Consider the following 55,660-nt stretch of genomic DNA (forward strand, 5'->3'; position numbering starts at 1 on the left):
TTGGGAGGATTTTGGGGGCAAAGACATATCCAAACTACGTTTTCTCAGGAACCCAGATAAAGTTTGGTGGTGGCAGTGGAAGTCCAAGGGTAAAATAGTTTGTACCTTGGGGAAGTTTTAACCTAAGCTGGTAAAAGTAGGCTTAGGAGGTTTTCATGCAGGTCCCCACATCTGTACCCTAGAGTTCAGAGTGGGGAAGGAACCCTGACATGAGGCAAAGTCGGAAAAGTTGCTGCTGCGGTGGAGAATGGAGGTGGAGTGGCTGTCTGCTGAACACAAGGGCCATTTATACAGCTGGACACAAGGGCCATTGCCAGAGCCCACCGTGGAGCTATGTGGTTAGGGGAGACTTTGAAAGAGCATTTTAACAATCAGCTACAGTAATGTGCTGTGCCTGACTGTGCTCTGGCCCTAACGGTTTGTTAGGAATGCAACGCTGTAGTGCTTGGTGTACGTTTATGCGTATAACCCTGTGTCTTATAGTGAACCTAGGAATTCTCCTGTTTTGCTGTGCATTTATAACTGACACTCTTTCACTCACACAATGCATTATGCAGTGCTTGCTGTACATTACACACGATTGGGTGGTTTCTTGAAGGTACGAGTACTGTCGGGCTGCACACTTAAAGTACTGGGTGCTTTGAGTCCTACTATACATTCTGCAGTATGTGCAGTGAGCTAATGAAGCTATATTGTTTTTTAAATGGAATTTTATCAACTGACAAAAGCAGTGTAAAAAATGTATAAGTAAGAGGACAATACAATGCAAACTTCAAACATAAATTAACCAAATGAAACTTTAAATATAGAAAGGCAGCAAACAGCTCTGTCCATTTCAGTGCAGAAATACAATCCAGTTTGGCTACACATACACTGACCTATGAGAGGCATGGTTGTTGTATGTGAAGCTGTGATTGTCCTTACTGTCTCCCAGCATACAGTGGTAAGGATGTGACCCATGGTGCCACCTGGATTTTTGGAGGGGGTGTAGGGAGCTGCCATCATGGAGTTCTCCAGGAACTGCAAAGGGTGGTGAGTCCATGATTGTTGGACCTGTAGGTCAACCTAGAGTCTGCAGCATTTGTGTTTGCTGCCTGAGAATCCCCATTGTGTCCTGGTGAATCTCCCTCTCCTTTTTTCCTGATGTGATTCTTGGCTCTTTCTCCATTTTCTCCTGTCCTCGCTATCTCTCTCCATGCTGTCTGCCATGTTGGCCTTTGTTCACAATTCGATGCAGAGCTGGCTTGCAGCATCTTGCTGAACATGTTCTCCCTAATCCTCTTCTTTCTCCTCTGCAACAGGGTCAGGCATTCTGTGGGTGTGGGGAAGATTCCCCCTCAAGGCCACAATGGCGGCAGCTATAGATAAAACAGACAAACTTGTCTTTACCATCACAATGGAAAGTGAAAGATACATTTCAAAACTCTCTTCCTTCGTCCCCATTAACATTTTTTTAGTAAGGCATGTCTTATTGACACTTCTGCTGTGGAGTGCCTCTGCACTGTACTGCTTTCCAGCCCCAGCTATGATGAGTATTGCCCATGAGGGACTGGGACTGGGGGGGAAGGAGAATGAAATTAACATTTTAAGTTGCATGAAACAATTTGGTCCATATATCTGTGGGTACAAGCATAGGGCAATGGCACTGAAAATTGGCTCTAATTTCCACAGGCGGCCATGATTTTAGCTGATATCTCACTCCTGAGAGTGACAAAGGCACAGAGAACACAGCTGCTGCTGGCATCCAAAAGCCAGTTGGACCCATATGCCACTAGCCTGTTTACTGCAATGATGCCAGACGAACTCTGTAAAGAGTGGTGTGGGAATGCGTCCTACTGTGAAGGAAGAAATAAGGCTGCCATCCCTAGAATCCTTCAGGAGAGGACCACAGAGTATCTCTATGAAAGTTTCATTGAGATCTCCCAGAAGGATATGAGGGACATCAACAAACTGCTCTGCATGCCCCTCCACTCCTTGCCTAATCCTACGGGGAATGAAAAGCCGATGATAACTCGACCTCTGTTTGTTGTACCACTACCTCTTCTTGTATGAGTAAAACAATGAAAAATTGATACATGGTATGGTTCAGGGCAACTGTACCGACAAACTGGTAACTACAAAGAAACCCCTAGAGTTGGGTGAAGGATTTATCCTACCAGCATCTATGTTAGGGTTGGGGTTAATTCTGGCGAGCTTATTAGCATGTATCTGAAGAAGTGGGTTTTTTACGCATGAAAGCTTATGTCCAAATAAATCTGTTAGTCTTTAAGGTGCCACCGGATGCCTCATTGTTTTTGTGGATACAGACTAACACAGCTACCCCCTGATATTAGCATGTGCGTAGGTTCTTTTATCATTTTTAATATGGTTTCTCTCTAATGCTTCTTATCTGAAGAATAAAATAGGCTTGCAGAGAAAGAACTGTGTGGTACTGATAACTGTAGCAATTACACCTGTTAACCATCCCTGAAGAGAAAGCCAGCAGATGTGCTTGGGCACCCTGTCTGCACTGGGGAAGACAGTGAAGGTGGGGAACTGTGCAGCCTGGAAATACCTGGGACAGAAGGGAGAGGTGTCTCTCCTCCACCCAAGAGAGGCAAAAGCTGGGAACCTAAGAGTGGGTGTCCTTGCTGGGCCGCCTCTTCTTGTATGAGTAAAACAATGAAAAGTTGATACAGTAAAACAATGAAAAGTTATGGGTTCAGAGCGACTGTACCTGTATTTCCCCTTCTGGCCTAGGCTGGAGAGTCTGGCACCCTAGGGGTGGGGTGGCAGGGGGTAAGGGGACGTGGGCCTGCCCAACTCCACCGCATCCCAGCCCAGGACCCTAACAGCAGCGGAGTGGTCTGCCACTGGGTCAGCCGCAACACGCTGCTCTAGAGTCAGTCAGCAATTTAGCCAGACAGTTGTCAGCTGCCCCCGAGCTACTGCCTACCTCCCAGAAGTTTGGTACCTCTGTAATCCACAGGTCCTCTGCCTCCTCTGGGTACACAGCTGCTGGCAGTCCCGACAACTCCTCTTCAGGGTCAGTCTCCACTGGGGGCAGGGTGCGGCAGAGCACAGATTCAGACCCAAAGTGCTTCAGCAAAGTGGAGGCATCCATCTCCTTCCCTGGCTTCCGCTCGACTGAGCTGCAGAGCCCTCCCTTTATACTTCTTGTCCCACCCTGGTACTTCCAGCAAGGAGGGTGTGGCTCTGTCCACCACGGGGGAGTGCAGTAGTCCCTCGCTCTCAAGTGGGGAGGGAGGCCACTCCACCTCACTACACCAAGTATTATTTTATTAACTACAGTTGATTAATAACATAGTAAAAGCATTATGATTGGTTAATACTTAAATCACACAATGTTTTCATACCATGTGCCGCAAAGAGCTACAGGAGACGCAATGTTAAAGGTAATATTCACAATGTTAAATTCCTGAGAAACCTGTGTATCTAATCCAGGCTTTACATTCAAACACGAATGACCATGGCTTGGAGGGGGCAGAGCGGATATCGGTATCCTTAGGGAAGTTTAAAAATTTCTGGTAGCGAGTGAAAGAAACTGATCATGTATTCAGGAAATGCTCAGAGGCAGGATGGGAGTCAGAAGCACAATTGGTTCTGATCCTTATTATTATCCCAACACTCAGCCTGGAGGAGGCAATTTCTAATAAACACTAGAGACGAGTCCTGATGGCATCAACTGCTTTTGGAATCATTACTTTAATTTTGTTTTGCACGGCCTGCCTTTTGCAGCGGAGAGATTTCTCAGGAGCTAAGTGTGTATCCTCTCTAGGCCCAAAAGAATAAAGGGGAAATTTGTGTGTGTGTGTGTGTGAGAGAGAGAGAGAGAGACGGAGCTCAGCACGGAGTGGGAGTGGCGATCCATCTGTCTGGGTAAGGTATGTCTAGTGCTTGTGCAGCTCTATCTTTGCTATCTCCGTGACATTCTGAGTAGCCGTGGCCCACGGCACAGCTGCTGCTGTGAAGTCCTAGCTGGCTGCAAATTAGTTGTGTTATTATCCCCCCGAAACAGTTTGCATGGTGGGAGTTGGTTAAAATGTCTCTTCCGGTGAATTTGAAGCTGACTAAAGGCATTGAGTTGATGGCATTGGAAGATGGAAGCCCCCTGTTTAGCTACAGGGCAGACATAAGGCCGGCAGTGGGTAGTACAGATGAAGCACACTGGCAAAGTGTACGTAGTGTCCTTGGCTGAAGGGAAATAGCTGACTGCCGCTACCATCTAATCAAGTTAATCCTGTACCTCAGGGGTTAGAGATCTGTGTTGTGGTGCTGAAGGTCCTCCCTTAGCATGCAAATAGAATGAAGGGTACAAACTGATGGAGGGGTCATTACACAGGTATCTCCTCCCTAATCTAGGGTGAGACAGCCATTCAGTAATCATATCCATCAGACTTGGCCTGGTTTCCGGTAAGGATACAGACTGGTCTGAGATGTGGACACCAGCATCTACTGAGACAACCCCTCCTCCCACCCCAGGGATCTCATGATTGGACTAGCTTTGCTTTGCTGATCTAGATGAATTTCCCTCCCCACCCCCCATGCTATGTACAAAGACTTTTTGTTTTGTTTTCTTGCCTAAATGAAAACTCTGTTTTTCATTATGGATAGAAGATTGTGTATCACTCAGAAGAATGTGTATGCATGTGTCTGCAAACTGAGAGCATGCCAGCTAGTTCATTTGTATAAACCGGTTTGGAATTTTTATCAGTGAATGTCGACTGAAATGTCGAGATAGGCAAAGTAAGAACAATGCTGCTTTAGAACTTACTAGCGTTTGATTTAAGGATATTTACTTTGTGTATTTTGACCTGTGATCTTACAATTTGTGTTTTAAGGGTTATAAAGCTTTAACTACAGTATTTGAATCTCAATGTCTACTCTAATTAAATAATGATTGTCTCATCCCCCTATTGCAATGGTCCCCATACTGTGGGGCGCGCCCCCCCTAAGGAGTTGAGGAGGAACATTTGGGGGGCGCAGCGGGGCCCGGGCCAGCCCTCCTGGCCCCAGCTCTGCTTCAGCCCTGGCTCCCGTTGCAGCCCCATCCCCAGCTGTGGCTCCTGGCTGCGACCTCGGTCCCTGGGTCCTGGCCATGGCCCCTGGCTCCTGGCCAGAGCCCTACCCCAGCCGCAACCCAGCCCCACTCCCCGCTCCAGCCCTAACATTGTTCCCTGGCTCCTAACCACGGCTCCGGCCCCAGCTGGGGCTCTGCTCCCAGCCCAGACCGCGGCCCTGCTCCCGGCCTCACCTCCCAGCTGTGGCTCCCAGGGCGTGCAGGTAAATTACATTAGGCCTGAGGGGGTGACTTAAAAAATTTGGGGACCACTGCCCTATTGTGTGACACCCCCCATAATTTTGTGCAATTATGAACATTTAAACAGATAAAAATCTAAACGAATAATTAAAAATAAACATCAATATTATCTGTCAAAATTATAAAAAAAATTTGAATTTTGCCAAGCCTATGTCTACATTAGCTCCACTTGCATGCTGCACATCAGCCGGCTACGGTTACATCCTTCATGGTCCTGAAGGTGTAAGTGACTAGACAGACGAAATGGATGTGGTTGGTAGGGTGCTGGATAAGATCCAGCTGCATAGGCGCTGACTCCGGGGCTGGGTGGAGTGGGGGTGGGGCCTGGGCAGAGATGGGGGTCGAGCACCCCCCGGCACTTTGGAAAGTCTGCACCTGTGTCCAGGAGAGGTGGATGCAGGCATGGCATGGGGCACAAATGACTTCTTGGAATTCCACAGTTCTGTGAAGACTTGGCCCTGTCTCTCCTTGTGGGTGTGAGACTAGTGGGAGGTAATGCTCATTGCCTTACAATCCTCTGTAAGGATCCAGAGGCAGGATCAGAGTGGGGTCCACAAGTCGGTTCCTTCTCTATCTCCTACCCAGAAGCGAGACCAAAGTGGGAAGGAACTGACCCATGGTCCTGGTCTCTTCTTCCTTCCATACCTAAGGGAAGCCTGCTTTCCTCCATGCAGGCATGGCAACTCTCAATGTTTGTCATGAGTCTAGCAGTACTTTTCCTAATGCCCCCACACCTGGAGTCACGTGATGATGTGAGAATCTCAGCCTTCATTTTAAAAAAAACCAACAAACTTCTACCCTTGTGGCAGTAGAGAAAAGCTTCAAAACCTGAACCCAAATGCACTCTAAAGACTCTGAGGCCAATAACCCAAATGCTTTATTTTATTAAAAATTTTCATGGTTTTTAAACTAATCTCATAATTATGTTGAGGTCTGATTGGTGATTTTTGAACAGTTTGGGGTTGGTTATATTGCCCTGTGGGACCCTAGCAGTGGAGGTGGTATTATGTGGACGTTTGTGGGGTGGGTGCTCAGGAAGCCAGACCCAGTGATTGTGTTGATCACAATGATACAGTAGAAATAGTAAACTAATTTATTAATCATTTTTTGCTATGTACAAGTTTAATGGAGAAATATTTGTATGAAACAATTAAAAAGAACTGGTTCTTTTTACAAACAGTAACGGCAGTGACGCAGGTAAGACCCAGGCTTGTTGTTTATTGGTCATGCTTTCGTCTGCGAGTTAGGCAGAATAGGGCAGAGCGGCAGGCCCGGCTCCATTTGTCATCCTGGGAGTTACAAAAATACACCCTCTAAAGTGACAGCACTGAGACAGCAGCTAGGACAAGATACATGCCATGGGAAAGAGACATAATGAAAACACAGACACCGCTGTATCGCTGAGCAAAGAAGTCAACCCCGGAGTGATTATAAAATCTCAAGGAATGCTGACCAGGAAACCTTGTTTTCCTGCTGCTTCCTGTACCAGCCTTTAACTGACAGGCTGGTGCTGACTCTGACAACCCTTGTATACCTTACTGGATTTGAACAGTAAATGGATATCTGTGTTCATGGCAGTAAACAGTTCAACTCTTACCTGGGATGGAAAGAGAAGTACTTGGTAACAAAAGAAGGGGACTAAGAGTTGGGACATCTGGGTTCTGTTCCCAGCACTCCTCTGGGCTCACTGGATTACCTTGGTCAAGTCATGTGACTTCTCTGTGCCTCGGTTTCCCTATCTGTAAAATGAGCTATAACAATCCAAGAGTGATGTGAGGCTTAATGCTATCAAAATTTAAGTGTTTTGTGGCCCCTGGGGGAAGATGGTAGAGAAGTGTGAGGCATTTAAAATAATTACAGTAGGATCAAATTCTGATGCCCTTATTCATACAAAATAGCAATTTACTCCATATGTGGGTCCACTCATACAGTAAGGCAATATTTAACATCAGTAAGGGAAACAGAATAAAGTCCTTAGGTTTCATTTACGCTCTTATATTTCTGTAGTTTCTAATAGCAATATTGATCTCCTAGTCAGACATTTCCTGGCAATTAACGACCAGCTGGGTAAAGGACTCAGGGAGGTGGGGGGGCATTGATCAACATTCTTATCGCATCTCCGTCAGTACCTGGCCCAAGCCAGGGAAGCTAATGATCCAACCAGTGGACCAAATTCGGTGATGAATCCTGGTCATGTGCCACCTGAGCCATGTGCATATGCGAAGAAGGAAGAGGAGGACTCAGGACCTCGCCTGCCAATACTCAGACAGGGAGATGACAGCACTTTGTATTGCAATAGCACTTGTTCTCTAATGAACTCAGTGCACTCTCCAGAGTAGTAAGGGGGTAAATATGATCACTACCCCCATTATACAGAGGGGGAAACTGAGGCACAAAGAGGGGAAGCGATTGCCTGTGGTCTCACAGTGAGTCAGTCATGGAGCTGAAAATAGAACCAGCATGTATTAGAGACACAGAGGACATAACAGGAGTATCATTTTAAATATCCTTACATAGTATCACCACTTGGAATGGCCTATTGCTTTTTACAGGGGGATGAAAAAAAATTTCTGTTGAAATTCCAGACCCACAGATCTAGTTTGGTATTTTCAGTGACCAATCAGATGTTAACTCTTCTGTAAAATCTGTTTCCTCCACCAGTTGTACTACCCATAGTTCTTTGCTCCAGTAAATTCACAATCCAGTTGCAGATGGATGCACCCTTCTTTACATCCTGTCTTTAACTGTTATTGTTCTGTTAAACTGTAATGTTAAACAGCTTTCATGCCCCACCATAGAGGTGGCTGCATTGCGGTAGTTGGTAAAGTGATTCCTGAATAAGTCCTGAATAAGAGTCTGAAGTGCTTTGGGATCCACCAGAATGAGTTGGATGCTATATAGATGTATATGAGATATTTTAATCCAAAGGATTTTTCTAAGGACAAACTGAAGCAATGTTCTCACGAATGAGTCTGTATTTACACACAGTGAAGGGGCCATTAAGCTTCTTTAATTTTTTTTTAAAAAGGCAATGAATTTGGTGCTGGATGAGCAGTCCTGAAAACTGTAGTCCTCTTTAACCACAGAGCACGTGCAGCACAGGCAATGGTAATGCCCACTCTCTTTGATCAGATATTACCCACTCCCAAAGTGCCTTGATTCTGTCCTGGAGGGACACTTCTAGTGGTAGAGCTCATTTCCCATGGCCCAGTCAGCCCTGAGTCTCTGCTGAGGCTGCCTGCTAGTGGCTGTCTTGTTCAGGTGTGTATGTGAGCTCTCATTTGTTTCATGAGAAATGAGTATTTTGGAATCTCTAATCGTGTACAGTTCTCTCCCTCTGTCCTACCATGGCTCTTTCACCTCCAACTCTGAAGAGGCCGCCTTTTTACTTTGAAACCCTGCACTGTAACCATGCAGCTGTCGTGTATATATGCCCTAACTCTCCTCCAGGCGGTGCAGGTACATAATCAATCCTCTGATCCCAGAATAATCCTCCTAGCCCACATAACTGATTCTGGTGTCAGAGTTCTTTTTCCTCCCCAGCTGTGAGCATGGGGGTTCATCTTGTAAGTGACACTGCAGTGTCTGGATAAAGTCAAAGAGAAAGGATGGTTGCCAGCTTCACTGAGGAAGGAGGGCAGTGGGCAGGAGCGAGGTGAACTCACGCAGAGAGGAAAGGTTTTCTCTGGCTTGGGGGGGCTGTGGTTACAACACAGATAAAAATTGTAGTAACCGTGTCCCTGTCACTAAACCCTTGATCAGTCCAAGGTGTTAACCTGGTGTGGGGACACAAATAGGTCCCATCTACACTACAGATTTATCCATGTTGAAACTGGGCTATATGATGACCATGTTCTAACCCTGTCCTCTGCCAAGGTTACAGTTGGAGTGTACCTGGAGCCTTCTGGTGTGGGTTAAGTCTCAGAAGAGAGCTCAAAGAATGAATGGGCATTGGGAATCAACTCCCCTCTCTGCCCCCAGAGCAGGGCTCAGGCATGGTGGTGGGCAGTGTGTACTGAAGCTTCTGTAACCACTGGGAAATTTATATTACAGGTCCCTGTTTGTGCCTGGGCTTAGACAATGAGTCTATCACAGCCAGAGCTACAGAGCCTGTCTCTTTAGCTCATGCTGTAGCAGCTCAAGCTTTCACGCTCAGGAGGTTCCCGATTCAGTTCATGGTGTGGCAGCCATCAGACTTGCACTCCTGCTGGCCCATGGCATACTTGTTTTGTAGTTGATTAGCCTCCAGGGATGTTAATCCAGCACATTTAACCCAAAGAAAATGCATTTAAAATAAACAAACAAAGTCCCCATGTGGAGCAGGGAGAGCAGCATGGGTATTAGGTTTGGAAGGGCTACATTTTTAAAAGCAAAAGCCCAGATTGAAGAAGGAAAGAGTGACATGACTGATTTAAAACAACTCCATCTTGTTGGGCTAGAAATTGTATCCCCCAGGGCATGCTGGTCCCAGGTAGAGAGGGATGGCCATGGGATTTCCCTTGGCTGCTCTGGAGGGGGATTACCTTGGTGGTAATGGGTGCCTGCACTGCCCCTGGAAGTCACAGGCCTCAGAGGTTTATGGATTCTGTAGTTAGTGGAGCTTTGAGTTACTCATGTGGCCCTGAGACACTGAGACATCTACGCTACAATTAAAAACCGGCTGCTGGCCTGTGCCTGCTGACTCACGCTCAGGGGGCTCAGGCTAATGGGCAGTTTAATTGCAGTGTAGGCATTCAACTCAGGGTTTAGGACCCTGCAAAGTGGGAGGGTCCCAGAGCTCAAGCTGCAGCCCGAGCCCATGCAATTAAAAAGCTCCTTAGCCCAAGTCCCACTAGCCTGAGTCAGCTGGTACAGGCCAGCCACGAGTGTCTAATTGCAGTGTAGACGTATCCTAAGGGACCAAAACACTTGGAAATCCATTTTGAATGTGAAAAGAGAAACCTGACTGATTCTCTCTCTCTCTCCCCTCACAAGTAAATTCCCATTCTAATAAACCTAGACTGTAAGCTCAGGGCAGGGACAGTTGTCTTGTATTTGCAGTCAAAAGTGCCATGAAAATGTAGAAGAATTAATAAATACATTGGATGATTCAGAAACCACCACCAGAAGGCTTTCCCCCCTTGATTCTGAGCAGCAATGAATCCGGTTGTGTCTGGTGAACCATTCCTAACACAGGCTCTTTGGGATCAGGGAAGGGGTTGACTTCTTTGGCCATAGCAGACTTAAACCGATTCACTATGTGTCAGTGACGTGAAACAGAGTTTCCAGTTAGATCTCGTTCTGTTCATTCAGGTCATTGGTTAAGCTATCGTACTCGCTGGAGCGCGGTGACATGCCCAGGTACTGCTTCAAGAACTCGCTAAATCTCTTCTGGTTGTTCCACTTCCGGGCTGACTTCCTGACCCCGATGAAGCCCCCGTACCGCTTCTGCACCCCCTGCCCGGTGGGCTCCAGCACCTGCCTGTAACTGTACTTTCCTTTGAGGAAGCCACCAAGCCGCTTGGAAATATCCTTGGGCTGCTCTTGGAAGTCACCCAGCGGGGTCTCACTCCCATTGCTGACACCCTTGTCCACCTCCCGCTGGTGGATCAGGCTGCTCACCTTGGAAACTCTCTTCTCACCTTCCACTTTGCTAAGATCCACCACTTTGGTGAGGTCATTGAAGTGCTTCCGGCTGCCTCTGAACAGGCCACTGTCTTCCATCTCTAATGGCTGGTAGGAATCTTCTTCCAGGCTGTCAGTGCTCACCTGTATGGATGACTTCCCAGCCACTTTGGTGCAAAGCTCCCAGGTAGTACTCGAAAAGGCCTTCCCTTCGCACTCCATGATGCAGACCTGCAGAGAGGAAGAAAACAAGGAGGCTTTCAATCGGCCATGCAACCTTTTCTCCAGCAAGTGGAAGTAACCTCCTGCAGGACACTAGCACAAGGGCTGTGCTCTGCTTCAAGCCCAACTTAAGCCCTCAGTGACAATTGCTCACCAACGTGAGCTTCTGTAACCTCCTGGGTGTGGTGTTCTGTTCCATCTAGTGGTACTGAGACCACTTAGAAAAAGAGAGAGAGATTAATGAGTCTGCTCTACAGCCTTAGCTAACAGCCATATGGCTTTTAGCTCATGCAGTAGAGGCTCATGCATTTAGCAGAGGTCCCAGGTTCGATCCCGCCCACCGGGACTGGGGTTTGTTAGTGTTACAAGTTAGGGCTCATCTAGGATTTCAACTGGGAAGTCTCTGAAGCTTGGGACGCGCTTCCTCAGCTAGGAGAAGTGTAACCCACACACCTGCTGGGTGTGGTGTTCTGTTCCATCTAGTGGTACTGAGACCACTTAGAAAAAGAGAGAGAGATTAATGAGTCTGCTCTACAGCCTTAACTAACAGCCATATGGCTTTTAGCTCATTCAGTAGAAGCTCATGCATTTAGCTTCAGAGGTCCCAGGTGTGATCCCACCCGCAGACAGCCAGGGTCTGTTGGTGTTACACTTGGGTTTCCCAAGCTGGCTGTTTGTTAGCCAACAAGTAATAGCTGTAGACCATTGTACAGATCTGGCAAAGACCTCAGAGTCTTTCCAGGATTCTGCCTAAACTGCTAGGGAACCAGTAATCCCAAGATGTTTGAAAAGGGCTGCACAGAATAAGGATTAATTGAAGCAAGTAATTATGCTAATTCCCAGGCCTGCAGGCAGAGCTAATTTTGGTATGCATGGAGTTCTGCACATCAGAGGAATGGCATGACTTTGCTTTTCTAGCTGGGATGCCAATGACATAGTGTTGCTTTTTTGACCTAGGCAACTAGTTACATTTTGGGATAATAGGGTGACCAGATATCTGAATTTTATAGGGACAGTCCCGATATTTGGGAGTTTGTCTTATGTAGGCACCTATTATCCCCCAGCCCCTGTCTTTCACACTTGCTATCTAGTCACCCTAGGTAATGGGGATGTTCTAGCTGGAAGTAGAAATTGATGGAATCTGGTCTTTAGCTTTGATACAATCTTGTTTATTTACAAGGAGTGAACAAGGACCTGCTTCCCCAAACGCAGTAGGAACCACGAACAAAAGCAGCTGCACACTCTCTAGCCTTTTCCAGGGTCACACTGTGTTCACTGACTACTGCTGGGCTTTCTTGCCTCCCCCGCCGCCTCTCTTTCTTTGTTCTGTCTCTCAATTTCTGTGTGTTCTGCCTACACATGAACACCCCCCCTACAACCAATACTCAGCAAAACCCTTCCACCCACTCAGTCAAAGAGCCCCTGGGTGGGCTCTCTTAGGCCTTAGTTAAGGGGCCACACCCGAAACGCTTCACAGCTATTTTAAGTGAAGGGTCAATTCGCACATCAGTTTCAATGAGGTTTTTATTTCACCCATCACAAGGTTTAATCCAGTTCATAACAGCAGCATTAAAATACAGAGTGTGTGCGTTAAATGCACCCTTCTGCTGGAGGACATTTTGAAACAAATCTTTTGTTTCAGCCTCGTGGCAAAATACATTCCCATCAGCCACAGCTGTAGAAGGTTGTGCAGAGCCCCCCGCTGAGGGGGCTAGATACCATTCATGCTCATCCCAACTGTCCGATTACAGCAGCCTGTAAAATGCCCGCAACTGTGTAATGCTGAGGTTATAATACTGCACAGCAACCCCTCTGATCTGCAGAATGGTATTTAATTAGCTTTTTGTAAGTGACTAAAAGATCTATGGGGAAAGCAGTTGTGCTCACAATGGGGCTATCTAGCCAGCCCTGTAATCCTGTCACTGAAGCATGTTTGGAAATTGTATAGTTAACACCCTTCCATGTTTTTCCTTCCTTTCTCTGCTTTGGCTGCTTGGCAGCACTGAACTGTCTGTGCAGAGGATTCACAGACAATATTCAAACCTGATGTTGGAATTATCATACTGCATCCATCGTAATAGTACCTGGGTAATAGTATCTGGGCACCTTTTACAGCCCAGCAGGCATCCCTTTAGACACTGTAGACACAAAGCTAGATTTTCTTCTGGGTTATGCTGGTACAAAGCCAGAGTAACTCCACTGACTTGCATCGGGTGAACTAGTCTACCCAAAATCAGAACTAACTAGCCTGAAATGATCCTTTTTTGAGCTTTGGAACTGCTCCCTCTCCCTTAGCTTTCATTTGTTTAAAAACCTTCTGGTCTCTGGTTCTGGCATCCCCACTATGAAATACACATGTGGGATGCTGTTCTCACCATATGTCTGACTTAACATTACTGGTTATCTTTACAATAACAAGTCTGACCCTGAGAGGCTTCCACCCCAAATATAGGAGAGTTGAGAGATTCCAATAGGTCGAGTAAGTATCTGAACTTATGGGTTCTCAGACACTGTCTCACTGTGTGATCTTGAGCAAGTCACTTTGCCATATGTCTGTTTGCTCATCCATCAGCTTGGAATGATAATACTTGCCTATCCAGGGGCAGCTAATGCTTGTAAAGCACTATAGATTCCCTTGGGTTGAAAAGAGCCACAGAAATGCAATGCCTTTTAGAAGTGCACAATGTATTAATTATCCAAACTGATCTTCAAGACCGTTCACTTCACCCCCATTTCGCAAGGCCTTATCTGTACATCCTCAGTCTGACTACTGGGGAAGCAGACAGCAACTGCTTCAAAAAACAATATCCACTCATTGGTGAAAATGATTCACGTTTCCCTTTGAAGTTTGTGCTTCTGTTCCACTCTCCCTCTGCTTATTACCGCTCTGTCCTTAATCCAGGCATCATCTGCATGCTTCCTCCTTTTATCAGACCTAGTTCTCCCCAGGCTAGGATGCGGATCAAACAATGGGCCATGTGGCCACAGCTTTTGCTATTAGTCATGGTTAGTAAGCCTCATGTTGATGACTAAACCAGCCAACGGGGAAAACTGGTTCAGAGAGAAATAGTATTTTTTTGTTATCTTCAGAAAGAAACCAATTTGATCCTCACCAAAGTTCCTTGTATGACGCAGGCTGGGCCCAAATGACACACTGGTTGCAGCAACAGATCAATCAAACTAAATGATGTGTAAAAAGAAAAGAAGTACTTGTGGCACCTTAGAGACTAGCCAATTTATTTGAGCATAAGCTTTCATGAGCTACAGCTCACTTCAACGGATGCATTCAGTGGAAAATACAGTGGGGAGATTTATATACACAGAGAACATGAAACAATGGGTGTTATCATACACACTGTAAGGAGAGTGATTACTTAAGATGAGCTAATACCAGCAGGAGAGCGGGTGGGAGGGAACGCCACTAGCCGTCACCTTCAGCCCCCAACTAAAACCTCTCCAACGCATCATCAAGGATCTACAACCTATCCTGAAGGACGACCCATCACTCTCACAGATCTTGGGAGACAGGCCAGTCCTTGCCTACAGACAGCCCCCCAACCTGAAGCAAATACTCACCAGCAACCACACACCACACAACAGAACCACTAACCCAGGAACCTATCCTTGTAACAAAGCCCATTGCCAACTGTGTTCACATATCTATTCAGGGGACACCATCATAGGGCCTAATCACATCAGCCACACTATCAGAGGCTCGTTCATCTGCACATCTACCAATGTGCTATGTGCCAGCAATGCCCCTCTGCCATGTACATTGGTCAAACTGGACAGTCTCTACGTAAAAAAATAAATGGACACAAATCAGATGTCAAGAATTATAACATTCATAAACCAGTCGGAGAATACTTCAATCTCTCTGGTCACTCGATTACAGACCTAAAAGTTGCAATATTACAACAAAAAGACTTCAAAAACAGACTCCAACAAGAGACTGCTGAATTGGAATTTAATTTGCAAACTGGATACAATTAACTCAGGCTTGAATAGAGACTGGGAGTGGATGGGTCATTACACAAAGTAAAACTATTTCCCCATGTTTATTCCACCCCCCCCACCCCACTGTTCCTCAGACATTCTTGTCAACTGCTGGAAATGGCCCACCTTGATTATCGCTACAAAAGGTTTTCTTTCCCCCCCGCTCTCCTGCTGGTATTAGCTCATCTTAAGTGATCACTCTCCTTACAGTGTGTATGATAACACCCATTGTTTCATGTTCTCTATGTATATAAATCTCCCCACTGTATTTTCCACTGAATGCATCCGATGAAGTGAGCTGTAGCTCACGAAAGCTTATGCTCAAATAAATTGGCTAGTCTCTAAGGTGCCACAAGTACTCCTTTTCTTTTTGCGAATACAGACTAACATGGCTGCTACTCTGAAACCTAAACAATGTGTGTAGACCCTGCTAGTTTGGGGGCTCCAGAGATGTAGCTCGCACAGGGAACAGGGCCGCACAGAGACTATCTACCTGGGCTGGGGAGTGGACACACCAGAAGTGTGATTGACAACCTGGGTTTCCCCTGGGAGGTACTGTCAGAGGGACTGCATGACCAGAGCAAGAGAGACCCAGAAGAGAAGGGGGGGGTGATTGTTAACCTCCACCACCACATGGAGAGGGAGCCGTTTTCTGACTGTCCCAGTCAGAGGGCCTGAGTCTACCTCAGATCCCCAGAGAGCCCATGGGCTACTCCCCACACTGGAAGCCAGGAGTCAGCCGGGCCTTGATTCGACTGGGACATCAACCAGCTGCATGCAGAAGCTGCCTGCAGCTCAGACAGTGATACCTATCTGCCCCTCAGACAGCTCTCTTGATCAGGCTGCGGATGGCCTTTGGGGAGAGGTGAGGTTCTCTCCTAATACTGCTGGGAATAATTAAGAAAGGGATAGATAATAGGATAGAAAATATCATGTTGCCTCTATATAAATCCATGGTATGCCCACATCTTGAATACTATGCGCAGATGTGGTCGCCCCATCTCAAAAAAGAAATATTGAAATTGGAAAAGGTTCAGAAAAGGGCAGCAAAAACTGATTAGGGGTGTGGAACGGCTTCTGTATGAGGACAGATAAATAAATCTGGGACTTTTCAGCTTGGAAAAGAGACTGCTAAGGGGAGATATGATTGAGGTCTATAAAATCATGACTGGTGTAGAAAAAGTAGATAAGGAAGTGTTGTTTACTACTTCTCATAACATAAGAACTAGGGGTCACCAAATGAAATTAATAGGCAGCAGGTTTAAAACAAATAAAAGGAAGTATTTCTTCACAGAATGCACAGTCAACCTGTGGAACTCCTTGCCAGAGGATGATGTGAAGGCCAAGACCATAACAGCATTCACAAAAATTCATGGAAGATAGGTCCATCAATGGCTATTAGCCAGGATGGACAGGCATGATGTCCCTAGCCTCTGTTTGCCAAAAGCTGGGAATGAGCAACAGGGGATGGATCACTTGATGATTTACCTGTTCTGTTCATTCTCTCTGGGGCACCTGGCACTGGCCACTATCAGAAGACAGGGTACTGGGCTAGATGGACCTTTGGTCTGACTCAGTATGGCCGTTCTTATGTTCTTATGTACTGGTATCGTGGTGGGTTTTTACTTGGTGTTGTAAAATTGCTTGCAGCTTTTAGTCACCATCCCTAGCTCCGTCTCCTGTCCCTTTCTCCTCCCTTAATGATCCCCTTTCCTGTTCCAGGGCGTAAACTGTTGTTATTTTTGATGTGGTTTAGATTTGCTATGTTAGTTTTTATCTAAGAGGTCATGGGGTATTAGCCCTGTGTATGCCTGCCTTTAGGTGGGGGCACCTGTCACCTGGACCCAGAGCCCATGGGTCCTAAGGGGAAGGGAGAGGGTCTGAGAGTAACCAAGGCGGGTGGAATCAGGGACTACACCACCTTTACAGATTGGGGCCCTCTAGGAGGGAACTACCCTTAGAAACCATAGGTGTAGTGTGACTTCTATATTTGTGGGGGGGAGGGGGGAGCAGCTGCAGTCAGGCCAGTGGGGCTGCGTTTGCGGGTCAGGGGGGTGGAATTCTGTGCCTGCCAGTGCCCTGCCAAACCACACCCATGTTAGAAACCAGTAGGTATATTAATTATGTAGCTCATGGGCCTGTCTTACCAAAGTCCAGGGGTGTCTGGACCTGGAGTCTTGGTTGTGACCATCTTTTTTGTATATCTAATAATGGGGAGAACACCTTACATTAAAACAGAGGGCTCTGGGAGTATGGAATGCTATTCTCAGCACTCCTGGTAAGATCTATCCTGAGTTGTGAATGCTCTCTTCAGAGGTAAGTATAGACCTGTTGGTGAACTGTATGCCACTTTCATTGTAACTCCTATGTGGTGGTATGCTTTTACTCTGGTCCATGTGGCATTTCTATAGCATCTTGCTTCTGGGGAACCCAAAGTGCTTTACAAACACAGTAAAGGCTCACCCTTGTTATATTGGCATTATGAAAAGGGGGCAGCCTGTCCATACAGTAGTTAGTTGCAGCCAGCTTCTGTTATAAAATCCTATTTTTAACACCCTACAGCTTTGGTTTGGAAAATTCCTTTAAACTAAAAAGTGCCACATTTAGTCTGAAACAACGGAGGACTGTTTCTGCAAAGTTTGAAGAAAATCAGTCTAAGTGACTGACTGGTCAATAAATACCTAGATTTGAAAAAAAATGGTCTAACATTCCTTTGTCTCCTTCTAGTGCAGACTGATTACTACACTATCCCTTCAAACTTTTTATAGTCACCTCTCCTTGCAAGCCCAGGCACTAGCTGTGTTTGAAGAAATTAGATCATTAATAAGTTTGCTTGCTTACAGTGTTTTTGTGAGGGATAGTTTGGGGCTCAGTCCTCTGGCAAAAAATGCCCTTGACATGAATGTCAACAGACTTCATTGGTAGTAGGATTTGGAACCAATAGAACCAAATAGAACCAAATATTTGGAACCAAATAGAATACCATTTATTTAAATATTTGATGTTTTCTACATTTTCAAATATATTGATTTCAATTACAACACAGAATACAAAGTATACAGTATTCACTTTGTTTATTTTTATCACAAATTTTTGTTCTGTAAAAACAAAAGAAATAGTATTTTTCAATTCACCTCATACAAGTACTGTAATGCAATTTTTTTATCATGAAAGTTGAACTTACAAATGTAGAATTATGTACAAAAAATAACTGCATTCAAAAATAAAACAATGTAAAACTTTAGCGCCTACAAGTCCACTCAGTCCTACTTCTTATTCAGCCAGTCACTCAGACAAACAAGTGCAGGAGATAATGCTGCCCGCTTCTTGCTTACAGTGTCACCTGGAAGTGAGAACAGATATTTGCATGGCACTGTTGTAGCCGGCATTGCAAGATATTTATGTGCCAGATGCACTAAAGATTCATATGTTAGGTTGGATATTAGGAAAAACTTTTTCACTAGGAGGGTGGTGAAACACTGGAATGCGTTACCTAGGGAGGTGGTGGAATCTCCTTCCATAGAAGTTTTTAAGGTCAGGCTTGACAAAGCCCTGGCTGGGATGATTTAGTTGGGGATTGGTCCTGCTTTGAGCAGGGGCTTGGACTAGATGACCTCCTGAGGTCTCTTCCAACCCTGATATTCTAAGGTTCTATAAAAAGAAAAGGAGTACTTGTGGCACCTTAGAGAGGTACTCCTTTTCTTTTTGCGAATACAGACTAACACGGCTGCTACTCTGAAATCTAAGATTCTTCATCTTCAACCACCATTTCAGAGGATATGCGTCATGCTGATGACAGGTTCTGCTCAATAATGATCCAAAGCAGTGCAGACCGATGCATGTTCATTTTCATCATCTGAGTCAGATGCCACCAGTAGAAAGTTGATTTTCTTTTTTGATGGCTCGGGTTCTGTAGTTTCTGCATCGGAGTGTTGCTCTTTTAACACTTCTGAAAGCATGCTCCACACCTCGTTCCTCTCAGATTTTGGAAGGTACTTCAGATTCTTAAACCTTAGAGTGCTATAGCTATCTTTAGAAATCTCACATTGGTACCTTCTTTGCGTTTTGTCAAATATGCTGTGAAAGTGTTCTTAAAATGAACAACATGTGCTGGGTCATCATCTGAGACTGCTATAACATGAAATATATGGCAGAATGCAGGTAAAACAGCAGGAGACATACTACTCTCACCTAAGGAGTTCAGCAAAATGTAATTAACGCATTATTGTTTTAACGAGTGTCATCAGCATGGAAGCATGTCCTCTGGAACAATGGCTGAAGCATGAAGAGGCATATGAATCTTTAGCACATTTGGCACGTAAATATCTTGCGATGCCAGCTACAACAGTGCCATGTGAACGCCTGTTCTCTCTTTCAGGTGACATTGTAAATAAGAAGCCGGCAGTATTATCTCCCGTAAACGTAAACAAACTTGTTTGTCTTAGCAATTGGCTGAATAAGAAGTAGGACTGAGTGGACTTGTAGGCTCTGAAGTTTTACATTGTTTTGTTTTTGCAGTTATGTAACAAAAAATATTGACATTTGTAAGTTGCACTTTCACAATAAAAAGATTGCATTATGGTACCTATATGAAGTGAATTGAAAAATACTATTTCTTTTGTTTATCATTTTTACAGTGCAAATAATAATATAAAGTGAGCACTGTACACTTTGTATTCTGTGTTGTAATTGAAATCAATATAATTGAAAATGTAGAAAAACATCAAAAAATAGTTAATAAATTTCAATTACTATTCTATTGTTTACTAGCACAATTAAAACTGCGATTAATCACAATTAATTTAAAATAATTTAGAAGAAGAATTAAGTCTTCTTTTCCATTTTTTTTTTTTTTAGAAATGTTTGGGAAGTGTTTAACATTTGTACCTTCTCTCTACTCACTGAAATCACATTGCACCGCACTTTGCACTGTGGTAGATTCAAACACACTGGCTCAAGTTAGAGTACCTTATCCAGTTAGAGCTACAGAGGAATTTTAGGCACAATGGGAAGTTAGTCAAGACATTAGGGTTGATGCCCCCAGCTTTAGTGGCCTTTGTTCTGTAGCTCATCCATAAGACAGCACTGCTAGTAGTTAGTGCTGCTTGTCCTCACGCATTAACATAGCACTGACTCAAAGGAAAGAGCATCGTCATTTCCACGTCCTACAGCAGCGAGATTTCCTTTGGAGGTCTCCTAGCCAGCCCCTCTTAGTTTATACTGTCTGGCCAGCTCACAGCCCCAAATGTTATGGCCACAGGAAGTTGTCCCACCGTCGCCTAGGACTGCAGCCTTTCCCTGTCTTTTGCTTTAAACCTGACCATGCAGCGCACACACTGCGGACAGCAAGCAGAGCATTACTTCCCCACAAAGATCATGCTAACGGTCCATTTAACAAGTCAGCTGAAAGACACTATCAACTGTGCCTCCCCGTACTGTGCCACCGCTTCACTTCCAAGCCAGTGAGCAGAAATAGAGGTCCTGAATGCTATTGATTGAGCTGATGGGTGCAGGGAGGGGGAATGACATCTGTCTCTCCTTCCCCCACCCTGCTGCCCCCAGACTATTCTCTGTCAGAATGAGAGCAGGTGCAATTTTTAATGCTTCGTTTCCAATAAAAGATAATGAAACTCCTTTGTTGCCACTCAAGCGTACTTGCAAATGGGTTTCCACTTGCCGTTTAGGCACTGATCTGTGTCTACATTAGGAACATTACATGCTAGACATGGCTTCCTCAGGAGGATTCAATGGAGCTCTAATGGAGCGAGAGGCCCTCGTTGTCAGGGTTCTCCTCTCTCTCTTTAACTTGTGCCTTCCAGGGCACACAGGCACCTACTGATTAAGGCTGACACAGTGACACTGCCAGGGGTTGCAATGGGGGTGGGAGATAAGGGTTGGGACTGTCCGAATGAATGTTACATGCCAGATCCACTTCCCTACTCCCAGTTTCTAACACCCCTTTGTTTTTAATTTCCCAGAGCCATAATGGTAGATCCTGAGCTGTGAATAGCGCCCCATTGATTTACACCAGGTGTGGGTCTGGCTCAGAGTGAACTAGACTGAACAGCTCATCTACATTTGCTCCACAGAGTTTCTCCCCCCAGTCCTTTACACCTCACCCCAAATTCCTGCCCCCACTGACAGCAAGTTGATATGATGACAAAGGACTTGAGGTCATGCCCATAACTTTGCAGGATCTGAAGCTGGCTAGGGCATCATTAAGAAGTCTTAACCAGCCAGCCAATTAGGTCACAACACTGAAAAACTACTCCTACATTTTCAAAGTGTTGAGTGGGGCTTCACCTGTCCATGAGACTGAATGAGAATTAGTTGGCTGATGCTTAGAAAATGTAGGCATCCCATATCAGGTTTCAGTATAACGTTCTCACTGTCAAAACCAAATCTTCTTTCTAAGTCTACTGTGCCTATCACTGTGGAATCTGAGCCTCCCTGATTCAAGTCATCCTCTGCTTGTGTCTCAGTGTCACACACTGGCCCACCACCCGCCAGTCATCTCCTCTCATGAAGCAATTATTTCCAATGCCACTAGTCACCTACATTTTACTGGTCATTGTTGCTGGTGGCTGCATGCCAGCTATCATTCATATCCGTCCTGCCACACTCTCAAGTGGAACAAGAAACTTAGCTCCTTGCAGGGCAAATCAAGTCTGTCATAATGTAAAATGCTCTTCTTCGGTGCTCAACTTGCATCTGGCTTGAGACAAAATGTGAGATTGTACTGGACACCACGCAGTGTCCCAGAATCACAAGCTAGCAGGAAATCTGAGCTCTCGCCTACATCTCACTTCCCTTCATCTTGCCTGGAAATATTCCCAACATGGCCAACTCTCAGTACTCAATGGGCATAAGATCTAACTACCTGTCATCCTTGCTATTAAACTCTGTTTCTTTAGGGCAACCATGCACTAACCTTCTTGGCCTTTAAGGCTAAGGAGACAGTCCTCACTATTAGTGCACCAGCAAAAAGTGTAGCTGAGAGACTGGACAGAACCAGATCCTCTCGAAAACAGAATATGTCTATATTCCTCAGGGAAAAGCCTAATCTCGCTTACACCAGATGACTCCTTCGACTTCAGTAGTTATGTCCAAGTGTGACTGAGAGCTGAATCTGACCTGTCACTCTACAGAACTGGTAGCCTGGATCAGTTTCCCCAATTCCTATAAAAGGGAGCTTCAACTATGTGCTCGGTGCTGCACGAGCCACAGCAATAAGGAGCGCTGCCTGACAAGCTTATGGATAAGCTGTTTACTGACACAGAGAAGACCTGATATGCTGGGGAAAGCAGAGATGGGAAGAACTGAGCATGCTTCAAGCTTCAGCCTTTTGAGGTAGTTCTGTGAAAAAATGGTGGAGTGGGGGCTAGAGCCAGTGATGGGAAAATAATTTTTTGCAATAAAAAAAGGAACTGGAGGGACTTTGCTCTAACTTTCAAGAGGAAAAAAATAAATCTTTGAGTCTTGAATCTTAGGCTGAGCTGGGAACGTGTCAGAAATCTGAGCATATGATAATGGGGGTTTATAGTAGCTGATTCGCAAATTATTGCTATTAATACAGAAAGGGAGAGCAACCTCCTGGGCAGACTATGGTCCTGATCCTGTTTCCCTTTAAATCATTGGTCCTATATTAATAACTATGATAAGTGAGCAACAGGATCATAGGAACAGCCTTGCTTTATCACCTTCTAGTTCTTATTTACTTCCCCATGCAATCCATTCTTTTGTACTCATTTGCCACCCTCCCTCCTGCTCCAAATACCCGTTCGCTTAGCTGCCTGCCAGGGGCCACTCATGACGCCAGCTGCTAACGCGGATTCTTCCAGTGCATGCATTCGTTCATCATCCCTAGTGATTGCCTGGGCTACTGAGCCAGAAAGTGACCATCTGCACAATCCGTCGCTGCGAGGCCATCACATCGCTGCTCCCAAGCACAGCAGCAGCAAGAGCTCACAGAAGCCTTCTCCCTTCTGCTGTGCCCTTGAAGGGCTGTTGAAGGTGCAGCATGTTATGGCAGGGATTAGTCATAGTGCTGAAGCACAGAGACCACAGGAGAGCGCAGCATGGAATGGTGATGGGTGTTCAAAACTAACCGTAATGATGCATCAGCTGTGTTAACTGTCTGTTGTCCTTTACAGGGAAATTGGGGGTGGGGAGTCAAGAGCTGTAGAGGTTCCAAAAAGCTCCTCTCACAGACCAAGTCAGCCAGCAGGAGTGACTTCATTAAAGTGCTACAGTGGTGCAACTGTACAAATGTAGCATTTTAAATGTAGACTTGCCCTCAGAATGAATCCAGGGCTTGGTGTAGAATATAAACCAGTACCTTCCTAGGACCAAGTCATTTGCACTGCATGTCCTGTGCATGGTTACAAGGTAGAGCGTACAGGAGGAGGTAACTCTAACTGGGGGACTGTTGTGCTCAAGGTTCTCAACTGGGGGGCATCAAACTTTAGGGGAGTGCAGTGAACCAGGTCAATTTTGAGTTAGTGGTGTTGAGACCTGGCACAGAATTCAGGTTGCACTTCTCAAACTAGGCACTCTAATGACTTCAGCTCTGCTCCTGCAGCTATGCCCTGAGTGTAGGGAACTCAGCCCACCTTATCCATCCACAACAAAGAGTTCCATTTGTCAGTGAAAAAAACAATCCTAATCATACAGTGGCTGAGCTACTTCACAACCGTCTTTAAAGCCATACATAGCACACACCAAAACATTTTACAAATTGTTAATTAGACACAGAAGGCAGTAATTCCCCACACCTTATTAAGAGCCTGATCTTTCAAGGTGCTGAGGATACTCAATACAAATACATTAGAAGCAAGAGAAAGACCAAGGACAGAGTAGGCCTGTTACTCAGTGAGGGGGGAAAAACAATAACAGAAAATATGGAAATGGTAGAGGTGCTAAATGACTTTTTTGTTTGTTTTCACCAAAAAGGTTCATAACGATTGGATGTCTAACATAGTGAATGCCGGTGAAAATGAGGTAGGATCCGAGACTAAAATAGGGAAAGAATAAGTTAAAAATTACTTAGATAAGTTAGATGTCTTCAAGTCACCAGGGCCTCATGAAATACACCCTAGAATACTCAAGGAGCTGCTGACTGAGGAGATATGTGAGCCATCTTCAAAAAGTCATGGAAGATGAGTGAGATTCCAGAGGACTTGGAAAAGGGCAAATATAGTGCTAATCTATAAAAAGGGGAATAAGAACAACCCTGGGGAATTACAGACCAGTCATCTTAACTTCAGTATCTGGATAGATAATGGAGCAAATAATTAAGTAATCAATTTGCAAACATAAGAACAGCATACTAGGTCTGACCAAAGGTCCAGCTAGCCCAGTATCCTGTCTTCTGACAGTGGCCAATGCGAGGTGCTTCAGAGGAAATGAACAGAACAGGTAATCATCAAGTGATCCATCCCCTGTTGCCCATTCCCAGCTTCTGGCAAACAGAAGCTAGGGACACCATCCCGGACCATTCTGGCTAATAGCCAATATCCTCCGTGAATTTATCTAGTTCTTTTTTGAACCCTGTTATAGTCTTGGCTTTCACAACATCCTGTGGCAAAGAGTTCCACAGGTTGACTGAGCGTTGTGTGAAGAAATACTTCCTTTTGTTTGTTTTAAACCTGCTGCCTATTAATTTCATTTGGTGACCCCTAGTTCTTGTGTTATGAGAAGGAGTAAATTCCTTATTTACTTTCTCCACATCAGTCCACACCTAGAAGTTTATAAGATGATAGGTAATAGTTGCATGGATTTGTCAAGAACAAATCATGTTAAACCAATCTAATAGCTTTCTTTGTCAGAGTAACAAGTCTCGTGGATGGGGGGAAGCAGCACATGTGTATATCTTGGCTTCAGTAAGGCTTTTTATATTGTCTCGCATGATCGTCTCATAAACAAACTAGGGAAATACAAGCTAGATGGAGCTACTATAAGATGGGTGCATAACTGGTTGGAAAATCGTTCCCTGAGAATAGTTATCAGTGGTTCACAATCAAGCTGGAAGGGCCTATCAAGTGGGGGTCCCACAGGAATCAGTTGTTGGTCCGGTTCTGTTCGATATCTTCATCAATGATTTAGATAATGGCATAGAGCAGGGGTTCCCAAACAGGGGGTCCTGACCCCTCAGGAGGTCACAAGGTGGTTACATGGGGATCGCAAGCTGTCAACTCCTTGGGACTGACAGCTCCCAGCCTCCATTAAATTAAATTACCCCTCCCATTTTTAATGGATCAGCGGGGGTCACACTCAGAGGCTTGCTGTGTGAAAGGGGTCACCAATACAAAAAGTTTGAAAACCACTGGCACAGAGAGTACACTTATAAAGTTTGTGGACAATACCAAGCTGGGAGGGATTGCAAGTGTTTTGGATAGGATTAAAATTCAAAATGATCTGGACAAACTGGAGAAATGGTCTGAAGTCAGTAAGATGAAATTCAGTAAGGACAAATGCAAAGTACTCAACTTCGGAAGGAACAATAATTTGCACATGTACAAAATGGGAAATGACTGCCTAGGAAGGAGTACTGCAGAAAGGGATCTGGGGGTCATAGTGGATCACTGCTGCAAAAAAAGCGAACATCCTGCTGGGATGTATTAGCAGGTATGTTGTAAGCAAGACATGAGCAGTAATTCTTCTGCTCGCCTTAGCATTGATTAGGCCTCAATGGGAGTATTGTGTTGAGTTCTGGATGCCACATTTCAGGAAAGATGTGGACAAATTGGAGAAAGTCCCGAAAAGAGCAACGAAAATGATTAAAGGTTTAGAAAACATGACCTTTGAGGGAAGTTTGAAAAAAGGTGGGTTTGTTTAGTCTGGAGAAGAGAAGACTGAAAGGGGACATAAAAGTTTTAAACTACATAAAAAGTTGTTACAAGGAGGAGGGAGGAAAGTTCTCATTGACCTCTGAGGATAGGACAAGAAGCAATGGGCTTGAAGTGCAGCCAGGGTGGTTTAGGTTGGACGTTAGGAAAAACTTCCTGTCAGGATAATTAAGCACTGGAATAAATTGCAGAGGGAGGTTGTGGAATCTCTATCATTGGAGATTTTTAAGAGCAGGTTAGACAAACACCTGTCAGGGATGGTCTAGATAATACCTACTCCCACCATGAGCGCAGGGGACTGGACTAGATGATCTCTCAAGGTCCCTTCCAGTCCTATGATTCAGCTGGTGCTCAGCATAACCTGATGAATCAGGTGGCCAGCTCTCCAAGTGTCATTAGACACATGGCTAATATGTCTCTGTATGCAAACTTTATTTGGTTAGATCATGAAGGTAGAGCACTTGTATGAAAAAGGAAAAGGTTGCCGTGGTGTCAAAGCAGCACATTTACTACCAGAGCCATGTATGAGACGTTAGAAAGCTAATATCCTGAAACACACAATTTCAAGACTGGACGTGTGAATAAGATAAGCTGGCATCTCTCTGGGGGCAGAGTTAGGGTAGTTTGGGTGCCTTGTCTGAGGAGTACATGGTTATGTAGCGGTATCATTTTTGCTATTGGAAAAAGGGACGGGGCTCTAAGTTTAAAAAAAAATTTCTATGGTGGAGTGTGATTCAGACAAGATTAAGGACCCCTGCTTTAGTACAGCGGTTCTCAAACTATGGGGCGGGCCTCCCAAGAGAGGCACAGGAATGTGTTACGGGAACCACGAGCTGTGTGCCTTTCTTTTTTTTTTTTTTAAAAGAGGTCCAGCTGTCAGCTCCGATGGTGGGGCTTGTGCACACCCGGGTTCTCCTCCTCCCCGCCCTCTGCAGGAATCCCTCACTGGGAGGCAGCCCAGACTCAGGATCTCCTCCCCTGCCAATCCCTCACCTGGTCAGCCCCAGGATGGCAGCAGCAGTGCAGAAGTAAGGGTGGCAATGGGGCGCTAAGTCTGCTGTGAAAAGTGATATTGACAAATATCACTTTTCACATTGCCACCCTTCTGTGCTGCAGCTGGCAGAGCACTGCCTTCAGAGCTGGGCACCCAACCAGCAGCCGCTGCTCTCCGCTCTGCCTTCAGAGCTGGGTGGTGATATATGTTCTTGGGGAGGGGGCATAAATGACTACAGACACAAAGAAGAGGGGCCTGATCAAATAAGTTTGAGAACAACTGCTCTAGTAGATTGAGTGATAGGATGAGTAACAACAAGTGAAGAGCTATAAATGTAATTAAGTCAAATTCTCATTACGCTCCTGACAAACTGGAGTAACTCCATTGACATCAGTGGGTCATTTGGATTTACACTACGTGACTAAGGAGAGGGATCAATTACCAGTACGGGACTGAGTACTTCTGAGCATGTCCTGTGTGAACTTGATGTCTCTAGACGTCTGAGCAGATTCAGACTGAGCTGAATGCTCATGTAGTTGATCCAAGCGCTGTGCCCTGTAGTCTCTGAGCATCTTCCAGGTGGTAGCGCTCTTTCTACAAGATGGTAAATTATTTATATGTGCTGCCCCTCTGAGAGCTGTTAAGCTGTGTGAGGTATTAAATATCCTGTTGCTGCTCTCCAGGTCTAAAAGAGTGCAGACTGAAAAACGCAACTGTTATTCCATGTTTTTTTAAGCAGGAGAATAGAGAGGAAGACTAGTTTTGTGGTGAAGGCCTTGGGGGAGGGATTGGGAGATAAGGGTTGCGTCATTTGCTCTGCCACAGAATCTTTGTGGCTTTGGGCAAGTTACTTAATCTCTGTTCCTTATCTATAGAATGGGGACAAAGACGTTTCCTTTGTCTGTATATATTTAGGCTGCAAACTCTTTGGGATAGTCCCTGCCCTGAAGAACTCACTATCTAAATCGACAGGCACTTGTGCAATAGGCGTTGATCTTCACTGCGGCCTCTTGGTGCTACTGGAATGCACTGCACACAATAATTCTCTCATTTAGAGAACTGTAAAATCCATATATGTTAAAAGACAATCCATGTGCAGTTTATGGTGAGTCTTCTCCTGGCAAACAGAGCCAGCCAGCTCAGAGGGTATGTCTACACTGCAAAGAAAAACCCACAGTACCAAGTCTCAGAGCCCAGGTCAAGTGACTGGGGGTTGTGGGGCTTGTGCTGTGGGGCTAAAAATACTAGTGTAGATGCTCCAATTTGAGCTGGAACCCGGGCTTCAAGTCCCACCCCACTGGGGGGATTTCAGAGCCTAGGCTGCAGCCAAAGTGGGAACTTCTATACTGTTATTTTTAGCCCAGAGCACAAGTCAATTGACTTGGGCTCTGAGACTCAGCGCCGTGGGTTTTAATTTGCAATGTAGGCATACCCAGAGAAGTGCAGTGCATTCCCTACTGTCCCAACCATCTCCTCCCTCTCCCCCTGCATTTCCAGGTTGGCACTGGCCAGAATCACACTTACAAAACATAAGCCTAACACAAAGATTTGGAAGATCCATGTTTGGTTCCAAAATCACTGGGCTGGGTGATGTGGCAGCACCATGATCAGCTGATGTCTTGGTTGGCTGTAGCTAGGCAATTACACTGTGCTCATCACCATAGTATCTGGTAATCATCATCTAAGCATTATTATCCCCATTCTACAATTGGGGAAACATGGGCACAGAGAATAATTTGTCCAAGGTCACTTGGCAAGTTAATGGCAGAGCTAGGATGGGAGTGCAAGACTTTTGAGTCCTAGGGTAGTGCCCTAACCATTGGGCCATATTGCTTCCCACTCCTGCAGATAACGGGTGCACTGAGGGTCCCTAGAAGAACCCCCCACAATAGGAATTAACTTCTTCAGCACATTTATAGGAGGTTTGCTGATGCAGAAGGTGCCTCCTGCAGGCCAAGTCTGGCCCATCTGCTGCAGGGTGATGGATCCTGCAGGGCATTCAGTGCAGAAGATGCATCCTGTGAAATGTACCCAAGTGACTCAGGACTTGTCACCATGACAAACTCAAGTAAAACACCGTGATGTACTGTCTTGGGCTTGTTAAGAAATAGAAAGGGGGAGGGGAAATCAATACATACCAAGGAGAAAAGAACAATAGGGAAAGAGAGGCGCCTACCAACGCTGTCACAGAGGATCAATAGAGAGGAAAAGAAAGCATTATGAACTGTGAAAAAGTACTGGCCAGAGTCTTTAATGGCTCTCATCCCTGTGTGCTCTTTAATCAAGTGCTGAAGGCAAGTCTCATTTTCCTGCACAACAGGCTAGAAAGATCGGAGCAGTGATAACCAAGGAATGAGAAGATACTGATCTAGACACCCAAACTTCCCTAGGGAAGCTAGGGCCTGATCCGGAGAGTGGTCAGCAAGTGCACCTCCTACTGACTTCCATGGGAGATGCAGCTACTCATCACCTCTCGGGATCAGGCCCTTCATTTCCATCATAGCTTAGGGAGGATAGAAATGTCCTCTTTCCTATCCTTCCAGTCCTGCTCTGCCCCTCTCCACATGTGTGATCTGCATCAGGAGATGCTCTGAACTAAGTAATGCTCATTAATCAGTTTACATGTTGAATCAGATCAGAACGTCGCCTTGTATCGGCACAGTGAGCCTCGCTGGTCTTAACAAAGACAGTTTTCATTTGTACGTGTAAGGCTGAGTCCTGAGGGACAAACAGCTGGCAACAGGGATGAGTTGTTGCGACAAGTTAGAGTGGGAGTGACTCAGGAGACTAGCAAAGCTTAGCATGGTTTCTGAAAATGTGTCTAAAGACTAGATTATAAAGTTACGCGCCAGCTCCCAAAGCTCATGTCTGTTGGGGTCGGGGAGTCAGGTCTGACATGCTGATTCATTCCTTTCCAATTAAAAGTTTCCATTCTGAATGCACTTACTGCTAGCTTGACAGCCCTGGAGTTTGAAGTCCTCTTGTTATCCCCAGAACATTTAAAACAGGAGGAGTGATCATGTCAGCTTCCTCCTTCTCCATGCCTCAACCTTGCCCAGGAGGAGAGACCACTTCTGGGAGTCAGATGGCCACACACCCTCCATGGACCATGCAGTTGTTGGTGTCTGTGTTGAGAATGCTGAGAAAGGGGACTAGCTATTGTCCATTATGTTAGGGGTACCTGGGTGCTGGAAAGGGGGTGTAAAGACACCAAGAGTGTTTCACAGAGGCCACCAAACAGGCAGCAGCTGCTTTTGATTATTACCAACCCAGGCTGGATTCAGCCAGAGGTGTTTGTTTTTGTGTGTGTGTCTTCAACGCACTATTTTACATGTAAAACAGAGGATGAGACTTAAAATCCTTCAGAGTAATATTCATGCATGAAACTATAATGTGGCCAACGCCTTTATTCTAAATGGTGGTTTGCATTAGCAGTGGCTGAGCTTCCGAAAGGGTACAGAGGTTCAGATGAACATCCAAAAGTTTGGCTTACATTACTGAGACTGTAAGCTCTTTGGGGCAGGGACTGTCTCTTTATTCTAGGTTTGTACAGCACCTTGCCAAGGGGTGCTGGTTTATGACTGGGGCTTCTAGGCATCCCAGTAATACAAATAATGAAGAATAATCTAGACATTTTGGATTTAAACAGCTGAGGCTGGAAATCACATGAGAACTGCTTTTCTCTGAGTATTTAGCACTTTCCCTTCTAGCTGCAGTGCACAGGGTTGTATGAAAGAAACAGAATAGGGATGGCAAAGTTCGCCCAAACCCAACTGGAACTGAGGAGGACGTGTGGGGAGTTCTGCTCCCTTGAGCCTGGTAGAAGAGGGATATTTCTCCCTTGGCTTTTAGCTGTGTATCCCCACACCGCCCTTATTGTAACCCTTGTCCAGCCCTAGCTTGGAGTGGGAAGGCAGATTGCACTCTAAAATTGATATGAATAATTGCTCTTCAGAGCCCAACCGGCCAGAGTGGTCCCTGTTAAGCAATGGGAGTGGCTGAGCAGCCTTCCTGCACAACCCCTTACTGCCACTGATGCAGGAAGCAGGAGACTGGATGGAATCTAAACAGTTGTATGGATAAGAGCACTAACCACAGCCAATCTGCATTCAGCAGTATGATTCATTTGGCCTAATCTGTCATCATCATGTGCCCAGATTAGTGTGACCAACTTTGTAAATCCTTTTCCTGACACTTCAATCAGTACCAGGAGGCATCTAAAGCCAGCCCTGAACATGAGTATGTAAGCAGAGTCAGGATGAGCTCCACCCTGACATCTGGTGGTGAGGTGTGGCAAGTTGTGGAAAAGAACTTCAGGGGCCAATCTCATTTGCATAGGCATACCCACCCCACCTAGAATGAGGCCATAGCTGCCCAAATGGTCACTTTGGCTGCTGTGGGATCCTCAGTGTCTTTGTTATTGGGGCAGGAAGAATAAATTGTTATGACCCTGATTATGGGAATCAAGGACAGTGGAACTGCACTTGGCCTTTTGTTATGATGGAGGGACTCGCCATCAACTAAGTAGCACTCGCTAGGCAAGGGACATGGGTTCCAATTCTCTGTGAATTGGGAGAGGTTGGGGACAGGTATTAATATTTGGTGGTATGGGCCCTCTGGTGGGGGGCCTTACATGTTAATTTCACTTTCTTCTCTTTCCGCTGTGGAATATCAGAGCTAATTTTGATTCTATTAGGAGTCTAGTTACAGGCTGCTGAGCTGAGCTCACTTTGGGCTAATGGTGCACCAGCACTGAGGCTCCCCTACGACAAGCTGCAATCACAAAAGAGCTAAACTGACTAAGAGCTGAAATCACTGAGTGTTGTGTTAAGTAGTGGGGGAGCCTGAAGATATATGGGGGAGCAGTTTGTGGGATGGCGAGCAGAGCAGTTTGTCAGATGCCTAGAGCAGCTCATGGGGCGGCTGGCAGAGCGGAGCCCCATGGAGAGTTGGGGCCATCCGCTTTGGACCGCATAAAGTGCCCCTTAATTCCCCCCCACCCCTGCAATCTCCACCCAGGTTGGGAGGTAAAACTCTGCAGATAAACTTTTGAACTCTGGGGCTGCCCTGACCAGGGACAGACTTTTGGGTCGTTGGACTTTTGGGACTTTGGGTGATTTTGGGTTGGTGGACTCAAGAACCAAAGGGAAAAGACACCTGCCAATTTGCTTGGGGTGGGTTTTTTTTGCTCATGGGTTGTGTTATGAATCCTGTTGGTGGTGTTTCTCCGACATAATGCCACATTGTTTCTCTCTGTTATTAAAAGGCTTTTTGCTACACTCAGACTCTGTGCTTGCGAGAGGGGAAGTATTGCCTCTTGGAGGCGCCCAGTGGGGGGGTATATATTTGTCACTGGGTAGGGGCTCGAGCCGGTTGTGCATTGTGTTATTGGAATGGAACCCCCAGATACTGAACCCAGCCCTTGTTGCTGCCAGCTCTGACAGGCAGAAGGGTTACATGAGTGTTTGTGGATCAGGACTCGCAGTGCAGCAGGTATCCTAGCAGACTGTGTCAGTGTGAAGTCAGAGACACAGTAAAGCTGGTGCATTAGATCCCCCAGCTCTGCCACCTCAACCTTGTGATGAGGGGGTGGGGGTTACTTCAGGCCCTTTATCCACCTCTTCCAGTGTAAATACAAATCCTTGGAAATTCTTCCTCTGCACAGGACACCAAGTAATAGAAGCTACCGTTACCCATACAGATGGGCATTCTATCAGCCACTTCCCACTGATTATTAATATGCACCAGACGGGAATCAAATCCTGACTCTCCTTGAGCCCAGCTGTAACTCCCTAGGCAAACTGCAAACCCTTCTCCTGGGTGCAGTTACTGAGACCTGTTTTTTATGAGCTGGGCTTTTCCGCTCCTTTGCCTGGTGCATTCTGTGGTACCTCTTGTGAGCCATAAACTTCAACAGAAATTTATAGAGCCAGACAAGGCCTTTCAAACACATTGTTGCCAATAAAACTGGTCAGGATTCACTGCCTAACAAACACTGTGCTAGAGAGAGAGAAGGAGGTGTGAAGAAGAAGAAAAGCAGGACTATTCTTCTCTATGGGCTTAAAGCTGCAGTAGAATAGTAGGGGGAGCAGTGAAATGGTTCAAGTCAGCTGTGATCTAGGTGCTGTAATTAAGTGTCCCTATCACTCCCAACAGTCTTGTCTCTGTCTGGGCTGACTCGAGGGTTGACACTTCGAAAAACTCTTTTGTCCTCAGAACAAAGTCGCATCAGGAAATGGCTCAGATTCTATCTATGAGCAGTTTGGGCCTAGAGATTGTTTTGGGGTAGGGTGGCCAACTTTCGCATTTGTGAAAACCGGACACTGAGCGCTGGAACCTCTCCCGCCCCCTGCTCTGCCTCTTTCCCTCAAGGCCCCGCCCCATCGCTCGCTGCTATCTCCACCACCCTCCCACTCCCAGCTGAGCAGGGCTCTAGAGGTGACTGGGGCAGGACATTGGAGAGAGAGCCGGGCTCCAGGGGTGAGTAACTGGGACAAGTCACAGGAGGGAGAGCCAGGCTCTGAGGGTGGGAGGGTGACTGGGGTAGGGCAGGGAAGAGAGAGCTGTGCTCTAGGGGTGGGGTGCAGGGGGGCTGAGTGGGGCAGGGAGAGCCACACTCCGGGCGCAGGCGATTGGGGGTGGGTGAGTGGGACAGGCAGAGCCATGCTCGGGGCAGGACAGGGGAGCCGCTGGTGCCTCCTTCCACGCAAGCCCTTCCTGAGCGCTCTTCCAGGCTACAGCAGCCCTGGTGTCAGAGGCTGGTTACTGTAGGCAACCAAACTTTTAGTGTCTGGTCAGCAGCGTTGACCGGACCCGGCCAGGTTCCCTTTTCTACTGGACTTTCTGGTCGAAAACCAGACACCTGGCAACTGTATTTTCGGGGGTGGGAAGCTGACAACACCAAGATCTCAGCTTTCTGATTGGGGGCCCTCAACATATCAGATTGAAACACCCCACTTGTGTGTCCACAGCCCCAGCAAGCCTGTCTTTCTGCGTTATTTTTAATGCACCCCTTGCTATAGTGTCGAAAGTCCAAGAAGCAAGTGTCCTAATGTAATCAATCTCAGAAATTCTATGACTGTGGGTGGAAATAAGACCTCTCAGTGTCTAACTGACCTGCACACAGGTGACATCTGGGTGAGAACTTGTAACCTGCTGCTCTTAAAACACAGGCCTTTACCATTGCTAGCTGTGTATATAATGCCATAGCTGTACACGGTGCTATGTTATAGGTCCCTGTGCCAAACATACAGGTCCCACAAAGTATTCCAGCTTTAGGAGGTGCCTTCCAGGGCTCCTAACAAATTCAGAGAAGAGAAGGGTGGACCTGATTCACCACTCTGCTATGCTAGTTTTACACTGGTGTAACTCCATTAACTTCTATAGGATTACTCCTGATTTACACCAGGGCATGCTAGCTCAGAATCAGGCCTTTGTTTCTATGCTTTTTATTTACTTGACTGTCCCTCTAGCCATTGATCTTCTTAATCTGTAGCCATAAAAATATAGCTGGATGTTTCACACATTCATAGATGATATAGCTCTCCTGCAAAGCAACCCCCAGGTCTGTCCCTGGAAGCCCTAGGAGATGAACGGATCTGATCTCCCACCTTACTTCCAAACGCTCCTGAGAGTCCTTTGCATGGGGCTGCCCTGGCTGCTAATGCAAGGAATAAAGGATTCTGGAGTGGATGGGTGCAGGTGGGGATCTCACTATGGGGTACAAGATGACCCTGGTATATTTCCAACAAAAAAAGAGGGATAGAAGGTGTCATAAATATAAAGGGAAGGGTAACCACCTTTCTATATATAAAATCGCTCCTGGCCAGAGGCAACATCCTGTTACCTGTAAAGGGTTAAGAAGCTCAGCAAACCTGGCTGGCACCTGACCCAAAGGACAAATAAGGGGACAAGATACTTTCAAATCTTGGGGCGGGGGAAGGCTTTTGTTTGTGCTCTTTGTTTACATGGTTGTTCTCTCTTGAGACTGAGAGAAGCCAGATGGAAATCCATCTTCTCCAACCCATCCTAAGCCAAGTCTCCAATATTGCAACCAGTATAGGTAAGCCAGGCAAGGCGGATTAGTTTATCTTTTGTTTTATGTGAATTTTCCCTGTGTTAAGAGGGAGGTTTATTCCTGTTTTCTGTAAGTTTAAGGTTTTGCCCAGAGGGTTTTGCCCTCTGTGTTTTGAATCTGAATACCCTGTAAAGTATTTTCCATCCTGATTTTACAGAGATGATTTTTACCTTTCTTTTTTTTTAATAAAATCCTTCTTTTAAGAACCTGACTGATTTTTCCATTGTTCCAAGATCCAGGGGTTTGGGTCTTTGATGATTTTGTAACAATTTGGTTAGGATATTATTCTCAAGCCTCCCCAGGAAAGGGGGTGTGTAGGGCTTGGGGAAAAACGTCTTCAAGTGGTCTCTTTCCCTGTTCTTTGTTTAAAACGCTTGGTGGTGGCAGATTACTGTTCAAGGCCAAGGAAAAGTTTGTACCTTGGGGGAGTTTTTAACCTAAACTGGAAAGAATAAGTTTAGGGGGTCTTTCATGTGGGTCCCCACATCTGTACCCTAGAGTTCAGAGTGGGGAAGGAACCCTGACAGAAGGGCTCATTTATTCCCATGAAGCACTTTACCAATTCTACTGCCCCCCATCTCCTGATGTGGCTCTAGGTGATTGCTTGTGTTATCTGTTCCTAATGCTGGTGACATCGGGACAGGGCAGCGTTACTGGTGCACCTGGGACATCTGCATGTCAGTCGCTGGAGAGTGAGTGAGGCTATGGCCTTGACTGACTTACGAGAACATTGAAGTTGTCCTGTTGGTTGTACAAGTGTCTGTTGCAGCTCAGACAGTCCCTCTGACAGTCGCCGAGCACGTGGGCAAACAAACACAGCAGCAAGAGATCCCACAGCAGAGCCCCCATGGCGGCAGTTGCAAGACCTAGAGAACAGAGAAACAAAGACAAGTAGCGCATTGAAGAGATCACTCCCGGTCTGTTAGAAAGAGAACTTCTCCATTGCTGAGTCACCAGAGCCGCAAAAACTCTTAAGCAACCGGATTATTTTCCCAGTATACTAACAAGGTGCATGTGGTCTGACTGGTCAGTAATTGCCAGGATCATGCTTTCATTTTTGGAAACAGATACTGCATTTGCTTTTGCCCCAGTCAGTTGGTGCTTCCCCAAACCGTCCATGATTTTACAAAACTAATGGTCAGGACTCCACTGTTCTGTTACCAATTCTGCCACTGATTCCCCATGTGACCTTGGATGAATCATTTAATTTCTTCAGATCAGTTTCCCATCATTAAATTGCAGGTTGTGTCTCTCCACAGGAGCAGTGTGAGACTTAATTGTTTGTAAGGCACTTTAAGATCATGGAACAAAAGGTGCAAATAGTCAAAGTAAACTGTTAATGAAGAGCCTCTGGTCTGAAAATGTATCTGTCGAAACTATTCAGCAAACGTGAGTAATGAATACACTCATAGGCGACCAAATTTGGCTTCCAAACAATCTGATAATTTAAAGAGCAGCTAAATCCATAACAAACCGTATTACTCATAATACTCCATCAGCTCTTAGTGACACATGTAAGGGAGATATTGTCAAACATATGGGACCAAATTCTGCTTTCAGACACATTCATACAATTCACATTGTCTTCAGTGATAGATGTACTTGTCTGGTACATTAATTTTATATTTGAGATGGTGCTGGAGGAAAACTGCATATCAGTGAGCTAAAGTGGGCCAAGTTGTACTGTCACTCTTACAGGGGTGTACCACTAAAATCAATGGGTGCAGCTCTGCCCTTCTTTGTGGCACTCTTCAAACCCAAAGCAAGTTCTGTTAAGCTTCAGTGTAACTGAAACAGGTTTTAAAAGTTAATTCTATGTTGATGAAGGATTGGCTGGAGATGGAATTTGTCTAGATGTGAAGTTTACCTTGACCCTGGAGTGATCACATGTTGGCTGTGAGGGGAAGTAAGTTTCTGTGACCCATCATAGTTTCTGAGCTGAGGCTGCCAGCCAAGGCAGCTGATTTAAAGCCAATTAGGGATGTAGTTTGTGGGATGTAGATCCTGTCTGCTAGGAGCTGAGCAGAGACCACCTCCCGTCTGAGCTAGTAATCTAGAAGTGAACGTGTTTGCATCTCATTCCCAGTCCTTGGAGCCATCCTCTTCTCCAGCTTCAGCTTGTTTGTATGCACTTCACTTCTCTCTGCCTCTCTAGTCTCTCTCTATTTCCAACACAACTAGAATACAAGTTTCTCTTCTATCTAAGGTTTCAGAGTAGCAGCCGTGATAGTCTGTATCCGCAAAAAGAAAAGGAGTACTTGTGGCACCTTAGAGACTAACAAATTTATTTGAGCATAAGCTTTCATGAGCTACGGCTCACTTCATCGGATGCATGTTATCTGATGAAGTGAGCTGTAGCTCACAAAAGCTTATGCTCAAATAAATTTGTTAGTCTCTAAGGTGCCACAAGTACTCCTTTTCTTCTATCTAAGTGCTTCCATAGCCCTTGTCATTGACAATATGACAACCCGAGCCCTCTCCCCGGGTTTGGTTGGCTCTAGGGCTCTACCTGAAGGACCTTTGTACCTCAGATCCTAATTTTCTATCCCACTTCCACCTCCACAAGTGCCAAAACTAGTTAGCAGGAATCAGTCAGCAGCTGCTGAGAATGTGAACGTAAGAACGGCCATACAGAGTCAGACCAATGATTCATCTAATCTTGTATCCTGTCTTCTGACAGTGGTCAATGCCAGGTGCCCCAGAGGAAATGAACAGAACAGGTAATCATCAAGTGATCCATCCCCTGTCGCCCATTTCCAGCCTCTGGCAAACAGAGGCTAAGGATACTGTCCCTGCCCACCCTGGCTAATAGCCATTGATGGACCTATCCTCCATGAATTTATCTAGTTCTTTTTTGAACCCTGTTATAGTCTTGGCCTTCACAACATCCCCTGGCAGTGAGTTCCATAGGTTGACTGTGCATTATGTGAAGAAATACTTCCTTTTGTTTGTTTTAAATCTGCTGCCATTAATTTCATTGGATGACCCCTAGTTCTTGTGTTATGAGAAGGAGTAAATAACACTTCCTTATTTACTTTCTCCACACCAATCATGATTTTATAGACCTCTATCATATCCCCCTTAGTCGTCTCTTTTCCAAAATGAAAATTCCCATTCTTATTAATCTCTCCTCATATGGAAGCTGGTCCATACTCCTAATAATTTTTGTTGCCCTTTTCTGAACCTTTTCCAATTCCAAGATACCTTTTTTGAGATGGGGCGACCACATCTGCACACAGTATTCAAGATATGGATGTACCAGGGATTTATATAGAGGCAATGTATTATTTTCTGTCTTATTATCAATCCCTTTCCTAATGACTTCCAACATTCTGTAGGCTTCTTTGACTGCCACTGCACATTGAGTGGATGTTTTCAGAGAACTATCCACAATAACTCCAAGATCTTTCTTGAGTGATAAGAGCTAATTTAGACCCATCATTTTATATGTATAGTTGGGATTATGTTTTCCAGTGTGCATTACTTTGCATTTATCAACATTGGATTTCATCTGCCATTTTGTTTCCCAGTCACCCAGTTTTGTGAGAAAGGGATCTTCGCAGTCTGCTTGGAACTTAACTATCTTGATTAGTTTTCGCAAAAAGAAGAGGAGTACTTGTGCCACCTTAGAGACGAACAAATTTATTTGAGCATAAGCTTTCATGAGCTACATCTCACTTCATTGGATGCATTCAGTGGAAAATACAGTGGGGAGATTTATATACATAGAGAACGTGAAACAACGGGTGTTACCATACACACTGTAACAAGAGTGACCACTTAAGGTGAGCTATTACCAGCAGGAGAGCAGGGGTGGGGGGGAAACCTTTTGTAGTGATAATCAAGGTGGGCCATTTCCAGCAGTTGACAAGGATGTCTGAGGAACAGTGTGGGGTGGGTTTGGGAGTAAACATGGGGAAATAGTTTTACTTTGTGTAATGACCCATCCACTCCCGGTCTCTATTCAAGCCTAAGTTAATTGTATCCAGTTTGCAAATTAATTCCAATTCAGCAGTCACTTGTTGGAGTCTGTTTTTGAAGTTTTTTTGTTGAAGACTTGCCACTTTTCGGTCTGTAATCGAGTAACCAAAGAGATTGAAGTGTTCTCCAACTGGTTTTTGAATATTATAGTTCTTGACGTCTGATTTGTGTCCATTTATCCTTTTACGTAGAGACTATCCAGTTTGACCAATGTATGTGGCAGAGGGGCATTGCTGGCATATGATGGCATATATCACATTGGTAGATGTGCAGGTGAACGAGCCTCTGATAGTGTGGTTGATGTGAGTAGGCCCTACGATGGTGTCCCCTGAATAGATATGTGGACACAGCTGGCAACGGGCTTTGTTACAAGGATAGGTTCCTGGGTTAGTGGTTCTGTTGTGTGGTGTGTGGTTGCTGGTATTTGCTTCAGGTTGGGGGGCTGTCTGTAAGCATGGACTGGCCTGTCTCCCAAGATCTATGAGAGTGATGGGTCGTCCTTCAGGGTCGTAGATTCTTGATGATGCGTTGGAGAGGTTTTAGTTGGGGGCTGAAGGTGATGGCTAGTGGCATTCTGTTATTTTCTTTGTTGGGCCTGTCCTGTAGTAGGTGACTTCTGGGTACTCTTCTGGCTCTGTCAATCTGTTTTTTCACTTCCGCAGGTGGGTATTGTAGTTGTAAGAATGCTTGATAGAGATCTTGTAGGTCTTTGTCTCTGTCTGAGGGGTTGGAGCAAATGCGGTTGTATCGTAGAGCTTGGCTGAAGACAATGGATCGTGTGGTGTGGTCTGGAGGAAAGCTGAAGGCATGTAGGTAGGAATAGCGGTCAGTAGGTTTCCGGTATAGGGTGGTGTTTATGTGACCATCACTTATTAGCACCATAGTGTCCAGGAAGTGGATCTCTTGTGTGGACTGGTCCAGGCTGAGGTTGATGGTGGGATGGAAACTGTTGAAATCATGGTGGAATTCCTCAAGGGCTTCTTTTCCATGGGTCCAGATGATGAAGATGTCATCAATATAGCGCAAGTAGAGTAGGGGCATTAGGGGACGAGAGCTGAGGAAGTGTTGTTCTAAGGAAATGGCTCACCTTGATTATCTCTACAAAAGGTTCTCCCCACCCCTTCCCCCCGGCACTCTCCTGCTGGTAATAGCTCACCTTAAGTGATCACTCTCATTACAGTGTGTATGGTAACACCCATTGTTTCATGTTCTCTGTGTATATAAATCTCCCCACTGTATTTTCCACTGAATGCATTCGATGAAGTGAGCTGTAGCTCACGAAAGCTTATGCTCAAATAAATGTGTTAGTCTCTAAGATGCCACAAGTACTCCTTTTCTTTTTGCAAATACAGACTAACACGGCTGCTACTCTGAACCCTTGATTAGTTTTGTGTCATCTGCAAATTTTGCCACTTCACTAGTGTTTACCCCATTTTCCAGATAATTTATGAACATGTTGAAAAATACAAGTCCCAGTACAGACCTCTGGGGGACACCACTATTTACTTCTCTCCATTCTGAAAATTTATCATTTATTCCTACCCTTTGTTTTCTTTCTTTTAACTGGTTACTGATCCGTGAGAGGACCTTCCTTCTTATCCCATGGTTGCTTACTTTGCTTTAGAGCCTTTGGTGAAGGACCTTATTAAAGGCTTTCTGAAAATCTAAGTACATTATATCCACTGGATCACCCTTGTCCACATGCTTGTTGACCCCCTCAAAGAATTCTAGTAAATTGGTAAGCCATAATTTCCCTTTACACAAACCATCTTGACTCTTCCCCAACAAATCAAGTTCATCTATGTGTCTGATAATTCTGTTCTTTACTATAGTTTCAACCAATTTGCCTGGTACTGAAATTAGGTTTACCAGCCTGTAATTGCCAGGATTGCCTCTGGCGCCTTTTTAAAAAATTGGTGTCACATTAACTATCCTCCAGTTATCTGATACAGAAGCTGATTTAAATGATAGGTTACAAACCACAGTTAGTAGTTCTGCAATTTCACATTTGAGTTCCTTCAGAACTTGGGTGAATACCATCTCGTCATAGTGACTTATTGCTGTTTAATATATCAGTTTGTTCCAAAACCACCTCTAATGACACCTCAATCTGGGATAGTTCCTCAGATTTGTCACCTAAAAAGAATGGCTCATGTTTGTGAATCTCCCTCACATCCTCTGCCATGAAGACTACTTAAACGTACTTAAAAATTTTTTTGCTGTTGCTTTTTGACTCTTTGGCTAGCTGTTCTTCAGATTCTTTTTTAGCCTTCCTGATTATGTTTTTTTTTACACTTGCCAGAGTTTATGCTCCTTTCTATTTTCCTCAATAGGATTTAACTTCCACTTTTTAAAGGATGCTTTTTTTGTCTCTAACTGGTTCTTCTTTGTTGGTTAGCCACGGTGGCACTTTTTTTGTCCTCTTACTATGTCTTTTAATTTAGGGTATACATTTAAATTGAGCTTCAGTTATGGTGTCTTTAAAAAGTTTCCATGCAGCTTGCAGGGACTTCACGTTTGGCGCTGTACTTTTTAATTTCTATTTAACAGACTTCCTCATTTTTGTGTGGTTCCCCTCTCCGAAATTAAATGCTACCAGGGTGGGTTGCATTGGTGTTTTCCCCCGCAGAGGGATGTTAAATTTTATTATGTTATGATCACTATTACTAACAGGTTCAACTATATTCACCTCTTGGACCTGCACCTGTGCTCCACTTAGGACTAAATCAGAATCTCTCCTCTTGTGAGTTCCAGGACTAGCTGATCCAAGAAGTAAGCATTTAAAGTGTCAAGAAACTTTATCTCTGCATCCCATCCTGAGATGACATGTACCCAGTCAATATGGGAATAGTTGAAATGGGCCAATAGAAGACTATGCTACCTTGTTTCAAGCACCTTTCATCTGAAGAGCTGAATACACTTTTAGCCATGAATGAAGACTCACACTTCTGTGAGACTGGGGTTGTTTATTGCCATGTTATAAATGGGGAGACTGAGGCAAATAGCGGTGAAATGACAAAATCAAGGTGCAGCAGTGAATCAGGCCTGAAGAAGTGGTACCCAGGACTCCTGCCAGTGGCTTGTTCTTTTAACCATCCTTCCTCCCCTTGTTAAGGAGACTTGGTACATTTCAAATTAAGATATCAACTTAAACAAAAGTGAGTAAAGCAGGTGGCCCACCATCTTTTCCCTTGTCCCCCAAAGTTCTCACCACTGCAATTCCAGCACTGGATATATTATTGTTTATTGTTTGTACTATAAGAGCACCCAGGCGCCCCGGTCAAGGATCTGAGAGTCACTGTGCAAGGTGCTGTACAAGTACATATAGGCTGAGGTCTGACCTATCTGAAAGCTCTCTCTTGAGCTGTTGTATGTAATCAGCAGGGCTGGGAGAAGTGGAACAAGGACTTGGGTCCTGGCACACAGGAGAAGCAGGTTTTCTTATTTGCATGACAGTAAGAGAGGAGACATGACACGCAATTACTCATGAACAGAGCCCAGGAGCAGGCAGGGTGCCTGTCACCAGGGTGATTTATGCTGAATACAGTGGGGATGCCAGTCTCTCTGCTTCCTGTGAAATTCCTGATCTGCATTTCCCCTGCATGGGGCAATGACTCCCACAAAGCAGGGTGGTGTGACAGATGTTCAGCATTATGTCTCCTGTCTAATGAGATGTTCTGTTTGTGATTCGCATTCCCGTCCTCAGTGTCAAGCAATCTCTGCATGTGTGGCACGAAGCTGGCAGGCTTCGGAAGGCCCCCTCCCTGCACGGTGACTTTCATTTCCTTCCCTGACACTGTAAGATTCTGCTCAGAGGTGACAATCCATGAATGGGGGTCCGCCCTATGAACTGGACATGAGCTGGGACAGCATGGGGCATTGCTTTCGATGGCACTGTTCTCCCTGAGCAATACACTGAGGGCCAGGAGCTCCTTCTGATCAGAGACCAAGGACTGGATCTAGAGACGATGTGTAGAGCAGCACAAATTCTACTCACTCACACAGCAGTGGATGTGGATGAACAGAAGAACAGTGGGATTCAATCCTGAGCCCCGCTCTGGCCCTGTTGGGCATGGGTCTTGGTGCGAAGAAGTCGGAAAGCAGCCTGATCTCCCCAGCTGGGAAATCCCCCCCACATGGACAAGTTCTCCACTGGCAGAGAGTCAGGCTAACTGACTCCTACGCCAGCACCTTCTGCAGCCCATAGTACAGGGGGCATGTCAAGTCATTCTTGGTGGCAGAGGGGAAGATGGCGTAGCCAGAACATGATGTGCTCTGGCAAGTCGATGGCAGATGATTCTTTGGGATCACGGCCATCTGGGTGTAGTTTAGACTAGCCAGGGCTTCCCTGAACTGGCCCCAGGCTGCTGAAGGAGTGGGCAGCCAAAAATGCCATGACAGGTCTGAGATGTACCTGTAGCATTTAAAGGAGTTGCTTGTCTCATTCCTCACTTTTGTAACCTGTGCCTTAAGACTGCCATTTTTTTGTCACTGTGAATAAACTTAGCTTAGAAGAGGCAGACGTGACTCTTATTCCAGAGGCTCATTTGCCATTACTCAGTTAGGTGAATAGCTTGAGCAAGGTCTTTAACCTTAGCGCACGTCACCATTCAAAAACAAAAATAATGAATCATTTTAGGTAAGGAAAGGCAATTCCCTCCACACTGGTCTTATTTGTCACAGTGTTGTTCTCCACAGTGGGGATAACAGCTTTTATTCAAATGATTAGCAGCTCAGAGCTGAAATTCCCATTCACCTGTATAATCAAAAACATTTTGTGAACTAGTTTTTTTTAGGGTGTTTCTGATGACAATAGTAAGGGCTAAACAAATTCTAAGAGGAAACTGTCTAAGTGGGATGATTTGGGAGGCTACAAGGTTAACTAAGCACTTGAGTACGCTTTTTACCAACTCCTTGTTGCAATAAGAAATCAGGTATAGTGCTTGTGATTGCAGCATTTGCTGCTCTGCCTGCTCTCCAGCTTGTAATTGCCCTTGAACAAATGCAAAAGTGAGATGTTTGATACAGACCTAATAAACGAGGGCCACATCCTGATGCAGTTGAAGTCAGTGGCACAATGCCAGCTGGACCTGATTCTGACCTTGCTCACACCAGGGTAAATTGAAAGTAACCTGGTCAAAGTCAGTGGAGTTCAGCGGGTGTCAAACTGGTATGAGAGCAGAACTGGGCCTGTTGACTTCAGTAAGACCAGGATTCGGACCACAACATTTCTTTTTTGCTTCTGTTTGTGGTTGCTGTGTGAAACAGGATCTAGTGCAACCCCTAAAAGTCTTTGTGGGGAAAGAGAGAGAGAGAGGAGGTGGGAAAACAGAGAAGGCTGGAGAAGACGATACTTTGAGACTTAGGGCCAAATCCTGGTTCTGTTCCCTTTGTGCCAGCTATCTCATTCCAGACAGGGATGAGAATCCAGGCCCCTAGCTCATGCCAAGAGAATGGGCATAGCTCCCTCATGTATAGAGTTTGCATGCAGAGCTCTCTTGACTTCAGTGAAAAGGGTGTACAGAACTTAGCCTAGGGTGCCTCTCTGGAAGAGATTTAAAAGGGGCTTTGTTACAGAGAGATGAGATGAGTCCACCTGCATAACTGAAGGGTTGCATATTACATTGTGAATCCTCTTTAAAATCATTCCCCTGGGTACAGTTTACTGCAGCGATGCTGTCAGTGGGTTGGAATGTGGTCACAGGATAATGTTACTTAACCACCTGCTGCTGCAGCATCAATTTACCGAAAATAAGTGATCAGATCCCTGTCAGAGCTGCCTCACATAGCACAGATCTGAGGTTGGGGTGCTGCCCCATTCACCCGACGTGGCACCTTTGCAGTGTATAGCTAATCCAGGCACACATATGCATGTAGCCTGTGGAAGAATCTCCCAAAGGGAAAACTAGACTGGACAATGCACTGGAGTATATACATAGGGAATCACCTTGTACTGGCATCTGAGGGATGGACTAGATTTGTGGCTCTCAACGAGGGGTACGCCTATTCCTGGGGATACGCAGAGGTCTTCCAGGGGGGTACATCAACTCATCTAGATATGTGCCTAGTTTTACAACAGGTTACATAAAAAGCACTAGCCAAATCAGTACAAACCAAAATTTCATGCAGACAATGACTTGTCTATACTGCTCTGTATACTATGCACTGAAATGTAAGTACAATATTTATATTCCAATTGGTTTATTTTAGAATGATATGGTAAAAATCAGAAAGTCAGCAATTTTTCAGTCGTAGCGTGCTGTGACACTTGTATTTTTATGTCTGATTTTGTCAATAAGTAGAATTTAAGTGAGGTCAAACTTGGGGTACGCAAGACAAGTCAGACTCCTGAAAGGGGTTGTGATATTGCACTCCATCTGTTTATGGAAATATGCTTATGAGTATGAATATAATGTAACTGAAATACCTTATCTTTTGCATGAAGCATATCTTTACAAAGCTTATGATCTGCTGAGTGTGTTCGTCCTATTTGTATGAACGTATCATTCTTGTATCTGAAGCTAAAAATATGAAGTATTACTCTAAAGTCCTATTGTAACTATGCAAAGTGTGAGCCATTAATGGTGGCTTAGGATCTTGATGGCTCTCATTAACTAGAACAATTGGTTGTAAATGGCTCTGTTTACTTGTAAGCCTTCCTGTTATTGTGTGACTCAGGCCGGAAAGAACGGAGGCTTGGGGGTCTCACAGAACATGTGACCATATCACCTGGTACTGGAATCCATCTTAAACCTGGTGCTTTTCCATTTAGAAGGAGGGGTGGGGACCCAGAGAGACAAAAGATTCCTGCCTTGTGCCAAAGCTATAAAAGGGGGTGGAACAGAACAAAGCGGCTGCCAGTCATGAGAAATCCCTGAGTTACCACCTGAGTTGGAACTAACAAGGGCTGTACCAGGGGAAAGGATTGGGCCCAGACTAAGAAGGAGTCTAGTCTGTGAAAGAAGCTTATTGGAACATCTCTGAGGGTGAGATTTACCTGTATTCAGTTTCTTAAATGTATTAGGCTTAGACTTGCGTGTTTTGTTTTATTTTGCTTGATAACTTACTTTGTTCTGTCTGCTATTACTTCAAACCACTTAAATCCTACTCTTTATACTTAATAAAATCACTTTTGTTTATTAATTAACCCAGAGTAAGTGATTAATACCCCGGGGAACAAACAGCTGTGCATATCTCTCTATCAGTGTTATACAGGGCAGACAATTTATGAGTTTACCCTGTATAAGCTTTATACAGAATAAAATGGATTTATTTGGGGTTTGGATGTGAAGGTAAGAGACCTGGGATCATTTCCCAGCTCTGCCACTGTGTGGTCCTGGGCAAGTCACTTTACCTTGCTGTGACTCATTTATCCCATCTGCAAAATGGGGATCATTCATCTTCCTCAGAGGGATGTCAGGGTGTGGAATCCATTAGGGCCCAAGCATGCCTGATAAGCGCTGCCCTGAGCTGGTGTCTCAGCGCTACCCCAGAGGGAGCTGCGGAAAGGATTATGGCTCCTTGGGCCTCTGCTGCACCTTAGGATGGTACAGCATGTCTTGCCCTGGTGTCTCCAGCTGGCTCTGCTGGCTGGTGTTGGGGCCATGGCACGTTTTCCCAGCAGTTCGTGGCGGAAACAGGTGCAGTCACATGCAGGGCATGAATATGCCATCTCACGTACAAGACCAGGCAAAGTAATCAGAGCAGTTCTGAGATTTGGAGCTAACATGTAGTTTGTTTACCTTAGGGGTTTCTACCGCCACCCATCACCCCGGCATCTGAGCACACCCTTGTGTATGTCACTGCTGAACTTGGCCCAGAGATATCTATGGATGTTGCAGCTGCTTGTTCCAGGTTGCCTTGTTGAATGTGGTCCCGTGACTCTCGTCCTATTGTAAATGCTCATTTCACTGGTTGATCAGAACCCAAGTGAGAAAAAGGGGATTTGGGTAGAGGGAAGCAAGCTGAGTGTAAACAGTTTGAAGCTGGGGGATTGGACAGGCATAGGAGGGAACATCCGTCTATTACTGGAAAATCAAGGTTGCAGTGCCATGAAAAACTAGTTTGTCCAAAGCTCTGATGCCTGAGAACAAAGACTCAGTTTGAGCCAGGGTCAGCTCTAACTTGGGGAAACATTTGAACTGGTTCCAATCTGATCTGGTCTGACCTAGTTAACTTCTCTGGGGCTTGTGATAGCGGCAAATGTAGAGAGGAAAAGGCTGCCCTCAGGATCCTCAAACCATGATTCTTTTCCCAGGCTGAGTACAAAGAACACATAAGGCAGTAAAGAAATGAAAGCTGGGCTTCTTCTTTCTGCTTGGAAGTGATGCTATGAAGGGCTGGTTCATACAAAGTTTCCTTAATTCAGTGTTACCAGCAGTGTAAGAGTGTTACCCAGCTTCCCATAAAGTCTGGAGTATCAGATTCATAGCACTTTGGTACCAGGGTCACACACAGTTTCTCTCTGGCTGGAGTAGAGTATGCCAAAGGCATGGAAGGGTTAATCTCAGTAGCTTGTTTGTTGTTTGCCGACTGTATAAGGGAGAGAGCTGATAAGGTTTGGAACTACTTTAATCTTTGCTGAGTCTCATTAAAGCTGGATGGCAGAATGAGTCAGAGCTTCCAGAGCTGGCAAAAGCTTCCAGAAGAGGGGCTGGGAATGGCAATCACCCTTTCAACTCACCCCTAAAAGTCATTCGGATTAATCTTTCTCACGATGCACAGAGGCAGAGTGACCTAAAGGGCAGAGCATGGTTTAGAGGGCCAGGCAGTGCTGTGTTCTAACCCCTGCTGCCACTGATTCCCTGGCTGTCCTTATGCACATTGTGTCACCCCTTTGTGCCCCAGTTTCCCCATCTGTAAAATGGGGGTTACTGGTTCTGGCTGATCTGTCTCACACAGTGTTATGAGGGCTAATTATTGAAGTGCATAGAATATCTTGGAGATGGGAAAAACTCTATAGAAGTGCTAACTGTTACTATCTGCAGCATCTCTCTGTCTGTGGCATCTCCTGCTTCTTTACCTGGTCACTACAAGGCTCTGGTTTTAAAGCCTGTTCTCATTTTTCAACTCTTACATTTGGGCTGCACCTGAGATCCTTGAATGAAAAGTGCTGTAGTGGTAGGAAGTGCTACGAAGCTCTTCCACTGGCCATTCAGGCCAGGCTAGATGATCTTAATGGCCCTTCTGACTGTGAAATCTGTTAATCATTCTACAAAGCGCAGTGGTCATTTTAGAATTAAGACTAGTATAAAGAAACAACACCCTACCAATACTTATTCATTTACAACCCTTTTATTGGAGTCTAATGTTTAAGACCTCTTCTTTCCCTTGACTTTATTAATTATTATTTCAGCCCAGAATGGCTGGCACCACACTCACTGACGTCAATGAGAGTGTGTGGCTTCCATCCTGCTCTCATGCAAGGCAGTGGGAAAGAGGCAGGTGTTGGCTGTAATTAATATAAAGGGGATTCTTTTGTGGCAGCTGCTGGACATATTCAAGACCCAGTAGTTCTTGCTGCTTCCCAGACTAACTAGACAAAGGCTGTGCTCTCCCCCGTACTACAAAGGGCAAAACTCCAGTGAGCCTGATTTTGACCACACTCACACAGTGTAAACCATGTAACTGCAACAGAGTTGATCCTGATTCATACCAAAGTAACTGGGATCAGGATCAGGCCCTCCAGGCAGCTTACCACACTCCTTTTGTCCCCAAAAGAGGTTTCAAGTTCACTGTGCCCTAGAAAGGCAGATTGCAACTGGCTGTCACAAAGTGGCTGAGGGAGACACACAGACTACCCTTGATTCTTTTCTTTCCTGCTAATTGAAAGATTTTATCAGCCCAGTCTCTCCAGGCACTAGCAATCATCACCCAGTGAATGAAACGCACCACAGAGAATTGGCTAGGACAGACATGTTCTGGTTAGAGAGATAAGCGAAGCAGCTGATTTGTACTGCTGTGCAATGTGAAATCCTGGTTTGGCACACAATTGCTTGTGGCTCTCAAGAGATCAACCATGAGGTGGGGTCAGAGCAGCAGCTATGAACCTTCCTGCTGTCATAAACTTCCCAAAATCAGCCCAGCCAGAAAGTGATGGGGGGTCCCTGGGATGGAGGGCAGAGATCTGAGCAAGGGCACAGAGGGCTGAGATATGGTCAAGAAGCAGCCACAAGTCCCCAGCTAGTGAATGTAGAGCCAGCGTAAACAGTTCCTACCCTGGCCTCACCCACCCCACCTCCCACGCAGCCCCAGGTGTAGGGGCACATGGCCAGAGCACTCTGGCAATCTTGGTTGGTGTACAGCCTTTGGAGCCCAGAGCCAGCCAGGGTAGTTCAAAGCAGCCCCTAGGTTGTCTTAAGTTACATGAGGGCTGGTGGGCCTTGCAACCAGCCCCAGGATTGGGAAGCCACTCCCACCCACACCCTTCTGCTGGTCATAGATGAGGTTCTGGCCCATAGACTTGTAATAACATTCAAATTCCAAATTTGGTGTCATTAAATGTAGCCAAAAATATGCCAGTCTAAGTCTAGCAGTGAGCAAAAGGAGAATTTCTCTCCAGATTCCCTCTCTGGGCATCAGCTTGGTGACTGCCCTCTCCAATAGAAATAGCATTTAAGGTACCAAGGTATGAAGAAAGATTTGAACTTGTCTTCTGAATGCTCAATGACACAGGGCCAGGCCCTGGAGCCCTTCCTTCATGTTGAAATCAACAGAACCGCAGGGTCAGAACTATGAGGCTTTATAAACTGCAGGGAGCATGGGAGGAAGAACGAGTGTGAAGGCAGGGAACCAAAGAGATGCCGATAGCTTCTGTGAGAGGCATTCCAGTAATGCAAATGGCGGCGTAAGACACTCGAACGTACTAGCCTATAGTCAGGTTTCAGAGTAACAGCCATGTTAGTTGTAGCTCACGAAAGCTTATGCTCAAATAAATTGGTTAGTCTCCAAGGTGCCACAAGTCCTCCTTTTCTTCTAGCCTATAGTCATCACATCTCCACCCACAGGGTGTCAAGAGGAGAATGTACCCTTATTCACGGAATTAGCAAAAAGTATAGATGAAGCTGTAAAGATTTTTTCCCCAGAACAAATATGTGCTCAGCAGAAATCTCTGCCTGGAATAGGGGTATTGATGTAGCTTCCAGAGGGGAAAGGGGAGGGTGGGGGAAACAAGGCATCTCTCCCTTCCAACCTGACAGGGAGGGGCGGGGGTATGCAGATTCATTCATGTTTTGTAAAGTGTTTGGGATCTCTGGATGGAATGTGTTAGGGAAGCATAAAATATTGGTAATTATTATCACTCAATGTAGCTTAATTGTGCTCAATTTCTACTGTGAAGTAGCCAAGCTGTAAAGCACTATGGAAATCCAGCCTACTAATTCAGATATTAGGAGTCTGGCTATTGGAGGAATATCTGTGGTTCCAGACAGGAGCATGTTGGAGGTATATAAAATTATGAATAATACTGAGGCCACTTGTACTGAGCACAGCTCATGAGATCAGTCAAGCACGTCCATTAATAACCCTTTTCCATATGATACAAGTGGAAAGGGAGGCATAAAAGAACATGCTATTTTTAAAAAGTAGCATATGATTAAGCTGTGGAACGTGCTGCTGTAGGATGTTGCGTTGAATGGGTTAGTAAGATTGAAAAATGGATTAGACATTTAAATGACTAAGAATAGTACCGGCCAGTTAGAATAAAAACTACAAGGCCCATCAGTCCTCATGCATCAGGGCACAAACTGATCAGTAGCAGGCTACTAGGAAGAAATTCCTCCCCATCAGATAACACTGCAGAAAGCACCTTGTCGGTCAAAACATGTTGCCATTTGGTAATACTGCTGTGAAACAACCTAAGAAGTCAAGACTGAACCTGTTCCTGTGACCTACTGTATCCAAGCCAGCCAACTCTTCAGCTCAGAGCTAGTCTTACTTCATGCTGCAGATAAGCCTAATGCTGGAGTCTGGCAGTACTAAAGACCGAATACTTCCTCTCATAGGCATCTTCTATTGCACTAAAGCACTTTATCCAGGCAGAGAACCAGTGGCAGGATCTTTGCCCTCTTGTTTGTCTTTGGAAAATTAATTTAAAAGGTACTGATGCTTTTATACTGAGCGTTTGTGAGAGCAGGCTCAGAATTATTAATTCCCCCTCCCACCCACTGGCTGCTCAGCAATCTCCTAAAGGACGTAGCAGAAGCCCCATTGCTTGGGACATGAGGCTGGACACAATGTCTAGGAGGGAACCATCCCACAGAGGGGAGAGGGGATGGGCTGGATGGTCTAGTTTTCCTTCTGTAGACTCAATAGCCAGAAAAGTTAGAATCGGTGACAATATGATCAGTTTTCTATAGCTTTGTTGGTGTGTGTGGAGCTGTTGCTCTGTGGGTGAAGTGATACTGAATCAGTCATGCTCTTACTGAGCTAACAGACAAGGAAAAGGGTGATTTCCATACCAGGGAATGACAAAGAATTGTACCCTGCATTCTTTAAAGTTTTCATTTATAAAGTTAATCCATCCATAACATTCTTTCATTCATTCATGCACACACACCAAAGTGGGGCCTGAGCGAAAGCCCAATTGGAAAGACTCCCATTGTCTTCAGTGGGCTTTGGATCAGGCCTTTGGTCTGAACACGCTGTGGCTAGCAGATGTTAGTCGCAGGGAATGTGTCCAACTGATTTCAGCAAATAGCCACAACATTGTCCCATAGTGCCCCCCACTGGCAACAGTTAAAACATTGGCAGTTTTGCTCTCTGAATCTCTCTTCCAATGCTAAGTATAAAGTTATGACTAGCCTGTCTGTAAGCAAGGAAGAATCTGATTCATAAAACAGAAAATGTTGTTTTAAAAGATGTATGTATACAAAATAATAAGAATATTTAACATGTCTAGAGTATCTTAAAGCAGTTCACAAACATTATTGAAATCACACTCCTTTGCAAGAATGGGCGGATAAGAAGAAAATTTTATTTCTGTCTTTAGTGAGATTTCAGTGAGGGTTTTTATTGGCCATAGATTCCTCTAGTTTATTTGATGCTTGCAGAAAAGCAAGTGTATTCTCTTGTTAATTCACTAAATTGTTCAATTGGTCATAATTGGCCAAATTATAAGATGGAGTAAATCTATAGATTCAGAAATGCAATTTAGAGGTAGAGCAATGTTGGGAAAAGCTTTCCTTGCCGTTCTCCTTCCAGTATAACCCAGTTTGAATCTCAGTCTTCCTACCCCTTCTTGTCCTGCACGGGTGACTGCAAGAATACTCTGTTTACCTTTTTGTGTGTTTTCAAAAAGATCAAGGCACCGCCCCTAATTCAGATGTCTTTGAGAACACCTTCCAGTCAAGTTCCAAAGTTAGTGATCTCTTTTGTTCTTGCTTTAAATTAGATGAGATAGAAATACCGAATGGGGGAAATAATGGTGCAGTGCCGGAGGGAATTCTGAGCCTGGGTCAAAGAAATTCTCCTGGGAATTATTGCACAAAGCTCATAGCAATTTATTTTTTAAAGATAGCAAACAAAAAACCCCCCATTTTGTTCAACTGAGGATCAGGCACCTGCAAAATATTTGTCTAGAATGAGCAGTCATGTAAATGATACCTGTCTAATAAATATCAATAGAAATAACAGGGAGGGTAGAAATCAATAAACATATTACTAAGAAGATGATGTGGTTTTTCCACAGGGTTAGTAGATTTCAATACACTGAGCAATTCCATCTTCAGTTACATTTGGTCTTTCATGTAATTAGGTCCAAGAAAGATTTTCTAGGCAGCTGGATTGTGAAGGCAAAACTTTTTTTTTCTGAACCACTCACCCAAACTAGCATCTTAAGCAGGGTCTGATCTTTTAGTCCCTTTCAGCCAGAGAAACTCCTTAAAGGGAATGTATTTATTGTAACCCTTTAAATGGGGGGGGAAATCTCAGTAAAACCAAAAGCCTCTCCCATTGTCTTTATACTAAAAGGATGTCCTGATCTGAAGAAGCACCTGCATGCAGAGAGAGAGAGAGAGAGAGAGAGAGCGAGCCCTTGTGGTCCTCTGTTCCCCAACGACACAAAGAGAGCAGTGCTGGTATTATCAAGCAATTACCTACCTGAGGGTGTGTTGTCAGTAGCAAGGCTTCCTCTGATATGTGACTCTTCCACAGTGTCTCTGTCACAGTGGTGTGTGTGTATATATATATATACAGTGTATACACACACACACACACACACATACATCCACGTACCTCCCTCCCCAGCCTACCACCACGTGCATCGATGAGCCCACCCCCAGGATGCTGGCTGGCTGACACGCTAACTAACAGCCGGGGAGCAGCACTGTGCCCTTAGCATCTCCCCCCCTCCCCACTTCCCCCAAAACCCTTCCAGAAACAGTGTCACTTCGCGATCTCTTTACCGGAACCCTTTAACGTACACGCCGTGACACCGGCCTGCTGCGGACAAGCAGTACCTCACAGCATTACTCATTCTTAGGAGGTGCAGCAGTAACTGACGCTCAGACCTCCCGGTGCCAGCTAACTGCAGCACAGAACCCCAAAGCAGCTCAGTCAGAGCCACGGCATCCCAGAAACGAGCCAAGAGAATCCCAGGTTTCCAGTCAGGAAGGGACTGAGCTTCCCAATCCCCTGGCCTGCACCTCACTCACAAAGCACTTCAGCTGAATCCAGAAGGATGAGGTGTGAACATGTAGCACCTCTTGTTCTCTTCCCAGGGCTTGTATCATTGCATATGAAAAAACACTGACAGGGAGACTGTGTGGTGATGTGCAGAGAGCCCTGGACTGGGAGACGGGTTCTGTTCCAGTCACTTTATTGCTTTGTGACTCAGTTTCCCTTTCTGTAAAAGTGTCTTGAGATCTAAGGATGAATAGTGCTAGATAAACGCTTTGTGATTTTTTTTTGTACGCTCTGGAGAGTTTGAGAGTATTATTAATAATTCTTTGCCTTTATATAAAGTTACTGGCAGCTTTCATCCAACAAGCTCAATGTATTAAGCTTCACAAGACCCCTGTGAAGTAGGAAAAAGATTGAGAGGGATCACTCCACCCACCACTGAAACACAGGCAGTGCTGGAATGGAATTCAGCAGCTGTTTAGAAGCACATCTGAACCTACCCAACAGTATAAGCCAGAGTGCTAAGGAGAATTCTGGCTCCCACTGAAACTGCAAAGGGGAATTTTAGGAAGACGCTAGCTAGAATTTTGCCAGAACATCGGGATTAAGTGGCATTTTTATATGAAAAGTACCAGGAGATCCAAGATACCAAATGAATAGGCCCTGGGTTTTCCACCTTTCCTGAAAGATGGTGCCTCCCACAGCACAGCACCCTCCCCCGCCTGCACCTTGCTGGGGTGTTGGCTCAGTACTAACTCAGGAAGGAGTGCGAGCTACGGAATTGCCAGCACTACTTCCTGCATCGCCTAGATGCTCTCTGGAGATCTCCCATTCCAGGCCATTCTAAAATCTAAGCACCACCCCCTTAGCCCACTCTCCAACCCTGCTACACCAGCATGTAATATCTATAACAGGCCATTCGTGAAGCTTTTTCACAATATAGAGCTGTGACAGCAGCAGAAACACTACGCTGGAGGGCAGGAGGGAGAATGTGGGTGGGGATGTCAGGAAAAGAGGTGGTAACGGAGAAGCATTGGGGGTCAGGGCTGTGTCATACAAGGGTTGGGAGTCAGGTTCCCAATTTCATCCTGCTGCAATAGCAGCGGGCAAAGAAATAGCCTCTGCTAGCGGGGAGGAGGAGGGAGTGGGGCTGCATAGGAGGGGCCATAGCCATGTGTAGAGATGCAGTGGGAATCCAGAGTGCCTGGGAGGCGGTGGAGATCTCTGAGGTTTGATGTGGTTGTGTCCATGTGGATAGGTGACGGTGCAGACCTCCTGGGAGAGCAAATGAATGGGTCCTGCTAGCCAGACGTAGGTGAGTGCTCAGAACAAAGTGATCTTGCATCTGCAGAGCACCAATTGAGTGTGAAGCCCCACCTCCAATTTGCTCTATAGGGAAATGTGGCCATCACTTGCCTCTCCCATGGTCTTGCCCCTCATCTGAGATCTACTGGGTGGCAAGCTGCTAAACAAGAAGTCTCTGAGCAGTTACCTGGTTGTCTTATTTTTCTGGCTGACCTTGACTAGAGGCTGCAGTATCCAGCAGAAAATCCCTGCGCTGGATTATTTAATCAAGCAGTGATCACCATGGATTGTGAAGAGACAGCCACTAATTTCTGTGCAAAAGCAGTGAATGGATCTGATCCCCAAAATTTAGACCCCAAAGAGCAGCACAAGGTAACTAAAATCCTTTTCTCCCCTAAGAAGCTGCAAAGGCAGCTGACCACTGATATGAGAGACACCAGCGAACAGCCTCTCCAGACAGGACCTTTAGAAAGTATGTCACCCTGCTCTGTGAATCTGTGTATGCTAAACAACAACTGAAAGTCAGAGAGCAAAGGGATCAGCGTGAGTCACTGGCCACTCAAGCTGAAACACTCAGAGTGATGGTGCTGGAAACAAAACCCATAGAGCAGTAAGAGCTAGACAAGGAATGTCAGTCTGGTGTGTCAGATGAAACAAGAACCTAACCACTCCTGATCAGCAAAGGTCCTGTAGAA

General features: G+C 45.3%; 1 protein-coding gene across 1 annotated transcript; it reads right to left on the reverse strand.

Moving 5' to 3' along the window:
* Positions 1-6,390: 6,390 nt before the first annotated feature.
* PNOC (prepronociceptin) lies at positions 6,391-53,219 on the reverse strand. Its single transcript, XM_084624794.1, has 3 exons — positions 53,139-53,219; positions 35,784-35,926; positions 6,391-11,155 (listed from the first exon to the last, which is right to left on the reverse strand). The coding sequence occupies exons 2-3, from the start codon at positions 35,907-35,909 to the stop codon at positions 10,589-10,591; spliced, it is 693 nt and encodes a 230-aa protein (XP_084480920.1). The 5' UTR covers positions 35,910-35,926; positions 53,139-53,219; the 3' UTR covers positions 6,391-10,588.
* Positions 53,220-55,660: the final 2,441 nt, after the last annotated feature.

This window comes from Lepidochelys olivacea, assembly GCF_965140295.1.
Source record: "Lepidochelys olivacea isolate rLepOli2 genome assembly, chromosome: 3".
In the NCBI taxonomy this organism is placed as follows: Eukaryota; Metazoa; Chordata; order Testudines; family Cheloniidae; genus Lepidochelys; species Lepidochelys olivacea.

Coding starts and splice junctions, on each gene's coding strand:
- PNOC (XM_084624794.1), bottom strand. CDS start 35,909: ATGGGGGCTCTGCTGTGGGATCTCTTGCTGCTGTGTTTGTTTGCCCAC. Junction 11,156..35,783: donor AGGACAACTTCAATGTTCTC/GTAAGTCAGTCA, acceptor TCCTCTCTGCAG/GTCTGCATCATGGAGTGCGA.